This window comes from Amblyomma americanum, chromosome 5, assembly GCF_052857255.1.
Source record: "Amblyomma americanum isolate KBUSLIRL-KWMA chromosome 5, ASM5285725v1, whole genome shotgun sequence".
Taxonomy (NCBI): domain Eukaryota; kingdom Metazoa; phylum Arthropoda; class Arachnida; order Ixodida; family Ixodidae; genus Amblyomma; species Amblyomma americanum.
Window position 1 is genome coordinate 63,641,311 of NC_135501.1, and position 72,089 is coordinate 63,713,399.

At 47.1% G+C, this 72,089-nt stretch overlaps 1 long non-coding RNA gene across 1 annotated transcript; it reads left to right on the top strand.

Annotated features, from left to right (window-relative positions):
- The first annotated feature begins 25,757 nt into the window (after positions 1 to 25,757).
- Positions 25,758 to 50,467, top strand: LOC144134747 (uncharacterized). Its single transcript, XR_013315238.1, has 4 exons — positions 25,758 to 25,902; positions 36,146 to 36,228; positions 44,876 to 44,959; positions 50,185 to 50,467. It is a non-coding gene; the product is annotated as an uncharacterized LOC144134747 (long non-coding RNA).
- Positions 50,468 to 72,089: the final 21,622 nt, after the last annotated feature.

The window sequence follows — 72,089 nt, forward strand, 5'->3', positions numbered from 1 at the left end:
TCGTCGAAGCTACACAGATAGCTACTTTGAATGATCTATGTCCTAGAGAGCCTTCTATATTCTTATCCAAACGATAACTGACATTCCTTGGTTCTTAATAGCCTTTATCTTTTCTTGTGTACACTGTCATGTCGATTTCTGCGGTTTGCTAAGCTTTGGCGCATTGATTCGTCGATAGGCTCAGGTCTCGTTCGCCACGATGTTGTGTGATTCCTTCAGTCGGAAGTTAGCGCTCGTGGTGTGTTATCTGTCTTTGTCCGTCGTCTGGTTTTCGCGCTCCTTTTGTCATGGAGGTTGCGAGTAACCTGCTTTTTACATACCAAATTTGATGGCATTAGAGTTCACGTTAGGAGTATCACGGTGCCGTCTGGTGTCTCGAATTTCTCTGAATGATCTGCGGAGGTTTGAGCTTGCAGTCGAAATCCAAAATTAGGAACAAGGAAAATATGCAAATGTCCACACCACGACAGCATAGTGGACAGCTAGTACTGCCGATAGCAGTTCGAATATGAAGGTTCATGGACCGACACTAATAAAGGAACTGACCAAAACACACGAACAACAAAAGCTGAAACAATCTGCAAATTAATGCTATAGCATTTTACTATTCACAAGTTTTCCTTTATTTTCCAGAGAGATTACTATATGTTTTTGGTGGAAGTTGATTGCAGTCAATTGGTAATATTACATGAAATGGCACCCTGATCTTTTTATATTCAAAAAAGTTCCGGGTTCGACGAAGAACCCTCTGGTCCGAAAAATTCTGCATGTCAAGGATACTAGCCAAGGTTAAATGATGAAAAACGTGAAGCATTGACGTTCTGGCACCGCTACGAGAGCCTTCTTCGCAATTAGACAAAAGCAGTTGGGCCTCTGCTAATAAAAAAACATGGCGAACGGAGCGTATGAATAGTTCGGGCAGGCAAATTGACGACCCCGGATTACTTGCAGGAGGGGAGCTTTAACCGCACTCCCCTGATTCTTTTACCTCAAACAATATTTTTGAACGCCCGTACTTTCAGTCCGAATTGCGCCGCAGTAGGCACTGTCTGAGGGCTGTTTCTTTGCATTTCTGCCGCACTATCGAGCTTTCCTTCGAATACTGCACATAATTCTGCCTATTTAAGTCGCGTGACGGCGCCTCCAGCGCTGTCATTGAAACTTGCTTTACAGCACCGCGTCAAATATATCTGTCCAGAGCATCTAAGTTCTTAGCTTATCAACACTACCTGCGCTGGTACATTTTACACCGATAGCTACCTCTGTCATGCCATGAAAGAATGCGTGGTCATGTCTCCCTGATTAACACAGCTTGCGCAGCGGGCATGTGAAGAAGAGCACAGCCAGAGCTGCGAGCAAAAAGGGGGAGTTATCGTTTTTCTTATGCAGTTAAAGGCGCAGTTACTGTCTCGTTTCTCTGTGGGACCCTGAATCGCTGCTTGAGGGAGCAGGGGACGAAGGTAGGAGTGAAAGAATAAAGAGAGAAAGAGGCGCAGTAGTAATTTCTACCACCTGAGGATCTATACCGTGCACTGACATCGCACAGCACAAGGGCACCGTTTGCGTTTCGCCTCCATCGAAACGGGGTAGCCACGGTCGGGTTTCAACCCGGGTACTCCGACAGTACCCGCCTACTCTCCCTCGTCATATGGCCAGGGTAGGGCAAGAAAAGCGAGGTCAGGGGGTGGCCTTTATGGCGTCATGGGGTTGAACGACCCATTGCGGCTCAGGCTATGAGGATCGCCACAAAGTAGAGCTCTGGATAATTTAGACCACCTGTGGTTATTTAACGTGAGACGAAGCATAAGCAGTTGTGAATCGCAAAAGGGGGCTGTGTGCTAGGTGATGCAAGTGCACGTTAATGAGACCCAGGTTCTCGAAACTGTTTAGGAGCCGTCCACAACGGCAGCTCCTTCTCTCTCCTCTTTGCCTTCCACCTTCCTGCCCTCCCTCACGGCATGGTGGTGGTGTCCACTGAGAAAGGAGACAGCTACGAGGCCTTTCATTTCTGGAAAACCAACTTTCAGTTTTCAGAGCCAATCTTTCGGGGCCAGTGCAGTCGCGCGAACGTAGCCGTGCCTCGCATACCTTCATCATCTGCTGGTGGAACCCAGGCTTACCCGTCCGTTGTGCGCAGCCCATGCTTCGCGCAAGCGTCGTCGTTACCAGCTGTTACGCGGTCCAGAAATGACGCCAAACATTTCAAAACAGCTCTCGCACGCTGCACATAGGCAGCAGGCTAGAGTCAGCAAAAATACACAGTGCTGAACATAGGAAGAACTGACCTAGAACACTGACCTCCACCGCGCTGCCCGATAGCATCCGATTGCACGTGGACGCACATTTGAAACGGAAAAATTGCCAATGTTTTTCCATGCTATATAACAAGGAAACTCAACGATAGCAGTGTCATCTGACGTGAACAAAAATTAAAACTGGTTTTGGAGGAAAGGAAATGACGCAGTAATTGTCCCAATATCTCTGTGCCGGAACCGCGCTGTAAGGGACTGCGTAAAGGAGAGAGTGGAAGAGGAAACGAAGAAAGAGGTGACTTAGTGGAGGTCTGCAGAATAATTTCGACCACTTGGAGATCTTTGACGTGTACTGATGTCGCATAGAACACGGGCGCCTTTTGCGTTTCGCCTCCACTGAAACGCGGCCACCGCGGTGGGGATCGAACCTGGGTACTCCGGCTCAGTAGTTAAGCGCGCTAACCACTAAACCCCCGTGGCGAGTCATCTATCGTGTCACTTCTGCTTTATAGTGCAACAAGAGCACTACCACTTTTGGTCTGCAAAGTTGAAATCAGAATTAGGTTTGAGGAAATGAATGACGCGATACTTGTGTAGCACATTGCTGAACAGCTCAGTCGCACCGAGGGGGAAATAATGAAGAAGGAAGTCGAAGGAGGAAGCGAAAGAATTTAGGCGTATTTCAGGGCTCTGCAGTAATCCTGAATACCGGAGGTTCTTTAACGTAAGTTCACAGTGAGAAGCATAAACGACCATTTTGAGCTTCACCTGCTTCGAGATAGCTTTACCAAATTGTCTTCGTGTATGTTTTGGCGTTGTAGTATTAAAGAGGATAGAAAACTCAGCATTCTTAGAGCTGTTTTATGCTTGCACGATTTCTTCATTAAGAAATCGAGAAATCGGGAGAAAAAAGAAATCGAGAAATCGGGAGAAAAAACTGTTGGCGCCATTTACCCTAGCTGGCTTGTATTATGCGAGTTCTACAAGCGTAGTGAAAATATAGCACCTGCTTCGTGAATGTTCAGGTATGACGGCAGTCGTATGTTAATGCGATACCGTTAAAGGTCGTATTCGACGGAAACCTCGTCGTCGCCGTCGTTCAGGCCAGAAAACTGTGACTGGTCGACAGGGCATGGACATAGGCAAACAGTTTTGCTGGAGAGAAAAATTACACGGTAATCGATGGTTCGTTCAAAAAAAAATTCTTGAGCATGACACATTTGCATGACCCCAGATGTTCCGCTGCCTACACAAGCACACACTCAGCAGGCGCCGCTCTCGCTTCCCTCGGCTAAATAACCTAAATGAAATAAAAAAGTTCGGCAGACAGTTAAGGCAGCTTACGTGTGAGAATGCGTATTACTTTCCGTGAGTGCATTCTCTCTCTCTCCCAGACACACGCACACACTGGTATGACACCACACGGAACGGTGTACAGCCAAAGGCTGCATCACAATTTTGCAACAAAAATTGAAGAAAGCAGACGCAGTAACTGTCACAAGTCGGTGCAAAAATCAACCGCGCCTTAAGGGAAGATGTTTATGGTTTGTGGCGGTTTAACGTCCCAAAGCGACTCATGCTATGAGCGACGGCATAGTGATGGGCTCCGGAAAATTCAACCACCTAGGGTTTTTTAACGTGCACTGAAGTCGCACAGTACACGGGCCTCTAGACTTTCGCCCCCAAAGAAATGTGACCGCCGTGGCTGGCATCCAAAGCACGTCTTTCGGGTCAGCAGCCAAGCGCCATAACCACTCAGCCACCGCTGCGGCTTTTAAGAGAAGACGTAAAGCGTCTGGGAAGGCTCACAACGAAAGGTGCATATGTCGTCCGTTCAATTCACTGTCGCAAGCTCGCCTCCGTAGCGCCCCTTGCGCCGCGCTCGGCTGGGAGGCCATGACACGCGGCGCCGGACAAGAAAGAGGAAGTTGGGCGATGCCGCCGCAGCGCAACTTCTTCCACTGGTTTGATGAATATGGGCTACTCATAAACCCGAACAAGTGCCTGTTTGGCATAACTGTAATAGACTTCCTCGACCACCTTGACACTCCACAGGGCATTCGGCCTCTCGAAGCAAAGTCAAAACCATTCAAGATATTTCCGTCCCCACGTCACTCAAAAAGCTCAGAGAATTCTTGGGCCTCCTGAACTTTCATCGCCGCTTTCTTCCGAAGTGCGCCTCTTTCCTGAGGCCTCTGACTGATCTTTTGGCTAGGAAAAAAGATTCTGCTGCGCCACTTCAGTGGATCGAGGACGCTTCCGCTGCATTTGCTGCTGCCAAGAAACCGCTCGCAGACGCCACTTTGCTCACACATCCAGTTCCTGATGCTCCAAACGCCTCGTCACCGACGCCTCGAGCATTGCCGTCGGCGCAGATCTCGAGCAGCACGTCTCTAGTTGGCAGCCCCTCGGTTTTTTCTTCCAAAAGCTTAAGCTACCTGACACTAAATACAGCACCTTCGGTCGAGAATTGCTCGCTTTGTACCTCGCCATCAAGCACTTTCGTCACTCCCTGTAGGGCCGGGACTATCACGTCATTACGGACCACAAGCCCTTGATATTTGCCGTCGAAAGGAACCATAGCACTTACACTGCACGCGATATCCGCCAACTGTGTTTAACCTTCAAGTTTACAGTGGATCTCCATCACGTCCACGGCCCAGAAAATGCTGCTGCTGATGCGCTTTCCCGTGTTAGTGCCATGGCGTCCGAATCGCCAGTGGACATAGAAGAGCTAGCAGCTGCACAGCGCAAGGATCTAGAGCTGCAACGTCCTCACTCCTCATTAACGTTCCTGTCCCTTGCCGAATGTCCACTGCCGTTTTCCTCCCAGTTCATTACGTGCGAGACATCCACTGGTGTCTCACGCCCCTACGTACCTTTGGCTTTCCGTCGCACCATTTTTAAAAAACTGCACCGCCTGAGTCACCCTGGTATTCGTGCTACGGAGAGGCTCGTCACATCTCGTTTCGTTTGGCCACGCAACAATGCCGACGTCCACCACTGGGCACAAACCTGCCTTCACTGCCAGCGCGCCAATATTCACCGGCATACCGTCAAGCGGTACTTCTCCTTTTCGAACGCCTGACGCACGCTATTCCCACGTTCACATAGACATTGGTGGACCGCTCCCGTTATCACGTGGGGCCACTTGGGTCTCTTGTTTCGGCTGCCCGTCTGTCATCACCACCGACCACGGCCGCCGGTTTGAATCGGCCCTGTTTACTGCTCTTTCCAATATTCTGGGCGTTCGCCACATCCATACGACCGCCTACCATCCTTCAGCCAATGGCATGGTGGAACGTCTGCCTCGAGAACTGAAGGCTGCCCTTACCACTTATAAGCCAAGGGACCAAGGGAACACTGGTCCGACCATCTTCCCCTCGTCCTCTGTGGGATACAGAGGTATCCCCTCCTCGTCGCCCGCGCCAGCGGCGACCGTGACTTACACGGGCGCGCTGGCCACCAGGAATGTGGAGAGAAGGCACCCCCGCGACTCTGCTCATTTCCGCCCCAGCACTGACGTGACGTCACGGCAGCGCGCTGCCTTCTGCGGAGAGGGTAGCACGCCTAAGCTTAACGGCAACGATTTGCTGCCAGGGAGGCAATGCCCGAAGGGTTAAAAGGGGGGAACGCGCGGAGGGAAGCGACTCTCACTGCCGGACCTTACCTAAGTGCCCCACGGACCCCTTTCGCTACCCGCCGGCCCCCGAACAGCAACGCCGGTCGACGTCAACGACTTGGTGAGCTACTGAACATCTATTTTACGGATAGAACATTCTTCCGCAGTGTGCTTTACCTCGCGTTAGGATAATAAACTATTTCCTAGCCTGCCCTGCCATTGCCTATTTCGTCCGGACCTGCCGTGGCTGCGACTCTGCGCCACGGGTTGGGGAAACGTGTTGCGTACTTGAATAACGCCTGCGTGTAGCTTGCACGGAAGCTCGCCTTCCCGGCCGGCTGGACGCTGAGTGACCCCACATCTTGGCGCCCGAACGTGGGGCGAACTAGGCAATCGAGCAGTGACCTTTGTTGGAGCGAACGACTACCGTCGCCCTAACAAAGGATGGCAGCTCACAGGAGTGACTTGCAGTCTTTGTTTGTGCTGTCAGAGTCAGCGGCACATAACCAGGGCTCCCTACTTGACGCGCCGTTGCAAGGGTTTGAATTTGTGAATCTTGACCGTTCCACGCGGAATAGCCGAGTAACATCTCCTGACGCGTTGGTAGGACATAGGCCTGGCATGGGGGGCTCCACATCGGGCGCCTCGCCGCTCCGCGGCGCGAACAATGAGGCACCTAGGCCTCATCATTCGACGCCATCAGCGCCTGCGCCCAACTCCGGGGGCGTTAGTCCGCAATCATCCGAGGTGCTCTTGCAGAACGCAATGCAGGTTATGCAGAGTCTAGCGGGTATTTTGCAAAACAATTTGCAAGCCCCGGCCCAGTCACGACGTGTTAGGATATACTTGCCTACCTACACGGGGTACCACGACACTACGGGAGCAAACGAGTACCTCGACCATCTGCTCCATTATCAGCAAGTGACAGGAATCGCAGACGCCGAAATGCTCGCGCGTGTTGTGCCTGTTTCTTTGACGGAGCAAGCGGCCCGCTGGTACCGACTAGCCGGCAACCGAGCAAGGACAATGGAGGAGTTTTGCGCAAGCTTCCGCGACGAATTCCTTCCCGCAAACTATGAGTGGCGTTTGAGGAGAGAGCTGGAGCTCCGAACCCAGCACCCCGACGAGTCTCTGTTAGAGTAAGTCCGAGCGATGGACGAACTTTATCGCCTCGCTGACCCTCGCGCCACGAACACGGAGAAAGTTGAGCGTGTCACGAGACAAGCGCACCCGACTTTCACGGCTTACCTGAGAGGAGTCAGGTTCAGAGATTTGGATGAGCTGGCAGCTGAGGCGAAGCGCATTCAGGGAGACATCCTCTCTGCGCGAGCGTATCGGCCGCCCCCACCCGCATCGCTGTCACTTGAGCCGCGCTGCGCGTGGAATGGCAGCTCAGCGCGCAGTCCATCTAGAACTGAAGCGTCAGCACAGTTTGCTGACGAGCGTGTCCCAAGGGGTTGGGAGTTGACCGACCGCGCTTTGGACCCATTCAGCTACGCGTTGCGAACAGCACACGCTGCCGCAGAGCGGAATGAACCGAGGCGAGATCGCGAGTTCGACACGCGGCCCCCACCATCCGCGCCGCGAGTTCGAGATGACCGACCGGAACGGGGCGACCAGCGCCTAGCCCGTCGGGGCCCGGGCAACCGTTGCTACCGGTGCGACCAGCCGGGACACTTCGCCCGCGAGTGTGGCCGCCCTCCCGCCCGTGACCAAACACGGTCGGGAAACGGCCAAAGCCGCCGGTGATCGACCTTCGATTCCGCGCGGCGTACACAGAAAACCCCGGTTTGCTAGCGCCTTTGGCATGTCGCGTAGGAAATTCTGTTGACCTGTCAGCGCCGTTCATTGAGCTAACAATAGCTCGAAAGAAATTCACCGCGTTACTAGATACAGGAGCAAGCGCTTCTTTGTTCGGTGACGAGGTGTTAAACCATCTCCGCGAGAACAAAATCCGGCTGAGAGAGTGCGATACCACTTTTCGCCTCGCGAGCGGCACAGCGCAATCAAGCGGTGCAGCTAGGATAGTGGTTCGCTGGGAAAGACGCGTGCGGCAACAACGCCTCGTTCATCTTCCCTGTTTATCCATTCCTGTAATTCTTGGACGAGACTTCCTAGCCAAGGCAGGTATTGCGATAGACATCAGCAGCGGAGGCTACAGGGAGCGCACGTCAGACGCCTTGAAGCCTTTCGCGAAAGCGCCCGTGGCGTCGCAGACCATTCAGACTCCGAACGCGGCGCGAGCGGGGGGAGACCATGACAAATCCACCGCGCCAGACCGAGATCCAGGAGGCGAGCGGACCATCGCCGCTGAGGGAGAGGGGAGGGAGAAGGTTGACTCGGTAGAAAGCTGCTCTGCGGCGCAGGGAAGGTCAGCGCACCCCTTGTTGTCAGAAGTGAACAGCGTGACGGAGAGGGAGAAGGCACGTTTGTCATCGCTCCTCTACGAGTACAACGTGACATTCACTGACCGCCCGGGCCTCACTACCCTAGTCAGGCACCGAATAGACACGGGTGACGCACTGCCTTGGAAGTGCAATCCTAGACCAATTAGCTTGGCCAAGAGAAAAGCACTGGACAGCGCCTTAGACGAACTTATCGATACTGGCGTTGTTGAGAGGTCTAACAGCCGTTGGGGCTTCGCGGTAGTCTTTGTTCCAAAGAAAGACGATACATATCGACTTTGCGTGGACTACCGCCAGCTGAATGAGGTTACGAGGAAAGACGCCTACCCTCTACCAACCATTTCTTCCCTATTGTCCAACCTAGGTGGGGCGAAGTACTTCACAATGCTCGATGCTAGCCGCGGATACTTTCAGGTTGAAATGAATGAGCGGGACAAGGAGAAAACTGCTTTCAATTGTCACAGAGGACTTTTCCAGTTCAAGAGAATGTCTTTTGGTTTGGTAGGAGCACCCGCTACTTATCAGCGCCTAATGGACCGTGTTCTGGGAGATGCGAAGTGGCAACATGCGCTCGCGTAGCTAGACAGCATCGTGGTGTACTCGAAAACGTTCGAGGAACACCTGCGCCACTTGAGGGACGTCCTAGAGAGGCTGAGGTCCGCGGGAATCACTTTGAACCCGAAGAAGGCACAGATCGCCGCGACCCGAATAACACTGTTGGGGTTCACGATTGACAGAGGCCGCATTCTGCCGTGCGACGATAACCTTGAGGCTTTGCTTACGTTTCCGTCGCCCACAGATATAGCCGGTCTCAGGCGCTTCTTGGGACTGGTGAACTTTTATCGCCAGTTCATCCCAGATTGCGCAGCGCTGCAGGCGCCTTTGACAAATCTTTTGAAGAAAAGCGAGCGCTGGAGTTGGGGTTACGAGCAAGAGGATGCACTGCGCAACCTCACCAAAGTGCTCGCTGACACGGCTGAGTTGCAGCTACCCGACCTAAACAGGGAGTTTGTGATTCAAACCGACGCAAGCGACCTGGGCTTAGGAGCAGTGTTGATTCAGGAGCATGAAGGCGTTCTCCGTCCGGTAGCTTTCGAGAGCCGTTCGTTAACGCCGGCAGAAAGAAACTACTCGGTGACAGAGAAGGAATGTCTCGCGATAGTTTTTGCTCTGCGTAAGTTCGACTACTACGTCGATGGGGTGGCATTTGTGATCGAGACGGATCACATGGCGCTCACCTGGCTGAGACGACTCAGCGAGCCGAGCGGCCGCCTAGCGCGTTGGTCCCTGTTGCTGCAGCGTTACGACATCACCGTGCGCTACCGCAAAGGGAAAAACAACGCTGTGGCTGACGCACTCTCGCGAGCACCTGTCCAGTGCGAGGAAGGTCACGCGACCGACCGCCCGAAAGCCGAAGAGAGTGAGGGACAGACCCGAGCCGTAGCCCATGTAAGGAACACGGACCAACCGTTGATCCAGGGCGAGAGCGTGAACCACGTGGACTACGCGAGTTCCGTGGGGATCGCGTTCAGCAGAAAGGAGCTGCTCGACCTCAGCAGAAGGATGCGTTTTGTCGAAAGGCGTTCGACGGGCTCCGGGAGCCGGGCGGCAGGGCCGCCGCGCACACGGAGACAGCTGGTTTTGCTGTCGGTGCGGAGCGCTCGGAAACAGCTGGTAGTGCTGCGAGCGCGATGGATTCGTATCTGCTGGATTCCGACGGCGTCCTGCTGAGGTATATCCCCTCCGAGAACGACACAAACGAGGCGTTCAAGGTGGTGATACCGGGAGTATTGAGAGCAGCACTGTTACGCTACTTTCACGACTCGTGCATCGCTGGGCATGCAAGCGGCCCCAAGACTTACACTAAGTTGTGTCGCTGTGCTAAAACTGGCTTGGCATGAAAAGGGACGTAACACGCTAGGCCCGCTCGTGCCATGTGTGCCAAAGTGTGAAGCCCCGAGGAGGACAACCACCCGGCCTCATGCACCCGATTAAAAGCCAGACTCCCTGGCAAATCGCGGCGTGTGACATCATGGGACCGTATCCCATGATACCGAGTAGGAACAAGTTCTTTGCTGGTGGTCACGGATCACTTCAGCAAGTGGGTTGAACTTTTCCCCCTTAGAAAGCTGACGGCACGAGTGATCATGGAGAAGCTGATGGACGTATTCACCAGGTTCGGTTTCCCAGAGCAGCTGATAACGGACAACGCGTCCTACTTCACTGCGAAGGTGTTCGTTGATTCTTGCGCTGAACTCGGCATTAAGCACAAGAAAACGACCACCTATCATGCTCAGTCGAACCCCAAGGAACGAGTCAATCGCAACATTAAGCATTTGCTTGTCGCGTAATCTGAGAGGCACAAAGATTGGGACTCCTGTATCTGCCGGAGATCGCGTTTGCTTTGCGTTCGACCGTTAACCGCTCGACTTGGTATGCGCCGTCTTCTCTCAATCTGGGCAGAGAGCTGCTAAATCCGATGGACCGGATTCTATCGGACAGCAGGAAGACGCCAGTCGCTTCGTCAGCACGAGCTGAGTACGCGACGCAGCTGCGCGCTAAGGTGATGGAGGCCTTACGCAAGGCTCGCCGCAACCTGAGCACCGCTAGCGCGCAGCAGAAAGCACAGTACGACCGCTCGCACCGGGATGTTCACTACGAAGTGGGCGATCTGGTGCTTCGACGCCAGCACGTTCTCAGCGACGCTAGCAAACAGTTTGCGGCTTCGCTGGCGCCGAAATGGATCGGGCCGTTCCGCGTGCGAGAGAAACTTTCCTCGCTCATTTACAGGCTCGAGGACTTGCGGTCGAAAGCGACAGGCGGTCCGGTGCACGTATGCGACCTGAAAAGCTACGTGCAGCGAGATGAGTGGGTAGAGGACACAGCCCGACCCGTGCCGCAGTCAGGTAACGAGCGCTGCGATCAGCCGGTGAACCCGGCGTCCCGCTATAACTTGCGCCCTAAGCAGAAACAGAATCTGCCTGCGCAGCCTAGAGCGAGGGCGCGAGCCGGCAGGCAGTCTCGTTAGATGCATGAACGTACGGGCCGCTCATGCCGATCAGTGTCACGCAAGACTGACTTGCGTTAACCCGCATGACTATCGTGAGGGTCGAACAGCCACGCAGCACGCGCTGCGGGAGTTGGCTGCATCTGTGTTGACTTTTTTCAGCGCAGATGGAAAAGAAGCAGGGCACATCAGAACGACACCGTTCCACTACCAACTACCAGCCACCATCCAGCTTCGGCAACGCGCCGCGCCCAAGCCTCGACGCTACACCCCGCCCGCGACCTGCAGTCGCCACCCTGGCCACCCCTGCTACCTGACACATCGCATCGTAGCTGCCCACCCGCCGACTGTGCGCCACCGCCTGCGGGGCCCCATTACCACCGCAACCCTGGGTCCTCGCCTGCTGACCAGGTATGCCAGGGCAGCCCAACCGCGGCCTCAGATATAAAGCGCCGCAGCCCTGGCCCCTGAAGCCACCTGACCCAGTACCTCAGAGGCGCAGCCATGGACCTGGCCTCCAAGCCATCGCAGCCGGCGCCAAGGAGGCAGTCGACTGAATTCACCGGAACGGCGCAGCCGCGCGCACTCGGAAGACCGTGACAGGGAGCAAGATGCCAAGGGTCATCGTGCGGAAGGCCAAGCCCTCGGAGCGAAGCAGCTGATCGGCGGGGGCGTGGCGCGGCCGTCAACCGATGCACCTGCGGGAGCTGAAGAACTTCGATCCCAGGATGGCGGAGAAGATCAATTAATGTTGCCCCTGTTTCTGTGTTCGGGAGGCTTCTTAAGGAGGGGAGGATGTGGGGTACACAGGTATCCCCTCCTCGTCCCCCGCGCCAGCGGCGACCTTGACTTACACGGGCGCGCTGGCCACCAGGAATGTGGAGAGAAGGCACCCCCGCGACTGCTCATTTCCGCCCCAGCACTGACGTGACGTCACGGCAGCGCGCTGCCTTCTGCGGAGAGGATAGCACGCCTAAGCTTGACGGCAACGATTTGCTGCCAGGGAGGCAATGCCCGAAGGGATAAAAGGGGGGAACGCGCGGCGGGAAGCGACTCTCACTGCCGGACCTTACCTAAGTGCCCCACGGACCCCTTTCGCTACCCGCCGGCCCCCGAACAGCAACGCCGGTCGACGTCAACGACTTGGTGAGCTACTGAACATCTATTTTACGGATAGAACATTCTTCCGCAGTGTGCTTTACCTCGCGTTAGGATAATAAACTATTTCCTAGCCTGCCCTGACGTTGCCTATTTCGTCCGGACCTGCCGTGGCTGCGACTCTGCGCCACGGGTTGGGGAAACGTGTTGCGTACTTGAATAACGCCTGCGTGTAGCTTGCACGGAAGCTCGCCTTCCCGGCCGGCTGGACGCAGAGTGACCTCACACCTCTTGGGGATTCGCTCGGCACTGAATGCTGACCTCGGCAGCTCTTCTGCTGAGCTAGTTTACAGCGTTCCCCTGCGCCAACTCTTGGGAAATTCTTCTCTCCTTCCTTCCCTTCGTTAAACTATGACGCTTCCACCTACATCGGAGACCTACAGAACACATTTCGCCACATTACTCCTGTCACCCCTGCAGCCCGTCATCCTGAGTTCGTGCCATTTTCTGAAACCAAATTTCATGTTCTTTTCGTGCTGTGTATTATAGAGAGAGGGTTTTCAACCTTGCCGAAACTGGAAGGCGTGTCATGCCGGTTTAAGCCAACCATGTGTTGGTTTGTTGTGATTGAGTGAAGCAAGGGCTGGGCCAGTCTTCTAGGTTTTTAAAACCGGGCCCCGGAGCCTTAAAAATGTTCAGGGCTAGATTTAGATGCCTTGCACCAACGGCGATGCCAAATAGAGATTTTCTCGTAGCCAGTTTAATTTAATCATGCTCGCCGTTTATTCTGTTGTAAATATGTGGATTCCTGTATAAAGCTTCAGTTTGCCTTCCTTCAGTCACATGTTGCCTGATCTCGTCTGCTATACCATCTCGCACGGTGGGGCACCTGTTTTGTAACCCGAAGAACAAACCTAAACTCACACTGTAAAGTTCGACGCTAGTTTACGACATGTATTCAAACCGAGTGTTAGATTGTTTAACAAAGTCCTCTGTGGATTCCGCATTTGTGGAATCAGTGTTCCGAAGCACGTCTTCAATTCATTTTTCAGTGCATTAGCAGCGTCAACCTAGGACGCTCACGATGACACACTAATGCTTTCACCTTCACAGCACGTAAGCAGTCTTTAGCGCCCTCTAAATTTTTTCGAACCGCACCTTTTCCCAAATCTGATTTAAAGAAACACCACGTACCCTTTTCGTCGCCATAGGCCTTAAAGGTTACGGCGCTCGGCTACTGAGCCCGAGTACCCGGGTTCGCTGTGCGATGACAGTGTATGATAAAGTTCCCCAGGTGGTCGAACTTATTTAAGAGCCCTCTAATTCGGGACCTCTTTCTTACTTCCTTCCTTCACTCCCTCCTTTATCCCCTTCCTTACGGCGCAGTTCAGGTGTCCACCGAGATGTGAGAGAGTTACTGCGCCATTTCCTTCCCTGAAAAATCAATTTTTCAATTGTCAGTCTAATCACTCATTACATCGCTGCCGCGGTGGCTCAGTGGCTATGGCGTTCGGCTCCTGACACGAAAGACACGAGTTCGATCCCGGCCGCGGCGACCGAATTTCGATGGAGGCGAAATTCTAAAGGCCCGTCTACTGTGCGATGTCAGTGCACGCTAAAGAACGCCAGGTGGTTGAAAGTTCCGAAGCCCTTCACTACGGCGTCCCTCATTGCCGGAGTCGCTTTGGGCATAAACCATTGATTGATTGAAGAACATATTATAAGTGTTCGAGAGTACATACACCTCGACGACTTTATCAGCCCAATCCACAGCCAGAAATTCCATTCAGTGGTCAGAACTAGCCAGCAAGGCCTCCTACCGCTCCATAGAAGGAGCGGTAACTAGATCACCCGGAGGTGGCTCTATTTTACTATCCCACAAGATGCAATCGTAGTTGGCTCGTTTTCGACAGTGTTAACAGTTCTGGCTGTATATATCCAGATAAATGTGCGCGAGGAGTGAAGGGATGCCTATCGATCTCATCTGTAGACGACACCACGTAACGTCTTGCTCTTTAATCAGGCTTTTGTGCACAGGGGAGGAAGTTCTCCCTAGTTGAAATGATTGGTTGGATCGTGATATGTGGTCATGGAGTGCTTCGTGAAATTCAGGGAGGCAGACTCATCCACTGCCCGGTCGACGAAACCTGGGGCTTTATTGTCGGCTGCCTCGTTGCCCGGGTTCCCCGAGTGGGCTGGTACCCATATCAGTTGGGAATAAATTGGTGAGAATTTGGTGGGGTTGAGCATTCTAAGAGAGGCGTGTGTAATTCACCCTTGTGCGAAATTATTGATAGCCATATTGAAGTCGCTGAGCATGATGCTCTCTTGGGTATGCGCTAGAACGAAGGCTATAGCCGCCCCCTCTGCCGTTTTAGAGGATTTCGTTTTGATTGCGGCTGAGACGACGTGGTCACCATTCACGTTCACAGCCACAATCGCAATGGCGTTCTTATGTTTCTATTCCTCGCATATACATAAATTGTTCGAGGGAAGTGTCCGTATTTATTATGCAAGGCTTTGACTTGTGCTTGTCTTCTACCCTCATAGTGTATGAGGTGCATGTTTTTTGGGAAGTGGTTTGATTAGCAGCGCCGTTCTATAGTGGCGGGGCAAGTCTACTTTAGATTCTTTATTGCTATGTTGTAAGTTAATTCCAAGCCCTGGTAAGAATACTCCTGTTTGTTCTGGAATTGGCTCATCTCGCTGTTTGAACCATTAAATGGGCTTCTTTCAGTACATTGTAGCCTTCCGGTTGAGGCATTTAGTGGTAGTCCTAGGCAGCTTTCTAGGCTTCCCGTATCATGCTATCCAATTGGTCCTTTTGTGCTTTCATTTGTTTGAGATAAGTGGTGGCACAAAATATCCTGCTTAGCGCGTAGGCCTGCACTAGTCGGCATAAATCTCTTTCTCTCACCCCTTGTCTTCGATTAGCGATGCGGCAGATTAATCGCGCCGTCGCTTCTACCGTGCGTTTTAGCTTAATGAGTGTGTCATTATTCTTTCCAGTTGTTCTTAAATAAAACCCCACTATTCTCATCGTTTGTACATCTTTGACGGATCGTTCATTGACAATGACGTTTATTTTAGGGGTGGGGGTGGGGGGGGGGGGGGGTTCTCTTACCTCTTTGCTGATGGCGTATCATGAAGAGTTGAGATTTTCGCTCTGAACAAGTCAGGCCGGATTTCTATGCGCATGCCTCAATGATGTCCACTGCTTCTTGGAGTGTCTCTTCTATGTACCCTTCGCATCCTTTGGTTACCCAAAGCGTGATATCATCTGCTTAGAATGTGTGATGTAGGTATGCTATTTGTGCCAATTTGAGGAAATTGTGATGAGGGAGAGGTTAAAAAGGAAAGGGGACCGGACGGATTTATGTGGTGTTCTTTTGGTTCCTAGTCTGATTTGGGCAGACTCTATTCGTCCGACCGTTATCACTGCTGTTTTGTTAGTGAGGAAGGGTCGGATCTAGTTGTACGTCCTTCCTGCGGGGTTGATTGATGACAAGTTTGTCAAAATGGCTTTGTGGGTCACGTCGTTGAAAGCTTTAACAACGTCCAAACGAAATATTGCTTTGGTCCCTATTCTCTCGTCAGCTTCAATAAATGTCCTTGTTAAGCTGAAAATGTATGTACTGGGTGGATAGTTGGCCCCTGAATCCCAACATTGTTTCAGATAAGAGGTTCATGTCCTCTGCATAGTTTTGGAGCCTGTTAAGGATGACATGTTCCATTAGTTTGCCTAGGCATGATGTTATTGAAATTGTGCGTAGATTCTCAGTGCTAAGTTACCTACCCACTTTAGGAATAAAATTGATTTTCGCGTGTTTCCACTCTTCTAGTATGTTGCCTGCATGCAGGTATTCGTTCGTAAGTTGTGTAACCCCCCTGATCGACGTGGCGTCTAAGTTCCTGATAGTCTTAATTGTTACTTTGTCTGACCTGCCGCAGATGTCCGCAGTTTTGCAATTGCGTACCAAGCTTCTGCGTCTGTGATGTGTGCGAATAAATTTGGATTAGGTGTCCCCCGGTAGTCTGGTACGCATTGCAAGTACTGGACGCGCTACATCCACTTTCTGCTAAAATTCAGTTCATCAGCGAAATACCTGAACATGAATGGACACTACGGTACCAAAATAAACTGCACTGTTCTTTTTTTACCTGAAAGCGACTTGCTTGATGAACATATTTTGACTTTGTTCCTCGTTCCTTCTCTGTTTCACTTTTGAATCTCCCTCCTCCTCAGTGCTGGGTAGCCAACCGGTAGAACTGGTTAACAAACCTGCTTCCCTCTTACTCTTTATCTCTCTTTTCTCTCTCTATGTAAAACATTAAAATGCAGAAAAGAGGCATTCCACTCTGGGCTTCAGCCCCAAGACACGTCAAAATTCAGCTGCATTTAAAAGTGTGCCGCCGTTATTACTTCCCATTGCTAAGAATTGAGTCAAGGAAGGCGTTCTTAAAAACCAAGAAGGTCTATATTTGCATGAAAATATTTTTCACATGCATCTATATTGATGCACTGTTGCTTTTTGAATGCAATTCATTTAAAGTAGCATTCAAGCGCAACTATGAGCAGTGGTCTTGAAGAATCAAAATTCTGCACATAGTAAATTCTTAAGAAATTTAGGGCACTCACCTCTCTCACAATAAAACCCAACAGTTTTCTCCATGACGCTCATAATAACCGTGCCACTGCCACACAGGAAGCGTCATTCGCCAATGGGCCGCTGGTCACATGAGAGAGTGCTGTGGGCAGAGGTGGGCATCCTCACGAGGGCGAACCCTCATGACGGCCTCCCTACCCTCACTTCAAAAGAATTTCATCAGGTGGGCGTAGAGTGAGGGAGGATGGGCGCATGAAAATTTGTCACGCTACCCGTCAGTTTACCCGTTACCCTTAAGCACCAGCGGTTTTCTTTACTTCGAAGAACATGCTCAGCCCAAGCCCATTTCTTCCTCTTGATTTCGACTAGGATGTTATTAACACGCGTTTGTTCACTCACCCACTTTGGCCGCTTCCGGTCTCTTAACGTTACACCTATCATTTTTCTTTACGTGGCTCGCTGCGTTGTCCTTAACTTAAGCTGAATCCTTTTCGTTAGCCTTCATCTTTCTGCCTCGTAGGTGAGCACCGCTAAGATACAGCTGTTGTACATTGAGTAAAGCTGAAATTTGGGCGAGTTGGTAAGCATTCAAGGTGGGTGAACAGCGCCTTTGTTGCGCTGTTCACCCACAATGAAAGCTGTTGTACACTTTTTTCTTGATGGATATTGGTAACCTGCTATTCATGATTTCAGAAAACCTGCCATATGCGCTCCACCCCTTTTTTATGCTTCTGTTATTTCCCTCCTATGATCCAGACCAGCTGTCACTACTCGCCCTAAGTAAACATATTCCTTTACCACTTCCAGCACCTCGCTGCCAATTTTGAACTGCTGTTCCCTTGCTAGTCTGTTAAACATTAATTTAGTTTTCTGTGTGTTATTTTTAAGACCCATCTGTACTGCTCTGTCTGTCTAACTTATCGAGCATGATTTGCAGTTCATCTCCTGAGTGACTCAGCAAGGCAATGTCATCAGCGAATTGCAGATTATTTAGGTATTCTCCATTAACTCTTATCCCCAACTGTTCCCAATTCAGGCATCGGAATACCTCCTGTAAACAGGCGGTGAATAGCATTGGCGAGGTTATATCCTTGCCTGAATTTTATTGCTGTCTTTGCGATTTTATTACTGTCTTTATGGAGGACTATTGTAGGTGTAGAGTTCCTATATAAAATTCTCGAAAATTCCGAAATTCACGAATATAAATTTTCGAATACGAATACTAATCGAATATCTTCCAGTATTTTGACATAAAGCTCATATACACCCTGATTCCGCAATTTCTCTATGACTACTAATGTTTCCACTGAGTCAAATGCTTGCTCGTAATAAATGAAGGCTATATATAGGGGTTGGTTATATTTTTCACATTTCTCTATCACGTGATTGATAGTGTGAATATGATCTATTCCGGATTACCCTTTACGAGAGCCTGCCTGATCATTCGGGCGATTAAAGTCTAAGGTTTCCATGACTCTATAAGTGATTACCTTAGTAAATACCCTGTAGGCAACAGAGAGCAAGCTGATCGGTATCTAATTTTTCCACTCTTGGCGTCCCCTTTCTTATGGGTTAAGATTATACTTACGTTTTTCCGAGCTTCTGTTAGAGTTGAGGTGAAAAGTCATTGCGTATACACGGCGGCTAGTTTTTCAAGCACAATCTCCCCTCCGTCCTTCAGCAGATGTCGGCTACCTTGCGCTTGTTTACTAACTTCGATAGCTCTGCTAGTTCTATTCTATCTATAAGGTTAAACGCACTCATGATTTGAAGTTTCTTAATCAGATCTTCTTGCCGGTATCCTGTCGGAATGTCCTACCCCTACTTCCACTGTGCACTCCGTTAATGATAGCTGTCGGATCATCGTTCATTCTAAGAATATTAAGATCGTCGTCCTCAGTTGAAGTTAGATATCTCTTCTGCAGAGATATCCTGAATACCTCTATTTTCCCTCTTACCGCTAGCTCGTTAATGGACTTCCTCTTCTCTACCTTCGTCCTTTCCCTCTTCAAGTCTAAGCTAATTCAAAACCTTACCATTCTGTGGTTGCTACAGCGCACCTTTCCGAGGACGTCCACATCCTGAACGATGCCAGGGTGGGCGCATTATATGAAGTCGATTCCATTTTTAGTGTGGCCATTGCGGCTCTTCCAGGTCCACTTTTTGTTCTCTCGTTTTCAGAAGAAGGTATTCGTGATCCTTAATTTATTTCTGTCTGCAAACTCTACTAATCACTCACCACTGCTATTCCTAGAACCTATCCAATAGTCTCCTACCGCCTGGTCGCCAGCCTTCTTCTTGCCAGCCTTCGCATTCAAATCGCCCATCAGAACAGTGTACTGTGATTTTACTTCGTTCATTAGCGATTTCACGTCTTCATAGATGCTTTCAACAGTCTGGTCATCGTGACTGGATGTAGGTGCATAGGCCTGCATCACCTTGAGCTTTTGAATCTTATTAAGCCTCATTACGATAGCTGCCACCCTTTGGTTAGTACTATAGAAAATCCTCTACGTTGCCAGCTATTGCCTGGTTAAGGAAGAATTCCACACCTAGTTGTCGCCTATCAGCTAATACGCGATAGCACAGTATGTTTCCCGTCCCTACGATATCCCATTTAATGCCCGCTAGTTCCTCGAACAGCACTCATAGGCTAGCCTCACTAGATAAGGTTCTAGCGTTAAACGTCGCTAGGTGCAGATTCCAATCTCAGCCTGTGCGGAGCCAGAAATTCGTAGCCCCCTCCGCTGCGTCACAGGTCTGACCACCGCCTTGGACAGCCGTTCCGCAGCCGCTGGGGACTGAGGGCCGAGGGTTAATTGGTGTGTTCATAGAAGGTTGTGGCCAAGTACTACACCAGGGTGGCCCAATCCTGTTCTGGTGGGAGAGTTCGCTGCTGGTTCTGGTAACCGAGATCAAGCCGCACCCCAGGTCTGCGTATTCAATTCCATCAACAGGCGGAGTTTTTTTTTTATTTTCGCGGCGTTGGGATTCGAGCCCCGGTACTCTTGCACGCGAAGCGGGCGCTCTATCTTTACGCCATCACGCAATTTAGTATTAAGTAAGGCAAGTATATTAAAGCAGTATAGACGCCTAATTTTTGGATGCGTGTTTTCTTGTTCGTAATGATGGTTAAGGCATAACTATACATGGATTACCACCTGGTATTCTCCTACGACCGCTAAATAATTTATAATCACATTTCTTTCTCGGGATATTTCGGTTTCAGTTTCAAAAGCCAAATGAACACTATAACGTCAACGTGTACTTACAGGTCACGTGAGACATGAAAAGCGTCCATATAATCGCTGCTTCCACATTCGCTTCCATTCTGGCGCTTGAGAAAGGCTGGCTTCAGCACTGCAGCAAATTAAAACTATAAAGCAGCGATTATATCGATGTTCTTCTATGCTTAACGTTATGCAAAAGTACTCTTTGACGTCACAGCCATCGCTGGTTGTTGAAACCGAAACAGCACGATAGGAAGAATTCGTTTATAAATTAGTTAGCGATCGTAGGAAAATATCACGTAGTGATTCAAGCGTAGTAGTGTCTTCCGGATCATCATACAGAAGAAACATGCCACCAAAATTAGGTGTCTATACTCCTTTTTAAGTAAGTGAAGAAGGTATTTTAAACCTAGTGTTGAAATTTTCATTAAGTAGTCTGCGGGACTTCACGGCATCCCGTACATGTTTTTGCTACGCTACTAAATATAGACATGTCGCAACCTTACTGTAGGTTTCGCAAGTACATTTCCTCCAGTACAGTTTCCTTGTCCTGAAATATGGCTCAAGTTCTTCCTTTATTTAAAAGCAGTGACAAGAAAATGACATTTAATTGTAGATGCATTCCTTTAACTTCTGATGCGCGCAAATTTTAGAGAACTTTATTTATACATAAATTATGAAATGCATTTTATTGCATAGATTACAAATTATTCTTGTATTCTTAAGGGTAGGTGATGTGTTATGTAATGTTAAAAGAACAGTGCGCGTGACTTCGAAGCCATACCCAAATAGTAAATAAAGCTGCATAAAGAACTAAGTGACGTTACTGTGTCATGCCCTGAAAGCGGAGCTTAAATGTCCCATGAAATTTTCCTTGTGTAGCCTGGAATGTGAGCTTTCATGGTCCTGAAATGGATGCGCACGCATTGCTTCTGGGCAACTTTAAAAAAAATAACCAGCCAGAAGTCAACCATATTTGGGCTGATCATGGTTAGCGATCCGACGGAATTTCATTAGTACGCTCCTGCCTCCGGCGTTACCCTTCGTATTTTCCTGCCGTTACAAGGGATCCGTCAGTTTTCTGTGCCGCTTCGATTCGGCTTCACCCGACAAACGACGTCGCCGTTAGTATTCAGTTTGCACATCACACTTCAAGCGCCTGGCTTCCACTACTGTGGCTTCCTTTACTAGCCAGAAGTCGCTTCCGGTCTTCTTCCGTCTCAGCTTCACGTCGCCGTCGCATAGACTCGACCTTTTTTCGTCGATGGAATCTGGTTCGCTCATCCATCACATTCGTAGACTGAACCGAAACCATCGTTTTCATTTAACACACTACCATCTAAAGCACTGCCAAAACCACTACGCAGCTCGCAAAACGTGTCCACGCTTGCCTAAGAGTAAAATCATCTGCTTACGCCTGATCGCCGACTGTGCCCTCCTCACTCCTCCCAGCCGAGGCTTAGGCCCCTCTCCCATCTGCGTCTCGAGCCCTCTGCCACTGCGAACCTTCCCAGTCCACGGTTCTTCTTGTATGACGTCGCGGAACCTCTTCTCCCCTACCTCAGTGACATCACGAACGTCTTCCTTTCCTCGTCTCGATTTTGCTTTCCCCTCCTCCTGGCACCTAGAGACGGACAACTGGTTTTCATTCGAATGAGAGTTATAATACCATCTCATTAGTAGGAACAAATGCGCTTGCGAGCACAGTCGCTCGAATACGCAAGTGTTTTAGAGCGAAAGTTCTACTTCATGACCAAAGCTGCAAAAGCAGGGCCTTCGCAAACAGATCATTTTTTGCTGGCTACTGCAGGAGAGCACTAAGCGGCCGCCACTGCTGATCACGTCTGGTATTATGTCGTTTTTGTTGGCCTCATAAAATGGCACATGCCCACAAGGGGGATTAACTGCAACACACACTCTCGCTATGCATTGCACATCGCCATCTTCACCAACTTCCATCTGCGCGCGAACAGATCAGATCAACTTAACCTGAGCCTAATATCATTGCCAAACGTGCCGACGACCCAGCAAAGCAAATCCACAAGCCAACCAGGCTGAACACATGCATTCGCACGTCTGCTCGGTTTAACCACGTTAACACGTTAGCGTTAACCCATAGAGTTTTTTATTTAATGAGGCAGCACTATCAAGGGTGGCCAGATAGGCATAAACGAAGAGCCATAAAAAATAATCTTTTTAGTGAAGAGCAGCATTGCAAAGAGGGGCGTAGAAATTTATTTTTTATTTTGCAACAAAGGTGGTTGTGACAGTGAATCCCACTCGTGAAGCAAGCGCCTTGAAGTTCGGCTCTCTTTAGAGGCTGAGAGTGGGGGAGGTTGAGGGTACATACGGCAGAGAGTTGCGAGACACTTTTTCTCCTCTGATGCTGCAGTCTGGCCACTCCAGCATTATATGGCTCATCGGCAACGAAAGCTGGAAATGTCGGCGTTGTCCAACAGCGGTGGTCACAAAAATTCCAGATGACGTCACCCTGGTCTCACATGACATTAACAGCAAACCATTAGATAGTTAACGATATACCATGGACAATAAAGCATGCACAGCAAATATTTATTTCAGTTGGTTTCATGGGGCTTAACCTCACAAAGTGACTCAGGCTATGAGGGACGTCGTAGTGGAGGACTCCGGATAATTTTGACCACCTGGGGTTCTTAATATGCACTGGCATCGCACAGCGCATGGGCCTCAAACATTTCACCTCCGTCGAAGCGCGACCACCGCGGCCGGAATCAAACGCACGTCTTTCTAGTAAAAAGCCGAGTACCATGACCACTCAGCCAACACGGCGGCTTGCATGATAATATAGGCCTTTAGAATGAAGACCATTGGGTTCAAGGCCTTAAGGGTAATGTTCTTTCGGTTGAAGCGCTTGAGGGTAAAGACCTAATTTACGCAGAAGGCATTTAAAGCGAAGACTTTCAGGAAGAAGGCCTTTAGGGTAAAGGCCGTTATAGTAGAGTATGACTTTCGGGTCAAATTGCCTGTAGGACAACAGACTTCCATTCCCAATTGGTGGTATGGTTCTCAACAAAAATGAAAGACACAAACATACAAGACGATGCAAAACAAATCTTTAATGACCCTCGCAACAGAATTCAAATAAATAAAACCAGCGGAATGACGCACACAGAGAGAGATGGTGGACTGCGCTGGACTATGAACTGAATTTATTTCCGTGGATAGCCCAGCGTCCTTTGTGCCTCCTTGTGCATGCGTCCTTCCGCTGGTTTTATTTATTCGAACTGAGCACTAACTCGCCGAGCTCTCAACTCTACACACCACAGAACTCGCGATCAGAGATTAAAGCTTTCGCATTCACAGCCCGCAAGTATATTTAAGCACCCTCCGTAACTTTTGCGACCAGCAATGAGGCTTAATCCAAATGACTTTTGCAGGAGTGAGCCAGTGAGTAATAATTTTATCGAGTGTCCGGCAGGGTTTAGCACGATCTCCCACGTGGGAAAGTCGAGATCTTGTCTCTTCGCCGCCTCGAGGGCTTGCTGAACGGCCCAGTGTTGGTCGTCGAGGCTGGAGCTGCGCAGAGCGGCGGAACACTCCGACGAGAAGGTTTCGGGATGAACACAGGTTAGGTGTGCCTTACACTCCCAGAGTATGTGTTTGAGCATGGCTACGTCTGTCGTGCAGAACTTGCATGTGTTGGTGCTTTTTATTTACTTATTTCCGATATACTGCAGGCAGAAGCGGTGCCCTCGCAGGAGAGGGTGACATGCGTTCCATTAACATTACGGCAAAGATTTTCACATCTGATGATTCGGTAATAAATGGTGGTAAACAGTTCCACTAGTGCGTTGTTAGGGGAAAATACGATTTCTGATATAGTTTGGTCCTCGCTAATACAGGCGTATTACCTTGGTGTGGTTCAGTCGACTTGGTCTATAGGGTAGATCCCGTTCTATTGCAAAGGGTTCGGGTACGTGTTTGTTTGTAATTTACTCCAGGCGGCTGCCTGAGCTCTGCATTATAGGTTGCCAGGCGGAGGGACAAGACTAATATTTTTCGCGACCGCCATTCTCGTATCCATGGACTGGCACGTTCGAAAAATGTTTATACTCAACTCTAGTTGATCGTAATGATATCGTCTGCCTTCTGCGCTCCTGTACAATAATGACTGCTTTCTTTTGAAACAGTGCACAGCGGGGGTCTGTGAGTTGAATATGTTTTACGGGGCTTTTTTGTTTAAGTTGAGCTGAAACAAATCCAGAAAAATTTAGTAGAGAAGGTCGACATTGGTCCCTGGTGTCAAGAAGCGAATAAATGAAAGATTTTTTTAGATATTCAAGTCAAAGTATTCGATCCCCTGAGAACTCCAGACTGTTGCATGATAAGTTTGTTCAAACGTTTCCGCCATGATGTAACTTTCTAGAATTAAGAAATAACATATGTAGGTGTTGGTGAGGTTGTTACTTTGTATTCACATGCAGAATGCGTACTGTACAAAAGAGGGAAGTAGTCTAATGACGACTGTTCGGTAGCCCAACTATTATTTCGACAAAGGTACTTAGCCAACCGAAAATGTCGCTAAGGTTAGTAATACAGAGGGCGTTCGTGTTGGGCATAAAACCCTTTAAAACTACAGACATTTAAAGACGCAATAAGAACGCGTCAAACTTTGACACAACTAAATGTGCATGACTAATATATCTGAACTACCTTATAACAAAGTTGAAGATGCCTGGCGATTACTTTGTGATAGCCCGTGTTGACGAAGATTCCAAGGGCAATCGTCATTACTTCGTTGTAGCCATTATTTCGTTATAAATAATTTCGTTATAACAACGTTCGTATTCTTTTCTGTCATGCGCAGCTTTGTCTTCATTTTACCATAATCTGCGTGAGGAGACATTTAACTGCGGAAATAGAAAGCTGGAATGCGCGTATATCGTGCTAGCCCGCCTTAGCCGCAATACTGAGCACACTGAGGAGCCCTGTTGCGTAGTGTTAACAAGAGCCTCTTTCCGCTTCTTGCTTCATATGAACCACAGCGCCGCAGGTTCTCGCCCAATGTGAAATGGTCGCTTAGCCCCTCATCCCGGTCTGGGGTCACCATACTGACTCCCCAGCATTGCTTACATTGAGCAGCGTTACCAAGAAAGATACGTTATCTCTGCGGCCCTGCTCTCAAAGTAATGTTCAGATATTTTCATGATTCAACAGTCTTATATCAGGAAGTGCAACGGAAATTAAAGTTGAGGAAAGAGAAGCTTGTGGCAAGCGTGCTGTCTACCAAAAGGGCAAATTGAAAGCAATTTAAATTCAAAGGTGAAGCTCGGAGCAACTTTCTCCTTTAGCGATCAGAATAAGAGCGGTTTTATTTTTTATTTCAAGTTTATGAAAAAATAACCAAAGCGCTATCTTGAGACAGGGGATTTTACGATTTTGCAAAACCAGCCCAAAGTGCACTAATCTTAGTTGCTTCGGTAGACCTCGTTGCGGAAAACTAAAAACATACATGCACCTTTTTGGTATAATCCGCTCCCACGTTTCTTCCAGGCTCTTGACACCACTCAGCCAATATACTTGTTTATGCGAAGTCCCGGAAGCATGCCAAGGAAGTGGATATGTGTGAATGTTACCCAATACAAAGAACATGTGAATCTTACGTATTTTTTCCACGTATCATACAAAGTTCGAGAGACAAAGTGAGTACACGTCTTACTTGCGAAAAATCGATAGTAAGGAGCAATTTAAGCCATAATGAATCACAAAAGCCTTTTTCTCCATGTCTGGATAGCTTAGGCAACTAATAAGTAATGTAATAAGGTTTAATTGATTCACAGCCTAAAATTAGCTCGACTATCCTTAACTTGGGCAGGTAAGTGAACGCCCTCCAAATTTTTCTTTCAAATCAAAAAGGAAAGTTACCTGAGAATGTCTCCAGCACCACAAATTCAAGACATTTCAAAAAATATATTGCGTCAGGAATGGTAAAAAAAATATTGCGGAGAATGTTTTCAGCACTCGATTCAGAGCGAAAGCTCGGCCTTTTTTTGTACAAAAACTATTTCTAATGATTTTACATCCAAGGATGATAGAACTGAGGCATACACATAATTACTGGTTCATTTTACTGTCTATTTTTAGTGGACACGCAAAACACGAGTTTCCTGGGGTTCCATCCTCCGGTTTATTGCTACGTAGAAGACAACGATGAGCAGTCAGTGCCCCAAGCTGGAGCGCTCGCGCTAGGCCAGCTGCGGACGCATAAGGGACAATTTTTATCTGTTAAGAACCACCAGATTAGTGCTACGTAGAAGACGGCGATGAGCGGGCAGACCCGCCGGGCTGAGCACTCGCGTTAGGCACATACACGCAGGAGACGATGTTGCTATACTCTGAACGTCCAGATTAGAGCTTTGCCTCTGAAAAATGCGCTCATGAAGAAACTGATATGCTCAGTAGCTTGCTATATTACTATTCTGCACTTATTCATTCTACGGAACTACAATTAAAACGTAGACGCCGCCTTCGCAGACTTTGTCGTCATCTGGAAACTGTCCACCGTTGTCTTCGGCTAAACACCGCGAGTACCATCATGTTCCGATAGCGCTTGGGCCAAGCGACAAGTCGACATTGTGACAGATACTGTTGAAATGAGAATGTACAGCACGTTGTTTTTTTTAGAATGATTAGCTCCCGCGGACGAGTAAGCATATTACCAACATCAAACGGACGCTCTCCCGTAAGTCGCAGTGTCAGTGAACTATGGTCAAGGTCAATCTGCCTGCCCTACGAAGCAGTGAGGTACATTGAATATTTTGTCTGCCTTCTTAGAGGACCCTAGTCCAACTAGCCGCCGCAGTGACTGAGTGGTTACGGCGCTCGGCTGCTAGCCCGAAAGACGCGGGTTCGATCACGGCCGCGGTGTTCGAATTTCGATGGAGGCGAATTTCTAGAGGCCCGTGTACTGTGCAATGTCAGTGCACGTTAAAGAACCACATGTGGTCAAGATTTCCGTAGCCTTTTACTACGGCGTCCCTCATAGCATGAGTAAGTCGCTTTGGGACGCTAAACCTTCAAAGCCCATAAAATGAAAAAACTAGTACAACAGACGCGCTATGAAGCTTTCTGCTTTCCCTTTGATGCACATTCGCTGAGAACTTGAGCTTTTTTTCCGCCGACCTACAGTACATTGCACCCCCAACGCACACTAGCATGTCAGCGTTGTTTCAAAGCAGGTTCAATTCTCGGGAATTCATTAAATAGCTCCTCTCTCTCTCTCTCTCTTTGTGCTCTATTGGTGTCCACTGCTAATGTGGCATAGAGCACATTGAAGATACACACACTGACAATTACCTTCTAGAAAATTCTCGTGCAAACCGACCAAAAAATTGCGCAGCGAATATTGCATATCCTATATTCAGGTACACAAATCGTAAATAGAATATTCCCTCCAAATAGATACAACTAAAATCTCTGAAAGGTGAACAGTGCGCAGGTTTCAAGAACAACAGAGCCTTGGTGACAAAGATTGAACCGTAAACAACTTAAGGCGATGCTGGCTTCTTTTAAGAATGTGGTTCTTATGTGGGATGGTATTTTTTTCACCAGCAATGTGAATAATGGTACATCTAAAACACCTTTCAGAAACATTAACCTTGAGTGAATGGTGATCGAAGATTCTTGATGTCTTCGAGCAGTAGTTATGCGACAAAATTATAAGATCATTTCATATGCTACCAGTGGTGTTTTCAGAGGCACTATAGCGTGAAATTGGGCCTAGATCTCTGGCGTCAAGTTCATCTCAGTGTCTAAAACAGCTGTGGATCGAAACACAAGCCTTCCATTTCAGTAACCGCTGGCAAGAGTCACTCTGTCAAATTCTCACCCTTGCGTGATCATCAACAGGCGACTCGACTTGTCGGAGTGCGAACTGAAGCCCCCAGAAGCAGGGCGCAGCCACGTCATGTAGCGTTGTCTAAACAAATTGTGGTATTCAAATGCAATGCCTTTGATCGCAACCAGTTTTCGGCACATATTCACATGCAGAAACTCTTTCTAAGGAAGGTGAAAAAAGGGCAACACAGTATTGTCAATAAATAGCCCTTACAGTCGAAAAGTGATCTACATTACAAGTTTTAACACTGACGAACTTTTTTGTATAAAAGGGGCGACTTGCTTGTCTTCATATTGCGGCTGTTGTGTACTGATCAGTTGGAAATATGTGTTTAGCGCGCATTCGAGTAAATAAATGGTTTTAGCTTAACGATGCCGGAGTCAGCAGGTTAAGGTTGTCTTATTTGCACAGAATCAGCGCACCAAACTGCTGGTTTGTTGGGAAATGGTCATCCTGGCCCGCAGTAATTTTCATTTCTACAAGGTTATTTTTTTCTTCTCTGATGCACAACAAAAAGGTGGCTTGTTTTCTTCCCGAATCTGTATCACGTAACGGCATGCAATATATGCAAACGCACCCTCTCTCTAACACAGTTAACAACCACTCACTCTTAATAAGTAACGCATAAATTACGGAGTACTATAATATCGTAAGAAGGAAATATCGTCTTCCTCACAAAACCCATAGCAAATTTGAAGAGCACATAATCTACTACAAATTAGTGCTCTGTCCAATCCCTACTTGATGTGTAAATGGTATCCAGACATCTGTGATTCGAACTGCCTCTTCTGTGGAATAGTTGGCACACTCTTTCACTCACTTTGGGAATGTCAAGAATTCCCAGACTTGGACAGCAATCCCGATCCGACATATGAGCGCTGGGAGGCAACCCTTCATAGCCACAGTTCCTTCGAACAGAAATCGCTAGCTGAGAGTGGCCGCATTATGATTGCGACCAATGGGTTCTCCTACTGAACACACCAGTATTTATGCTCTTAATGAATATTTTTCCTCATCCTCCTCCTATGCAAACGCAAAGCAGTGTCTTCTCATGAGCTCTTACTTCCCGAAATCGTAATGATGAGAATAAGAATTGCAGCTTCAATGTGACAGAAATCGCAATACAGAACTCTGAACGCAGTATACAAAATTCGTGTTTTAATCTAAATACACAAGTATTGACTAGGCCACTAGTTGTCTCCAAATAATGAATACATCTGGCGTGTAGGCGCCCGTAACCATACCTTTCACAATGAGGAAATGTTTTATGCGAATATAACACGCACTCTGTGAAAACTTTCATCAAATCAGTGTTTCTCGCATAGCTAACAAAGCCGGCTGTCGCGTTTCAAACATCATTGAAGCTAGCAAAAGTGATAAGTAAATACACCATTTCCTGATAATAAACTCAGAATCTCTGCAGCATGTAAAAAGAATTGAAACATGCTGCGTTCGACCACCACGGCACGAAGAAATTAGTAAATATCCTTTGCGCGCCAATGCAAAACCGCTTGATTAACTACATGAGAAAAGTATCCCTAAAACCTCGCATTACGCCTAAATGCTAGGTGATATTAAAGTTTGTTTGAGCTACAAATCGTATTTGTATTGCTCGCGAATATGATGAGATGTTTTATTCAGGAGTATAGAATATTATAATTCGGCTGTGGACGCACGTCGACAAAATAACCGTCCCACAATGCAATAATTTGAACTTCAAAAACAATTAGAAAGAGAGATAAAGATTGTTCTTAAGACGAATTGCGCTCTCAAAAAGACAGACGCAGGAAGAACACAGGAAGATGGAAAGAGCGCCAGAGATAAAGAGGCAGAGGGAAGGTAGAGATGTTGACCAAAAAGGCGTTCTCGCTGCAACAGGGCAGAAAACTGAGCTAGGTAGTATACGTTCATTAGGATAAATCCAGGCGCTCACAAACAACGACAGAGGGGACACAGCGCTTACTCGCAACTACAATTTTTATTCAGAGCCTTCTATATATAGCACAAAAACCAAAACAAACCCAGAGTAATCATACGCCACATGCCGCCTGATGTGCAGGAAAAGATTAACATGCGGTTTTCAATCACTCTTTCAAAAAACTTATCTCCCCATCAGACAAGCCAACTGAAGGGTCACTACCACGTGTATGCGCCGTTTCCGCGATATAATAGGCTTCAACTATCTCCCGCGTTGCACGATCTCGGTGACAAAAAAGAACACGTTTTGAAAAAGTGGAGAACACTTCTTGCGCTTGTTGCATTCAAGACAATGAAGAACCATATTATTTGAAGGGTTACTTTTTTTCAAAACTTCGGCATGCTAAATCAGCCGCACATTCAAACAACGACCACTCTGGCCTATGTACACTTTTCCGCACGACATATGAGATTTTGTACACGGTGCCCACTTTGTACGCTACGTACGGTGATATACGTCTGACCGCACATCCTCCTTTTCTTTTCTTCGCGCCCACCTCCACCTTAGCTTGAATCGCTGGGCATAACGTTGACAGTTTTTTGGGGGCCGAAAGCAAGACACGAATGCCACACCTGCCAGCAACTTTCTTAATTCCGTGTGAAAGTCGATGCACATACGGTACTACCACGGGTTTGCTGTGGTCTTCTTTTTTGATGTTTTTCCCTAGCCTTTTACCTGGCGAATAACTGTCTCGCTGGCTCTGGCGATCACGTGATATGGATATCCGCTGTTAATCAGTCTTTCCACCTGATAATCTTTCTACCTGGTTGCACCCAGACGTAGCGGACAACGAAATTTTCCCAGTAATGATATGTATAACATATATCGCTATGATCGCTCAGGTAAAAGAGGTGGCGGTGTCCTTATCGCCATCAAATTACGTTAAATTCATTCTACATTAATACCGACTCTTCGCTTGAAATAGTCTGGGCTGCTTGTAGATTAGCGTCGGTGAAGGTACTGGTTGGTGTCTGGTACCGTCCGCCTGATTCAGACCATTCATTAGTCACTAAACTCCATAGCAGTTTTATTTCAGCTATTCAGAAATGCCCAGCCTAACTCATTTACCTGGTTGGTGACTTCAACTTTCCTCAGATAGATTGGTCACATTTGTCATCATCGTGCCGCGCCTCAACAGAGCACATCAACATTATGTTAGACTTTATTTTCATTCTTTCAGGTAATTAACCAACACACTCGCGATTCAAGCATTTTAGATTTAGCTTTCGGCAATGCGCCTGCAATGCGCCTGCAATGCGCCTACAAGTCTTACTCTTTTACGGTGTTAGTGATCACAAGTTCATCAATCTACAACTTAATGTCCCATTAGCATTGAGATGTCTTACAACCAGGAGAATTCTAGATTACAATAGAGCAAATTATAAAGATATGAATGTTGCTCTTAATGATTTTTTTAACCAAACATTCTTGCCGTCATTTTCGGACAGGTCTGTCGAAGAGAACTTAGTGCTTTATAAGAATATGATGTATAATCTAGTTTACAAATATGTTCCCTTGGTTTCTATCTCAAACGATAAAACTAATTCATGGTTCAATAGATCCCTCCGTCGTCATCGAAACAAAAAAAAGCGTTTGTACAGAAAGGGTAAGATGCTGTCTACATGGGATGCATAGAAAAAATACGGTTGTCTGAAATCTTGCGGTTCGAGCTTTCGCCTTCGGGCCTCAAAGAACCAATATTTTTTCATGACCTACCCGCCTTCCTAAAATTTAATCCCAAAACGTTTTGGTGTGTAATATCTCCCGACAGTACTCACAAATAATTTTCATTGTTCAATGACAGCCACGTAGCGCTCTCGGAGAGTGAATGTTCCCTAGCATTTAACATATATTTTGCATCAGTGTTCACACGGGAAAATCATTTCAACATGCCCATTGTTCCTGATCATGATTACCAGTATATGGCCCCTATTACCATTACTGCTGAAGGAATCGTTCGTCTTATGCAAATCTTAAGGTTTCCTCAACCACTGGAGTTAACAACAATAATTCTAAAATATTGAAAAACACTCTACCGATATCCAGCGAAATTCTTTTCCCCATCTATCAGCAAATCATTATCATATGGTTTGCTACCTACAGATTGGAAAATAAGATCGTTCATGTGTTCAATAGCGGCGACAGAAATTCACCGGAGAACTACCGCCCCATTTCGCTAGCCTGCATTTGCTGTAAATTACTAGAGCACGTCATCGCTTCCTAGATTTACTGCCACCTGGAACTAAATTCTTTGTTTGCATAATCAGCACGGTTTCCTCAAACGTTTTTCTGGGGCACCCAACTGCTAGAATTTACGCCAGACTTGCATTTCAATATGGACGCTAACCTACAAACCGACTGTATCTTTTTAGATTTTGCTAAAGCTTTCGACCGCGTTGCTCATTCCCGCTTGTTCTCAAAATTGTCCGCTCCTTGCCTAGTTTCCTTAAAATTGCATGGCTTCGTAACTTTCTTTCTTTTCGCCAGCAGTTCACTACAGTTAGCAACTTCACCTCCCCACTCTGTTATGTAGCATCTGGCGTACCTCAAAGCAGTGTTATTGGCCCATTACTGTTTGTAACATACATCAACGACTTGCCCACACACATATCTCCTTCCATACGACTCTTTGCTGACGACTGCATTATTTACCGCCCCATTAATTCTATACATGTTCACCTCGCTCTCCAAACTGACCTAGACCTCATTTAAACTTGCTGCAATAATTGGCAAATGATGCTAAACTCAACTAAATGCAAGGTTATCTCTTTCACCCGCAAGCGTTCTAATTCTAATTTCTTGTACTCCATTGATGGTACAGTAGTGTCTCGGACGCCATCTTATAAGTATTTAGGTGTTCACCTCACGGATAATATCTCATGAGCCAAGCACATTCAATTCATATGCGCCAAAGCTTCAAGATCACTTGGATATCTGCGCCGGAACTTGCGAAGCGTCCTTAATAACGTAAGAAAAGTGGCTTATTTAACAATTGTGCGTCCAAACTAAAATTTGCTTCACCTACGTGGTCCCCTTATCAAAACTACCTTATCAACATGCTTCAATTCGTACGAAATCGAGCCGCTCGTTTGATCACACAAAACTGCAATCCACATTTCAGCATCACTAAGTTCAAACTTGATATCTCCCTCGAACCATTACATATTTGTCGCTCCATCGCTCTTTTATGCTTACTTCATAAATATCGACACAGTACCAGGCCACCTCCTCTGCCCCTTGAAGAGCCTTCACGCATGTCACGCCGCCTATATAATCAGTATAGCATTAAACGCATATACGGAAGAACCCAAGCCTTCAATTCATCTGCACTTCCACGCGCCATTGTTCTTTTGAATGATCTTCCCGACAGTATCGCATATCTATCGACTATCACCAACCATTCCAAGACCAGCTGCACAAACATTTACTTTAACGACATGGTGTCTTGTTGTAGGTTGTTGTCTCCCATAAGTTCTTTTTCTCTTTGTTGCTAATGTTTTGTGTTTAGGTTTCTTGTGCTGTTTCGATAAGTCGCATTTTTATTATGGCTACTGCTTTTTTTTATTTGCATTGGACACACGCGATGCATTCTTGCTACCTTTTATGTACTCTTTTGTTGCTCGCGGCTATATATATTTTGTCGTTACGATTTGCCCTGTATAATTAAAATTGTTGTTACTTTTTTCCTTGTACTGCGCGTTGTAATAAACACATTATTCCTATCGTACTTAATCCGTTATTTTGCCTCCCTTACTCAATTCCCTTCTGCGTAAGGTATTTTTAATAAATAAATAAATAAATAAATAAATAAATAAATAAATAAATAAATAATCGACACTATCCTTGATGCGATGCTGACAAGACTTTGATGCTGCTGACTTTGAACATGAGACCGCGATTTCATCCTTGATGAGCTTCGAGTGTGCTGACGCAAAATTTAACAGGCCTTTCGCGGAACGCGGACGGTAACTCCAACAAACATGGTCTGGTTTCGTGATCATTTGAACGTACAGAAACTGCAACTCCCCTTCATTTGGAACCTCGTGCGTGAACTTGAGCCCCATACCGCTATCCTTAAACAGCTTCACTATGTCTATTACCCTGCGTACGAAGCTGTCACAGTTGTCAATGATTATTAAGTAGTCATCAACGTAATAAAAGGCCTTCCGAAACAGGCCAGCTGAATTAAGATCTACCTTCTTGCCAACAAAGCCTGAGAACATAGTACTAAAAGCAGGAGCTGCCCTAGACCCAATGCACATCCCTATGCACTGCACGAGGAAACGGTCATCATAAGCAATTACTGTTGACATCAAATAGAACGACAGAATTTCTAGGAAGGATTCAAGGGACACACCATACCTTTCAATAAACGCCTTTTCATAATTCTTATCAGTGATGTATGAATGGACGCACCTCATTAAGATGCTGTGTGTTTCGAACAGTAAAGGTCCTCCACATCTATGCTGAGGAAATGGAGCTGGCCAGGGTTTTCATCCATCAGGTACCTGACCATGGCTTCTGAGTTCTTGATACTGTATGAGTCATCTATCTTCCGAGGTCCTGAATTGCTCGGTAAATACTTTGAGAAGGTATCCCGCCACGAGTTCTCCGAAACGATGCAGCGGAAGGGCATGCCTTCCTTATGGTTCTTCACGCTGAAGAAGGCTCCCAGGTGAGTTGCCGAGGCTGCCTTCACTGAAGACGCTAGATATACAAAGTTGTGGCTCTGAAGAAGTGTCACTGCCTTCTTCTTCACTGCGTTCGCTCTGAATTGCACTTCTTTAAAATTCTTGTCAACCGCCCCACTTTTTGTGGTATATATAGAAGCCTCTGAATAAAAATTGTTGTAGTTGCGGATAAGCGCTTTGTGCCCTCTGTGCCGTTGTTCGTGAGTGTTCTAGGTGCCTACCCTGCACTGCGGAAGATTGAGAGGACTGAAATGGGGAGAATAAGGAACGAGGGGCACCGTTGCAGCCGGTTACACAGGCCAGTGGCTCTCACGAAGCTGAACAGTGCCTTATAGACCTTGGGGACATCCGTAGCCTTGAGCCCAAAATGTTAATTTCTCGTTATGTTGCGCCGCCAACACCGAGGCAAGCCATGTTGAGGAGTAATTTCGTGGCCCTTCGAAAGTGGTTTCATAAACAGGTAGACACAACGCTCGAGGTTTGGTGACAGATCCTTGTGCTACTACCCGCTAGATGCAGTTATCAATTTTGCACTTATACAGTGTACTCGAAAAATCGATGCTACAAAAAGCCCCAATGCGTAATTAAACTGCCGCAGCCTCGCGCCCCTTTCTTGTGGCGGTCTGGATGGCACCAATGTCGCCGGCATATCGATAAACTGCCATTCACATGCGTTTGCAGCAACACAGCCTCCACTCCTGACCACAAATTTTTCAAACCGGTGTCCCGACGCTGGAAAGGAGGGCAACCCAGCAAAAAAGTATGGCTTGAGAGCGGCAGTAACAGATGTGGCACGGTTATTAAAAGAAAGCGCAACGCCCGTACTGAGCTTGCTTGCTCTGTGCTGTGTATGGCATAACACCCATGTGGTCACGTGCGATTCTTCTGCGGCTAACATGATGCCTCTACCTATCGGACAAGTTATGCGCAGGAAATTTTGTTTGTGCCCAAGGCGTCGATTTGCATTGTGCATCCAACACCGTCCATGAAGAAACTATCTGTTACTGCGTCGTCCGCAAAACTACGCACGGAGTGAAAAAGTACCACGAATTAGGAGAAGAGTGGCGGTTTTATTGGCACTCTTCAGGAGAATTTTCCAAAAATTTTTTTGTTTCTTTTTATTGCATATAAGTATTAGAATTCTCAGTATCAGGTAATGATGTATCGCTTGGCGACTATTTTTATAGGTTCTTCAGATTCTCGCTCGAAACCGCGACATTGATCTGTGCATGTAGATTTTTTTGTTTCTGAGCACTCTGACGCTACTTCTTTCGTATTCCGTGTGTTACAGCGGGTAGTGTTTTAAAGAAATGTGGCCCTCGGCCCACTCAGGTTCAAAATTGAATTCAATGGAATAAAAGAATATGCATATTTTACAGCTCTCACACAAAATACTCTGGAATTCTGGGAAAAGGAACAGATCAAGACCACAACGCAACTATGGACATGAGCCCGCTCTATAGTAAGAAACACTTCATTACAGCCGCCATGTCTTCAGTGTAGCCGAGCAGGTACAAACTTGTTTGCTGCAAAGCCGCAAGCAAGCGCTCTGTCTGAGCTTATTCATGACGTATTTAGAGCCAAAAACGAGGACCAAGGTGGGAGGAAGACGCAACACGAGAGCTCGTGTTGTGTATTTCTCCATCCTTGGTACTCGCTTTTGGCTCTAACTAGGTCATGAATAAGATTCAACTCGCCCAGCATTTCACGTTACTTGTGTCTGACTTTCTTCAATGCGGCAGCCATGTTTGGTGCTCAGCTTCCGTTAGTTTAAAATATTACCAAACTATGGCTGCTGTGCTGCCCAACTTTACCGCTTCTGGGGGATTTCTTACTGCTGGAGTAGGCAACCTGTACTGTGTTTGCCAAAAGAAACCAGGCAAAGGGGTTTGCTTCTTAGCCATGTAGTGGAGCACTTATGCACTAATCTTTAATCTGCGTAAGGTAGGGAGAACGCTTGTCCTCTCCATTAGATTCATTTGACAGCACTGCCTTTCAGCAGTGCTGTCAGGACGCCACTATACTGCTGAGGAGCAAGCTCCGTTGCCGGAGTACCTCTGGCAAAGGCGGGTCTTGAGAAGCAACTGTCTCAAGCCAGAGTGAACTACATGGCTCGCCTTAACTAGCCCTGAACAGGCTTTCAAGCTCTGTTCTTTGTTGTTGGTTTTCTACGGTTTTGGAGCCGCACAAAAACTATGGGTTTCTTTCCAGCAAAATTTTGTTCTCGATGTGTTGGTGGGATTTGTAAAGACCAATCCTTTGGGCAGGCTAGCCCATAAGTGCGAGAACCCGCGTTCACAGAAACTTTCATAAACACAAACAATGTGTTCAAATACCACAAAGGTGAAGCCCTGCCCCCGTCCGGAGGAGACGGTCTACTGTACCATTTCAATTTCATACGTGGTCGTTTCGTTTCTTAAAAATAATGACTTTCTAGACCTATTCAATTAGCACCAACTAAGAGCACTAATTTCATTGTCTTGCAGTCCGTTAGTCTCCACAGAATTGGTAATTTTTCAAGGCCTGGTATTCCATTATGATAGTTAGTTCCTTGTCGCATGCAAACCTTGGGGGTCTTTTTTCATACATTCAACTACCTTACGGCGTCTCTCAAGCCGGTAGTTGCAAACATGATTTGAAGAAAATAGCGCCAGAGCATGCAAACCACGAAAAGACAAGAACGAGACACAAAGCGCTAACTCACAACTAATTTTATTGAGACCAGGCAGCGCCTTTATATGGCGACGTTTCACTGAAAAAAGAAGAAGGAGGAGGGCAGGAAAGGTAAAGAAATCTAAGCGACCATCACAGTGAGCACACATGAGCAAGCGGTAACCAAAAAAAAAAAGTTAACAAAGATTATTTAAGGGCGGCATCTAAAAATTCGAACTCGGACGAATAAAGTGAAACAGATGGGGTGCTGACACACCTATTGCCAAGTTTCCTTATGTAAAAAGCCTCCAGACATTCACGTGCCTTCTTATCTGTGCTTTTGCCAAGAATCTTAGTCTGACTCAATCGTGCCTCGCATCCGTCGCAACCCATAATATGCGCTACCAAATGTGCATATTTATCCTTTAAATCTGATAAATTTTGGGCATGTTCCCCCAAGCGCTTGTTGATGCAGCGCCCAGTCTGGCCAACATACGTCTTTCCATACTTTAAGGGGATAGCATAGACCACTCCTGCGGAACACATGATGAATGCACCAACTCGCCCAAAAATAAGTGTTAATGAGTTGCAAACAGAAAAAATAAACCTCACATCCTGCTGGTGTGACAACTTTGTCTCGACAAGCACAAAAGTCTCTGCATATGCGCTTGTCTTGTCGCCACCGCAGTCTAGTACCAGGGCATCCTGGCACCAGCACCTCTGCAGTCCTGCTTCAAAACAGCCTCCTGTGGGGCTTGACAGACCCAGGTTACCTTTCTAAATGATGCGAGAAGGAATCGCTCTTGCAAGCTTCCTATTAACACACATAGTTCTTCGGGAGGCTGCATAATTTGCATGGTGGCATGATATTGTTGTAGACATTTTCTTAGCTTTTCTTTTTAAGCTAAATCTTCCTTTACATCACATAGCAGTTGGAGCCTTCACACAAACGCCGACGCCGGCAGCGATGCCGTCGGGCAGTTTTTGCCTTCAGTGGCCTTCTAAAGGCGGAACCGCATGGCGCGATTTCAGGCGCGACTGACGCGCGGATGGTGGGACGCGCGCGTCATTTTGACGCGTAACCAGTATGTTCCGTCACGAAATCGCGCCGCCGCGTGCTCCTACTCGGAGGAGAAAAAAACGCCTCGCGCGGCGCGTCCGGGGCGCGTCCGCCAATCAGATTTCAAGTAAGTCACGTGGTATTTGGTCACGTGGCATTTTTGGTTTTTGGTTTTGCCACTAGATGGCCCTACTCTCTGCGCATCTCTACGGAACCTCTTCGGCGCATTTTTTTTTTCGCTCTGCAGAACCGGCGCGCACGTGAAAAACACGTGCTACTGTTTCGTGCGCGCATCGTGTTCATCGAAAATGGAGAAAGCAGTCTTCAACGAGGCCCTTATCACGGAAGTGGAGAGGCGCCGCGTCCTGTGGGATATACGCGACCGCCTCTTCTGCTCTGTAGTACAGTGTACTAGAATAGGGGCAGTGTGTTCAGGAGCGCTTGCCGCTGAGGCGCTTCATGCAGAAAGCACGAGATGGCGCTACAGGAGCATGGGCTGTACGGAACCAACGGCGCAGCGCTGGCGCTGCGCGTTTTTAGAAGTGTTGTAATCATCCTCCGCCTCGAACAGACGTGCAAATTCTCGGAGGATGTGGAGATGCATGCTTGGAACTGACGTTCACATAAGAGATTAATTATATGTGTACTTTAGCGCATCACAACGCTCATTAGACGGATTTATTAACAAACCTGACAGCAAAGGGTTTGGAGACACCGAAATAGTGGGGTAAAGCCGTTAAATCTGTTGAGCCACGCTACAACGTAACCAGAAGTTATTCGAACGTAAAAAAAAACATTGATTAATGGGTTTAATATCCGCAAGCAACACTCGCGCTTCAAATAGCACCGTAGTAAAGGGCTTCGATTGAGTTGAAGCAACTCGGATTCCAGGTGCATTTTCTTGCGCAGTTCGCACTCATAAAAATGCAGCCGCTGTTGTAGAAAACACAAAACTGTACACAGCCCAAAGCCAAAGGCCTTCCCTGCTTGGTATTTACCTTCTTTCGCGGTAAACATGGTAAACATTTGTCCCTCGTTCTATCCTCCGGTTTCGCGAATTACCCGCAATGACTGGATTTGCACAGTTTATTCGTGACTTTTATTTACGTCATGAAGAGCTCCCCAACGTCAGGCTCATGTACGAGTCTGAGACACACCAACATAACACATTTGAATGAAAGGAATAAAACAGGTAGGAAAGAGGCCAAGTAAAAGGGATTAAACACAGAAAAAGAGCGAGTACATTCCAATCCAAACAACGGAGACCTACAGCGGAATTAATGTGCTTAAATGAATTCCTTAATTCATTTTTGAATTATATTTACAAAATTGGCTTTGGAATGCACAAAAAAAAAGCCGTGTATTTAGATAAAAAAACGCAAAGGAGCGTCAGCATATGTGTTGCACAAGCCTGCTAAGAACAACGGCTAACTTTCAAGTGCAATTTCCTTTTTCGTCGTGCTTCTCTTGACTGATTAAGACCTTTAACGTAAAAGTGCAGCCTTGTTAAGACATAAAAGCGCACAACTGCTGATGTGAAATCATCAGCATGCAATTTGCACCCTATGGCATAGCCAAACTTGGCTTTCACTAGAATCATGACATCGACTATGCTGTCGCTGCAGAGCTCCTCTTGGCTGAAGAAGATTGTAAATATCCCCTCAAGTTTCTTTACTGCTTCAAAAAGCAACTTGGAGGGATACAGCAAGCCTCCCCTATCACAAATTTCTGTGAATTTTGAGACTCTGCTGCTGACATTTGAGTTCTGCAAAAGAAGAGAGCGGCAGTGCTCACATTTGTTGCGAGTAAGAAATTTCCGCGCAACATACCCTGCCATGTAATGAACGAGGCGGTCATCGCTCTTTTCCTCCACGTAAGCCCGGTGCTCAGCTGGAGTACTGTTTAGCCTTTGTTCTACCACCGTCAGATTTCCAGCTTCAACTAACTCATCAAGAGATGCAACGTTCCCTTCCATATCAGATTTATCAGGTGAGTGAAGTAGCGAGACCAAATCTTCATTGGCCTCAGTGTTGCCTGTTTGCATTGCTTTTGCCAAGTTATAGAAAGACAGGCAGTTGACGACAATCAAGAATTGAGATGGCGTTGGGTGGTCGTTGGATCCACACGACTGCCTCACAATACCAAAGAAGTTCTCCAACTTATCTTGACTTAGTCGAGATGTTAATAGGTATTTAAAACCCTCTCCCCCCAAATACTCTAACAAGGCCAAAGTGCTGCACAGTGTCACACGGAGCCCATCTGCCGTCGACTGGCTCAAGAAGCCGCCAACTCCTTTTGCATGTGATTCCCAGCGAGACAAAAACTCGAGGAATTCCTTCAGAGTCTTCACATTTTCGGATCCTGGACGAAGGGCTTTGGCTGGGAACCGAGAAGTCATGATCTGCAGGTTATTATAAGCCATCGACATGAAATCGAATAGCAATTAATAAGGCAATAGTCAGGAACAAACCGAATTTAAGTGACACTTCTTATGAAGACAAAATACTTACCATCCCATTCGGAGTGTTCAGTGGGTGGCTGAGCAATGTATTCCTGACACACTTGATTAAGTGGGGAAAGTCAGACAGAAAATGCAGGTGACGAGCAGGATCTACAGGGTGCTCAGACTTGCAAGTCACCTTTCCTGACTCCACACCAATTCCTAAGATCTTCCACATGCGACGGTTCCATGAGGCTCCATCAGATGTAATAAAATCAACAAGAAGTCCACTGGCTTCAGCAAGTACTGTTGCTTCTATTATTATTTTAGCAAGGAGTTCCGCTTTCGCATTTCCTCGAGTGGCAAAGCAACCAATTATTTGCGTCCACTTCCCAGTAAAGGGGATGAACATTACCACCATCCCGTGGTCGCAGGGAACGCTCTCTCCTCCTTCGGTAAAAGAGCCCATGTCGACAAATCCCTCAATATGCCCGGACGACGTCACGTTCAGGTGCTCCGACAGTTTGAGTTCATCGACCAAGAGCCCTCCACGCCTGCTAAATGTGCTCATGTGTCTTGTTTTCTGCTTCAGTTGTCTCAGTATTTTAGTGCTGAAGCCAAAGCCACTCTTGTACAGCTTCAAGTAACGCTTCAGTGTGCTCTTGCTCGGAAGTGAGAGAATATTGTGCTTACGCAAATGCTCGTAGAGTTTGGCACTCTTCATCTTCATAAGGATACATTCTAAGATCCAATCTTTTGAGTACACATTACCCTTCGCACTTTTCTTCTTGGCAGCTGAAAAGCACTGTCGGACACAATCTTGCTGTTTCAAAGGCTGGGATGCAATCTGTTCCTGTAAAACTTCTTCAGGCTTTAGGGAGTTCTCCTCCTGCATTTGCTTCAACCGGTCTTTTAACCGCGCACAGCGAGAAAACAGTCTCCTATTTTTTTGTGCTGCTGCTCGGAGTCTAGCAGCAGTGGTCCGGGTGCGCTTTCTTATCAATCCCTTCAGCCTTGATTTTCGTGACTGAAGTGCCTTTCTGGTGTACCGGCAGGAGATGCATGCCTGTCCTGCAAAGAGCAAGTGAAACAAAACTTTATTCCAGGAATTGAAATTAGTCTGACTTTATAAAAAGTATGGCACACACCATAGTAAATGACTTTGTAAATTATCATGTGCTTGCGTGCATTTATATTCTTTACGCACAGAACACAAAAAATCATACCTTCAGATTGTTCCTTTCCTGCGCATTTTTTGCTGTAGTATGCCCCATTACGGATGGTGACCTGCTGCTCTAGGCCTTCTGTTAAGTTGGACTTGGGCATCTGGCTCGTTGGCAAGGCACCAAGGCAGACACGATGCGAATCAGTTCTAAAAAGAACGTCCGCTGCTTGTTCACGACTCAGAATGGTTCCCTTTTCGACGATGCTGCCGTAGAGATGCGCCGTGTACTTGACTTCAGGCCCGTCGTGCTCTGTAAATATAACCGCCCTTTCACAGACAACTTCTTCGGACTTGCACATTATGAGCTTGCAGTATACAAATCCATTATGGCCCGGCACGTTGTGTGAACTCCAGTACACCGAAGGCACATCGAGAGAGCGAAGGCCTAACACAGAGGTTGCCTCAAACAGCTGCGGTTCAAGTGCGTCGCCTTGCAAATATGGCGTGTCAAGTGAAGCGAGTTTCTTTACAGCGTCATTGTGACTGTTTTGTTCAGTACAAGGCCTCTTGGGATCAGCAGAACACACCGTAGGGCTCTTCCGCTTTCTTGGCGCCCGAGGCGTCGGCGTCTTCTTCGATAAATAGCCCGGCGTGTTTGGTAGGAGCGTAGGTACGGCATCCGGCAGCAACTCTGGCTTTCCTCGCGGAATGCGTACCTCTTTCCCCTCTATAATGTGGACGTAATCCCGTAGGATACAAGAAGGATCGAAATGACGCTCGCAGACCGAGCAACTTTCATCAAGGACCTTATCTTTTCGATGCAGGTTTCGTTCCCAAACCTTTCTTTTTCCTTCATCTTTCGGCACGGCGAAGAGGGAAAGCTGCTCGCCTTGGGCCCACTTGTAGCCGGTGTCGCACCCCGGCGCAAAGCAATGACGTTGCCGTCGGCGATTAGGCATTGGCTCTCACTCGCGAACACCGCAGCAAGACATCACACTGCTAGCACTGCCCGTGCGGCCGAAACACCCCGTTTCTTCACAAGCAAGGTGGAGCTCAAGAAGCACGCTGCAACCCGCCGCAACACACGGAGAACGCGTCCGTACAGCCGGTGCGACTGCAGCGCCACCACATACATCCGGGACCTGTCTACGCTGCCGGCTTCACGACGGTGCGTGGCGCGCTCCGCCGCCTGAACACACTGCCCCTATTCTAGTACACTGTATCTGTAGTAAGCGCCCGACACTCCATTTTCTATGTCGAGTTGTAAACAAGCAGCGGCCTCTTGGCATGCAGAAAGTACATAGTCGCAGTTTCGCACACACTCTTCCTGCTTGAAATTAAGCTTGATAAATATACTTCGGAAAAAAAATGTCGTTGTGTAATTACACTTAGATTATTTCTATTGCAGTGTTGTGTAAGTTTAAGGGCATAATACATATGCGGTAGCAGGGACAATTCATGTCGTTGGGAGTTACGTTGTCTGGCAACCCGGAAAACGCGCCGCGAAGGCGCCGCTCCCCTCGGGTGCTCGCGCGTTGACGGCAACGCGGGCGTCCACCGCGCGTCGCGTTTTTCGCTCGCGGAAAACGCGCCATGCTGTTCCGCCTTAATGTTATCGCATAAAGCCCATACTGACCTCACCACATCGTTCTCAACAATGGTTTATTGTGCCGGCCGCGTGCATGCGCTATAGTTTATTTGCATTGGTAAGTTTGACATTATCAGCCACTTTTCGAACATCAGATTGCAAACTTGGTGCTTATTTGGCTCTTAAAGGCCTTGAGATAATTTTCCGTGTTTTCACTGAAGGTCATTGAGACTAGGAATGGCTGCTGGACCTATAGTTCTGCCTGAGGGATAAAGTACAAATTCTGGGATCACGCAAAAACTCACGCCGTCTGTTACCTTTGGTTTATGGTTTATTGTGATTTAACGTCCCAAAGAGACTCATGCTATGAGGGACGCTGTAGTGAAGGGCTCAGAGAATTTCGACCAGCTGCGGTTTGTTAACGTGCGCTGACATCCCACAGATGACGGACCTCTGGCATTTTTATTCCATCGAAATGCGACCGCCGCAGTCATGGTTGGAACCGCGTCTTTCGGGTCAGCAGCCGAGCGCCATAACCATTAAGTCCCTGCGGTGGCTATTACCTCTAGTCTACCTGTAACCATTCTCTTTGCTTCAGGGTGGACAACGCATTTTTAAATAAATTGTGGGTAGGCCCATGGACGTTCCTAATGTGAAGTTACGTTTATTTTTTATTCTAAAGCCATCGCATGTCCTGTGTCCTCGTTTCTTCTTGTCGGTCATTTTTTGCGACATGTTACCAGTTTTAATAATTACCAACCCGCCCAGCTCCAAATTTTATTATGCGTATTGCATTTCTGGTAAGCAGGTTTTTGGAACGGAAGCTATTTCATCAATTAATCGCCCGGACAGCTAAGGTAACAGCAGCTCCCACTTTAAATCCACTATCAAAGACCACCATGACCATTCGTAATTAACTTTATCAACCGCCAATATTCAAATCGCGCACCTCATGCACTTCGCCCTGACGGGGCCCTTGTGCAACAATAAAAAGAAAATATTGCCTGAATATTATCCTGAAACGAAACGATAAGAGGTAATCATAATTTTCGAGGATACGCGTAATAAACATAAGCAATCTAATTAAACAACTGAGCGTCTTATCTCAAGGCGAAAAAAGGTTTTATTCCTCTTCAGTGAAATACTTCGTCTCCCATTTCATCTTAAAATCTTTTTTCATCACTTCACAATATACATTTTTCAGATGGGGAAGAGGAGAGAAAGTATACGTTACGGTATTGGAACCAGACAGAGAAGTGTTTTCTTCTTACTTTCACGAATAGCAAGGGTAAGACTAAAATTGCCTCCGACTTTCCCCCTATGAATTACCTACCCTTTTCCACAAGTTAAAAACATCCCCTGACGATTAAGCCTCTCTATGATTCGGTTTTTGTGAGCAGCTGCCGCAGTATTTAAAGCACAGGCGACCGCAGACGGAACACACAGTAATGAAGGGAGGCGGATCTGGGCTTACGCTTCGGCAGAGCGCACAGAAATCCGCCGCCACTGAGCTTATAGCTGGGGCTCTCCTCGGCTGAATACTTACTGGAAACATTTTACAATTACATTACGACCTCACTGGCGTGACAACGACGCAAGAAAGGATGTCAAGTCAGACTAGTGTCATTCGTTGAAAATATCAATAAATTCGCCGCAGTTACTTGGAATAATGTCGAACATTCTTGAACACACATTTTGAATATCGGAAGATTGTAAGGCACCCTAATGTAAATACTGAATGTAATGGTCTATTCTTTCGATGTGTTTCAAAATCTTTCTTTTAAAGTATGTTCACCGCTAGCATCGAGAGGTTAAGACTGCCATAGAAACGCAATCGGAAACGCTTTTGACGATAGCAAAAACATTAACAGCGAAAAAATGGAAGCCTGCCGGCGGAAGATATGTATATATTATTTTTTTAGTCAAATCTTATAGTATATAAAAAAATTTGCGTTTATAGACTGGATCCCGTTGAAAAAAGCTTTTCTGCACAATTGTTGAGTATAAGTGGGTTGTGCAGCCCAATTCTTATTCGCCGTCTCCCCTATTCTCCGCCCGATTTCTTAAATTTCGAGCGATTTTTCATCGATCCGGTGCTTAGCTGCTCTGTTGCCACACCGTATAAAACAAAATATTCTGTAACAGCACACCATTTAACACAAAAAGGCACGCATCACTGATCAAGTACAAATGGTTCAAACAGCAGAAGGATGAATCCGCGCAAGCTTATTAAAACGGTGCGGCAAAATGCCACCATCAGCGGCCGGCACAGCTGCCCTTAACCATGTTGATTTCAATAAGGAGTTCATTCAGACGGATTAGGGGAAAAGGACCGAGGCTACCGCAGAAAGCTGCGGGCGGTAACAAATTCATCAAGCCGTCGATGCGTTATTTACAATCCGTATTGCACTGCCGAAATAACCAAGCATGAAATTTCTTATGGCGGGCGGCGGCGCCGAATAAAGGATATGCTTCGCCAAGGTCGCGGGCAAACGAGGACCATGGCAGTGAGCTGAGATGCGCTAGCAGGAGCCCGAGCCTTCAAACGTGCTCTATAACAATCTTCATTTTTTGCCCCCGGTCGCCGCCACGAGACCTGCTTTCACGCTACTGCTTTCCGCTATCCCGCGCTCTCTTCGATATCGTTGCCTTTAATCCTACATTGTGTTCTACGTTTTCTCTGCTTCATCCTTCGATACGCTCATTAGCTCGTTTCCGCTGAGGCCCACAGTGACGCTGGAACAGGCGCCTAAGAGGTGCACTCTAAAAGGTAAAGACAGTACATTTGGTTTATGCAATCACTTACTTCACAGATCATCTGTTGTAGTAAAGCCTTTTAATTGTAGTCGAGACAAATGTCTCCTCTCAAACGCTGCGCCAACAAGAGAACGAGGTCAGGAAGTTGAACGACAATCTCAGTGCGTCCTCATCATCATTATCCGAACTTTAATCTGCACCAAACAAAAAAGACCTTTCCCATTGACTTCCCACTATGCGTGCATTGCGCTGGCTATGATCACATTGCCCTACAAACTTCCTATTATCATAAACCCATCTGACTTCGTGCCGTGCGCTAGTAAGTTTCCTTCTTTGGCATTCAACCCGTTACTTTTAGGAACCGTACTTATATTGGCGATATGTACAATCTAGACAGAATGGCGTGTCACGCGTGGTTATAGGGGATGCCAGAGAAACTCCACCCAGATAACACACCCGGTGGTGTGGCCGAGCTCGTTTCTAGCTTAATACACGGAAGTCATGATTGAATGAAATTAGTTTAATTGCGCATTTATTGAGATATATAATAAAGGAGCTCCGGAAAAGAGATCCTTAGAAAAAAACCACCTCGGACAAAATGTACCCGGTAAAATTCCCTTTAAAACCAGCCCCGTAGAAAACATCCCAATTTTCGAAGTATGAAAGAATGTTTCCCAAAAGGAGCAATACTAAGCGTGTCGTAACCCTCCGTGATTTGAACATCGGCCGAACATGCGGGAGGTGAGTTCGATCCCCGGTGCCGCCGGGTACTCGCAGGTTTTCAAATGGGCGCAAGCTTAACTCTGGCCTGGTGTCCAGCTTAAGTCAGGTGCAGTACCGGTATGCAGTGCGCTCTAAACTGGATACACGTCCCCGTTGGAGCTGTGCTCAGCATAAAGGCTGCAGATGTGATTTAATTGTGAACCTTTTCCCAAGAGACTAATGCCAGAAGCTGCCCGAGAAGTACTGGATTGTTTGATACATTATGTTTTCGGTAGCACCTGAATGCGAGTATCAGAGCTTAAAGCACGGTAAATTTCCGACGAATGCCTGCCATTTGTCCCCTTGCGATGTGGAGTGTCAACTCGGCCACTCTTGATGGAGGACACAGGACCAACAATCATGCAACCTTGTAAGCTAAGTAATAGCAGTCATCGTGTACCCTGAGACCTGCTGAACTGAGTGGAAATTAGTATCGAGATAACTATTGCAAGTGTGTCTCTGGATCGTAGGGCACTTCAACGAAGTCACCGCCCGAAATTCCTTGTAGTGTGACTTTTTTGTCATTACCGGCACTACATCACCGTAGTGCGATCAGGTACTACAAAATATTTCTTGCTTACAGCTATTCTCAAAGTTAAGAAAGGGTCCAATAAAGAAGGCAATGCTTTGTCAAGTCGTGATTTTATTCTTCAGGTAATTAGTCTTATGAGGACTGTTTTCCCCAGTGGCTGCTTCATCGGGGCTATTTTTTTTCCGGGGACGTTAGTTGCCAGGATGGATCTTCTGGAGACATTTTTTTAAGGCGAGACCCTTTCTTGGCTCATGAGTGGCACGGACGGAAGTTGTAGACAAAGGCTGTCCGAAAATATGTCCGCATGAACTGTCACTCAAAAGAAAAGAAAAGAAATTTGGGATTGAGGTGGCAATCGAATCCGGGCCACCGGCGTGCGAAACGGAGACGCTGCTATTGCTCCACGACACTTCGACGTTTGAAGTTTAGAGAAGGCGCGGCTAGTGTATGCACAGTTCTTAAAAACGCATCTTCGAGATACCTTAACGGCATATGTCGCAATCAAGAGGTTATCAAATTTCCTCCCTTTCCGGTATATTCATCCGTGCTTCGCATGGAGTCGTAGCGCCATCATGTTACATCAACTGAAAAACCCCTCTCACAATGTGCCGTACTGGCTCAGCAGATGACGTATGTGGTGGACAGCGCGGTGCTTTCACAGTTCCGCACGTAAGGATACTTATAGGGGCTGTGATGACGCATGTGGTGGAAAGCGCAGTGCTTTCACAATTCCGCACGTAAGGAGACTTATAGGGGCTGTGAAAGAGGGTTTCAACAAAGATGTGATGTGCCTAGGGTTCTAAAGGACGCAACTTCACAAATACCCTCCAGCAATAATTTTTTTAATTGCGCTCCGTAGAATCTCGATTATAAGTAGTCTACTCAATTATAAGTAGTCTAAATTTCAATTTCCGCGTCTTCGCGCCATTTCCTCTCCTCTCGTCACTTTTTCTAAGCTCTAATGTTGGCGCTCCTCCTCCGGCCCCTCGTACTAACCCCTACGCCGGCTGCCGACGTGAGCGAACCAATGCTAGCAGTCCGCTGCTGACGTAAGGAGCGCACATGACGTATTGAGCGCGGATGCTTACGTAACGAGCGCGGACTCGAGCGCCAGCGCAGCACCGCAGGTCGCCGCTAGGCACGGAAGCGGGCAGTTTTATAAATAGTAAATTATCGGCTCGCTTATGAGGTCTTGTAAGCGGCATGAATGCTCGTTGGCCTGTACTCTACCTAGTGCGAGCATTTTATAGCCAAGCTCAAACACCCTTTTCAGGAACCCTTTCAGTACACCTCATATTTTTTCCTATATGAGGCCTCAGCCTGGCGGTGCGCCAGAGTATTTAACGTGAGACCAGCTGAAGTAGGTTTGCTAACGCCAGAACTAGAGAGCAAGAAATTACCAGAGGCTACGTGTTCACAAACAGCTAGCTCCGAAGGCAGCTTCTATATGTAATGTTTTTTTTCCCTTATTCACTTACTCTAACGTGTGTGATGAATGGTGTAGTATATAAAAATGTCAACATTTTCTGCACCATGATGACCCGCTTGCCACCTTGGTGACTTTTCGAACGTGTAACCTTGGTAACTTTGCGAACTTTGCGAAAAACACTTCTCTATAGAACGCCCGAACTGCTAGCTCTGAGATGCTCTGGGCTGCGTGCACATCTAGCCGTAACGCCTGTTTGCAGAAAACTGTTCAGCTGTGAGCATGGGCGACCCAACTAATAGCAGTGCCCGTCTTTTCGCGGCTTGCTGGCTACCGCGGCTTGCCACCTGCTTCTGTAGTAGGAAGCGGTCTCTCGACGATTGACCGATGGGCCATGACGCAATATATTTCGCGCTAGAGCTGCGCAAAAAAAAGTAATAAAGCCAGGCAGCATGTGTCTGCAGCCGCTTAGTTCTTGTTAAGCTGCCGTCTCCGCAGATAACGCTACTGACAGCGAAAGGAGGTGGCGAAGTCACAGCGCCAAGCAAGACGCGAAAGACGGGCACTACATTCGGTCTGGACGCCCTTGATCAACCACAACCTGTCTCCAACCGGACGTTATCGCTAATGTCGCTCGCGTAGCCGTGAGTCGCTCAAAGCACGCAGTTCGTTCGTTTTAGATCAGCGTTTTATCGCTTGTAGGGGCTCGCCTACATCTCTTCTAAATTAAAACTCGAAACTCGCCCCAGAGGCAAACGGCAAAATGGTGGGTTTGTTTCAAATAGTGCGCTGCAACAAAAGTGCTTACAAAAATGAACATCAGATAAACTCGTGGAATTAAGATAAGATTAGCGCCAACGAAATCAAGCCAAAAGGGCGCCTACAGCCAATGCATCGGCGTGTTGTGCTCCTCTTTCCCTCTACCTTCACGAATTGTCGCTGAAACTCCATTCAGAATACTGCAAATAAAGTCGTATCATTCTGTGCCAGTCAAGTATTGTTCAGGTTAATAATGTACTGACTCTTTTCTTTCCAGGAAAACTGAAATGTGAGGTGTACCAATGGAATGAAAAGATTGACGAACGCTGCGGGCCCTACTTTGCACGCAAAATTACTGACCTGCGCTGTATCTATCGTGTCTGTGAATTTGAGTTCTATAAGTACTGCGACCATGCAGATCCTGAAATTGTATATTCTGCGCCAATATGCAAGGGTGAAAATCCACCCCTTCAGCCGTAGAAACAATGCACGGAGAGCATCCTAATATTTTCCTTGCTCGTAAAGGCGAATAAACGTAATAAACTCTTATCACTTCACAAGTCTGAGCATAATCATTCACTTATTTATACAATACTGCTTCGGTGCAATCATAGGGAAATTAAAAACATACATAACGTTAATTTGTTTATTTTACAACTGCCACGTAAGCTGTTGGTAATGATGAGCAATTTATCATGAGCATACATTCTCAGAAGAAATTAAACAATATAAGGTAGATAAACACAACAACTGTAAATGGAAAAACGAAATCCATTGTAAATGTCTCCTAATGCTTTTTACAGGTTATCATTTAGTAGCACATTTCCTAACATTTGCTTCCAGTCTGAATTGGTCCAGGGAAAATAAAAAAAATTAATTTATTTGCGCCAACGAACTATGGAGAAATGTAGTAGCTATCATAGCGGCGAGTGTTAATAGTGTTCTAGGTTTTGATAGTCTGTAGGCGAAAACCACAATTTGCGCGAATAAGTGAGCGCAGAAATGACAAGCGAAACAGTTTAATTCTTACGTGGAGAGCAATTAACACTTTGCGGCCTTTACAGTAGTTGGTGAATCAGTGCAGTGGTGTTTATTACAAATGAAAAGGACAGTGCGGTGCAGCAATTTTTCAATTTTTGAAATTCACTGTGTCTTTCTTTGTACGGTACCTCACAGATTAAAGATCCCTTCTATAACTTGGGCATTATTACATAGTTACACGGTAATAATCTTGCTTTCCGGTTGGTCCCTTTAAGATTATGACGTATAAGCTGAAGTTTTTAGATATGCGCATTATTTTTTGTGTTTTATATTGTATGTATCTCTAACCAACATGCGAGTTTATGATAGAACCAAGGTATCTGTATCTTGTTACTTCTGTTACAGGACTACAATTTTCTTGACAAGTAATGGAAAGGCTTTTCTTTCCTGCTATACGTATCAGAACTGCTCTATCCATAATCATTTTCATTTTTCATTATGTCGCGACAAATATTAAAATCTAAGTCAATAGCTACCAACGGCAATTTCTGCCAGAGCTCTTGAATACGTTCTACCCTCTAGCATGTTATGTGTTTATTTATTGCTCATATTCTAACAAGCCATATTCAAAAGAAAGCTTAAAATGTCTTCCTACAAAAGAACAGTTTATTTAAGACGACATTATCCCACCCACGATCGAGCCACCTGCGTCATCGAAGCACTAGTGTTTCCAAGCCCTCAGAGAAAACTAAGGACGCCTACTTACTACACCAAATACGCACTGCATTAGCAAACTTATTTTCGGACACAAATTCCGACAAAGCAACAAACCACATGTGCGGATTATAGCATAGGGGACGCATAACATCTTGAACTGCAGCTCCTTCAATGCGGCAGTTGTCTGCCAACATGTACGAGGCCAAGCGTTGGCATCATATCCAGAAACAAATACACGCCAAAGTCATACAAGAAAAAACGTAAAATCGTTGACGTTACGGCAGCACCGCGGGTGCCTTGTTCACAACACGATGAAAACAAGACGGGCGGCTGCTTATGTACGAAAAAAGTTACGTATCCTGCGGATGAATATTTCGGGTAGATTGCCTTGTGCGCTCTTAATCGGTTGGCTTGTCATTTGTATTTGAAGGAATTCTTTTAGCAGACGAGTAGATAACGCAAGATTTTTCTTTTTCATCGGACTTCATGAGTTCTTTCGCATGAGCTTAACAAAGCTTGAAGTCCTGATTTTAAGCTTTGTTCAAGACCCGCAAAAAAAAAAAACATGTGAGGTGGGCCCAAAGGAGCTGACAAAGAACGGATACACGCGTCAAGTACTACAGCTACAAGAACGACACGCTGCGCCCTTCCAGCCGAAGCCAGAACAGCCAAAAAGAAAACATGTGCAACCATCCCGTATGCCCGTGGAGACGCTATGCCGGACATTGGCTGACTACGATATCCAAGTTCTCCATGTCCCATCCAGAAAGCAGAGAAACCGTCTGGCACGAGTAAAGGAACCGCTTGAAAAAACAAGATACCCTAGTGTAGTTTACAAAATTCCTTGCAAAGGTTGCGGTGCAGCATATATAGGCGAAACAGGGAACCTCGAAAGATATTTAAACGAACACCAACGTGACGTCAGAAACAAAAAAAGTGACTACTAACGCTTTTCCTACATAAGCAGCAGCCCATCTCGTTTTCATCCTCTTGTGAACAAGGCACCCGTAGTGGTGCCGAAATGTGAATACTTTGACATTTTTCTTATATGGCTATAGCGAGTGTTTGTTTCTGGATATGCAGACTATGAGGGAGTGCAAAACAAGTGGCTATTGAGACTGGAAGAAAACATTCCCCGTACAGCAAGCGTCTGCAAAAATTTATTTTAAATTTTTTTTAAATTGGTTTTTGGAGAAAGGAAATGGCGCAGTATCTGTCTCATATATCGTTGGACACCTGAACCGCGCCGTAAGGGAATGGATAAAGGAGGGATTAAAAGAAGAAAGGAAGAAGAGGTGCCGTAGTGGAGGGCTCCGGAATAATTTCGACCACCTGGGGATCTTTAACGTGCACTGACATAGCACAGCACACGGGCGCTTGAGCGTTTTTCCTCCATAAAAACGCAGCCGCCGCGGTCTGGTTCGAACCCAGGAATGAAAAGAAAATTAACAGCCGCGCCATTATTACAGGAATATCTTTTTGAATACCAGCAGCCACGATGTAAAAACAGACGCCTCAAGGAGCGCTGTTTGGTGTTGGGAGGTGTAGCCTCCGTGCGAGCGGAATGAAGATTTTCTGTAACTTCAAGGACATTAGTTTCGTTGCTACGTGCAGAACCGCTTCAGTCGGAGGCAGGAAGTGAACCGTAGATAGACATGAGCTAAGGGCGTCTGAGGCAGACTTAGTGGATGAGTGCGAACCACTGCATAAATTGCAACGCACAGGTGACAAGCAAGTATTGGCGCTGTGCACGAAACGATACAAGTTTCGGCATGAAGAATGCGAAGCCAACCACACCGTTATGAAAAGCCAGGCTAGGCAGAGCTGTCTAGACCGCACTGGTGGAGCCAGCAGGCCACCGAGGTGGTTCCGCAGGGAGGACGGCACTCCACCCAGCGTCAGCCGACACAGGTCTGAGTGTAGACTCAGATCACCGTCCAGGTCACTGTCCAGGTCGACGCAGCAGAACAACGCGGGTCCTACTGCCCACAAGGCAAGAAGGAGCAGCAAGCCACAAAGAACCTGCAGCCGCGCAGCAAGGGAGTTGGGCAGTGCTAGCTGCCTCCCCTGCTCCGGGAAAACACAAGGACAAGATGATGCAGTTCCTACGTATCGAAAACGCTGGGATTAAGAACCGCAACGACGAGCTAAATATTCGGAGGAGACAATCCCGCTCCGCCTTAAACGTATGACATGACAGTATGAAGCGGTATTCTCTTATACGTAGAAAGTCATCCCCTAATTAGTCAAATAAACCTGGGAGTCTCCATACCCCTCCTGGCGCAATGGTGCAGCGTTTAAGCGATTCTCCACTCCCCTGCGATGGCAGGTGCTTCCAGCGGCGGGCCTCGTGCGTCCAAGGTTTCTCTTTCCGAGTGACAAATCATAAATTGCCGCCTGCCACGGTGCGCAGTTTTCGCACTATACCAGGTGCTGATGAACAAGCAAGGTCACGTGACCTGGGTTGCCCACCTGCTCCTAATTTGGTGTCTAGAAGCCACTTGCCAGAGCCACTCCCGTGATCTTTCGCTCCCAGCACTGACAACGCCAACGCAAGATATCTGCGCAACGGAGCCTTTAATGGAAGCGCTTTAAAGCGCGCCCTAAGAGCTGAGGACACTCGCGCTGCAATCCAATAAATGAAGGTAGTTAGCGGAGAACACCAAAAACGAACCAAATCTATCCAAGCTGCACCAGGTTCCACACCTGAATCGAAACAAGCAAGCGAAGAAGACACTACAATTATTCAGAGATAGAGCAAGCTATATAGTTAGAAATGCAGCCACTGCAGCAAGATATGCCGCAAATGCAATAACAGCACTCAAAACTAGCAAATACAAGCTATGCATCCGACAGGCGACTTAAGTGTCCCCACATCTGCTCACAGCGCCTGCAAAGCTCTCACAAACGGCTCACAAAGGCGAGTAATGTGAGAACACCTCGGTGCACGGATCTGACGTCATTTAATGGCCAGAGAGGATTGGATGAGCACACAAAAAATACAAACCTGCCAGTGGAACTGAAAAGCCTCATAAAGAAACAACCCAACGTTCAACAGTGCATAAACAAACATCTCACCGAGCCAGACATAACAGCGCTTCAGAAAACAATTTTCAACCGATTGGGGGATATGCAACGTATATCAGCCGTGCCGAAGGTAGCAGGGTTGTGGTTCTGGTGAGAAAAACCATCACAGCAAAACATCACCAACTCGATGATAAAGATATCGAAAATGTGCTCGTGGAAATAATTCCTAACAAGACGACGAAAGCGAGCACATTCATTCTTAATGTCTATAGTGCGCCATAGCAGAGAAGGGTTGATGTCGGCACCCTACTCAGACAAGCAATGAGAACAGGCAAAAACAACAGCCTACTTGTCATAGGGGACTTCAATGCCTGGCATAAAAACAGGGTGTGGGTAAAAAGGACACACCATGAAGGGGGGATACCTCGGGCAAATAAGAGCCGCTGCAGGGCTGAAACTAATTACGGACTTTACGCCGCTGACTCGCATCAGCAACACATTCAGCGCCAGGATTCCTGTGCAGACCTAATATTCGCCGAGAATACAAGACAAACGAAATGGAAAAACAATAGGGAAGAGCTCTGCAGCGAGAATTACATTCTCTCTCTAATGCCGGCAGTGCCGGCAGTTCAAAGGAAGACAGGCAAGCGCAGGGTAACTGATTGGAAGGCGATCAGGAAGAGTATTAAGACGTCTTTTTTAGCTTGTTGCTGCGTACTTTAATTAGAGAAAAACTTGCGCCAAACCATGCAAACCACAAGACGTACTTGTCTTGTGGTTTACATGGTTTAGCGCTAGTTTTTCTCTAATTCAGGAAGAGGTGAAGTCAGTATTTGATAGCCACTATCGAGGAATGGAGCAGCATGCAGCGGGAAGCGAGAGACACCGACCCCAAAACTTTAGAAAGAAATGAGACGTGCCAGAAATAGCCGCCTACTGCAGGTCTGGGAGGCCCATAGCAGCCGAACATAGAAGCTGAAAACAAAGAAGTGTTGTAGCGTGCGGCAGCCGAGCGGCCGCACCAAAGAACCAGCGAAGACCGGTGCAGGACAAGGAATCAGCGTTTATTTGTCTGACGCTTCTTTTATACACAGCGGTTCTTATCCGCTGCTGCTATCAGTGCACGTCATGGCAAAGTGACGCGTCATGCACTTGACGCTATCACATTCCTTCCCTCCAAGATCTTCGCCTCCACTTATTAGCTGCAGTGGCGGAAATCGTGGGAGGTATATCGGTCTGGTGGTTTCCGGGCGCGCTGGCTTCTGCGCAGTGTTGTTGGTGGAGAGTCGGAAGGCGCTTCAGCTTGCGCCTCAGGATGTGCGTTGTGAGCAGCTGGCAGCTGCAATTCTTGCCCATCGTGTGGTGGCGGGGTCGGGGTTGGTGCATCATCGCGAAGAGGGGGTACTGCCGCGTCCGCGTCATGCTGCGCCTCTTGTGGTGGGGAGGGGAGCGTCTCCTGATGACGCTCAAGGTCGTCGGTGTCGGGTCGTCTCGGGGCTTCCGCTCCGGTGTACCGTCCTGCATACTGGAAAGAGCTGCGCGATCGCAAATGATCAACATGAACGTACCGAACTGTGTTCTGAGTCTCTACGAGATAGGTCACAGGGCTGACTAGCCGCACTATACGCCCTTCCGTCCATGACACCTTCTCTTGCCGGACAGTCTTCACGTACACCCAGTCTCCTTCCTTAAACGAACGGAAAGTTGATCTCCGTTGGTCATGCTGCTGCTTTAGCCCTTCTTGCCTACTCTGCATGTCATCCCGAAATGATGGTCTTAGTAATGACAGTTTAGTGCGTGGAGTTCGTTTCAGAAACAGTTCAGCCGGACACTTGCCAGTTGCCGTGTTAGGGGTTGTCCTATACGCCAGCAGGAAGTCGTCCAGTCTCTCCCGCATCGATCTGTTGTTACCTCCCTTGTTGTCGTGCAGAAGCTGCTTACGAAGACTCCTTTTTACAGTTTGCACCGACCTTTCGGCAGCCCCGTTGGACTGCGGATGGTATGGCGGGCGGTACGTGCGTCGGATGCCACAGGCATCGAGGAAGTCCTGAAACTCCTGCGCTGAAAACTGGGGGCCGTTATCAGAAACCAGTTGTTCAGGGTATCCGTAAGCAGCAAACAGACTTCGCAAGCGCTCGATAGTTTTCGCGGCTGTAGTAGAGCGCATAGGAAACACTTCGATCCACTTTGAAAACGAGTCCACGCACAAAAGAAATGTCGTTTTTTCAAAGTCAAAAAAGTCCACATGCACTCGCTGCCAGCAGCGGGCGGGAACCGGCCATGGCTCGAGTGGAGAACGGGGAGCGCTATTTTGCATTTGTTGGCAAATGCTACACGTTTTTACCGTGTTTTCTATCTCTGCGTATAGCCCTGGCCACCAGAGCAAGCTACGTGCGAGCATCTTCATGCGTGAAGCACCGGGGTGTTCCGTGTGCAACAGACTCAACACTGCATTTCTCATCTTTGTTGGCACAACAACACGACTGCCCCATGTGACGCATCCCGCTTCCAGCGACAGCTCCGCACGTCTGTTATAGTACGGTACAAGTTGAGCATCTTTGATTTGTGCTGGCCATCCTTCAAGCGTATATCTGTAGACTTTGCTGAGAATGCCGTCATACTTGCTAGCTTTGGCAACGTCTTTAGCCGTCATTGGCGTAGTTTCAAAAACAGCGAGCGTATGTGTCTCATCAACGCTGTTTTCGGTTGCAACAGGCAGTCTGGACAGCGCGTCCGCCACTTCCATTTGAGATCCTTTCCGATATCTCAAGTGGTAGCGATAAGAAGCCAGGATTAACGCCCACCGTTGCATTCGAGCAGCCGCCAAAGATGGGACCTGCTTCCGTGGCCCTAAGATGCCTAGTAATGGTTGATGATCCGTGAACAACGTGAATGCCCTTCCATATAGGTAAAGATGAAACTTCTTGAGAGCAAAGATTATTGCCAGCGCTTCTCGCTCGATCTGGGCATAGCCGCGCTCAGCTTGCGATAACGTCCTGGAAGCAAAAGCGACAGGCTTTTCTTGCCCACTGGGAAGTATGTGAAAAAGAACCGCGCCGAGCCCATACTGCGACGCATCACAGCTTAGAGCCAAGGGTTGCTTCGGATTGTAGTAAGCAAGTACCGGACTGGTCGTGAGCAAGTTCTTTGTTTTTCGAAACGCGCGAGAACACTCGCTTGTCCATTTCCAACGCGTGCCCTTCTTCAGGAGCTCGTAGAGCGGCGCAGCCACAGTCGCCAAGTTCGACAGGAACTTGGAGTAGAATGTTACCATTCCCAGGAAAGACTTCAGTTCAGTACCATTTGTAGGCTCCGGTGCACGCTCTATTGCCCTTGTTTTCGATTCCAGTGGCTTTATTCCATCCGCTGAAATTATGTGGCCCAAATAGCGGACTTCACTGGAAAAGAGCTTGCATTTTTCCATGCGCAGCGTCACATTGTGCTCCTGCAATCGTGTCAAAACTTCTTCCAGCCTTTTCCGACATTCATTCTCACTTGAACCTCCAATGATGACATCATCAATATAACACCCTACTTGAGGGATACCCTTGAGAAGCCCGTCCATGAGCGACTGGAATATGGCAGGAGCACTGGCAATGCCGTAAGGGAGCCGCTGGTACTGGTAAAGGCCTTGGTGGGTGTTTATAGTTAAAATCGCCTTTGCATCGTCGGCAAGTTCTACTTGCTGGTAAGCGGCAGCAAGGTCTAGGACGCAGAATACTTTTGAGCCTGCCAATGTTGTGAACAAATCTTCTGGCAAGGGAAGAGGGTAGTGCTCAGTCAGCAGCACAGGGTTCACCGTTTCACAGGGTTCACAGGTTCTTCAATACTTCATACACTCGAGGTCCTACTACAGTCAGGAATACGGCTAGCTTCTTGCCTTCAGCCACATCATTTGCCAAGACGTAAAGCTCAAATCTTTCCAAGTAGGACTCGAAGCTGTCGCTCCTTTCGTCAAAAGTATCAATTTTTCCCACCTTCGCCATTGCAGCATCCGCCAGGCAGTAGTCTTCAGCAGCAACCGAAGAAAGCAGCCAGCCGCCTCGATCCCATCCTCGTCGCCAGTGTAATGTTGTAGCGTGCGGCAGCCGAGCGGCCGCACCAAAGAACCAGCGAAGACCGGTGCAGGACAAGGAATCAGCGTTTATTTGTCTGACGCTTCTTTTATACGCAGCGGTTCTTATCCGCTGCTGCTATCAGTGCGCGTCATGGCAAAGTGACGCGTCATGCACTTGACGCTATCACAAGAAGAAAACCAGGTGACATAGGATACGCATAGCCAAACTGGCAACAAAGGCCCTCCACTACGGCACCTCTTTCTTTCTTTTTCCTTTCACTCCCTCCTTTATCCTTTCTCTTAGGGCGCGGTTCAGGTGTCCGCCAATATATGAGACAGATACTGCGCCAATTCCTTTCCCCAAAAAACAATTATTATTATTAACTCAGCTTGAACAACACAAGCTACCCCTTGCCAGGCAGAACTGGGGTCAGCTGTACAACTCACTGCGGCGACCTCTCAGCACGGCCAAAAATTACAGCCTGTTTAGGAACATTATTGTTCACACTGAATCCTGGTCCAAAAACAGCAAGACCTTGCAACGCACCACCTACACCTTCCAATATGACGAAGCAGTCCTGCGTAAGATTTCCGACCCGCTCATTAGAGGGACCAGCTCGCCTATTCGGCTGCCTATTGGACTGCCTATTCGGCTTAGAGCGGTGGGGCTCAGTCGAATAGGCAGCTGCAAGAAGATCCACAATTACTCTACAGAGTTCCTTACTGAACTATCAGCAAGCATCAGAGTAGGAGAACATTGTGAGTAAACTGCCCACCGTGGTAGGTGGCAGTTAAATTAATCGCTGGTCGCTCGGGAAGAGCAAGTTCGTCCTCAGAAGGTGCGCCCCTGGGAGCACCTGCCATCGCAGGGCAGTCGTGCATTTCTTAACTGCTGCACCACTGCAGCAACAGCGGTATGAGAAGGCTGAAGGATCTGTAAATGTAGAATAGAGAGTGACCTTCTAGATATATAGCAATTAGCCTATTAGGCTATCGCGTCATACACTTAAACGGACGTTGAGTACAACTGTGTATAATGTCTTTTCTCTGTAAAATCGGATTGTTCGGAATATTGTGGCTTTGGTGCCGCCGCGAAACGTGCATTTGTTGGTGACAAATTTTGATTCTCAGTTGGAAAACTTTTTGCCGCAACTTTGATTCAAACTCGGGGCGCTTTTGATGAAGAAATAGGACAACAGTGATGTAAAGTGGCGGAAACGGAAGCGTGACTCTGTTATTGCTGGCGTCGAGCTCGGCGCTCCCGCCTAGCACCAGCCAAAATGAAAACTACTGCCTGCCGGACGGAAGAAGGTCTCTGTCAGCCTTCGGCGCTTCATTTACGTTCGCAACAACGTTACGATGGTTCCCGTTCCCACAAAGAGCTGCGGCATGCATTCAGCGACCTCAACCCACACAGCATGCGATGCTTCTGAGGGCTTAAAGTGTCCTAGCGCCAAAGAGTCTGCAGCGTCCCTGTCACCGCCGAGCCGCCGTCAAGACTGGTTTGTAGTGACTGGTACGTGTGGGCATATTTCAATTTTATAATAATAGGCCTCCTAGGGTAGGTTATGCAGCCCACCCGCTGGTAGGTTGACAAAACGAGCTCGCCGAGCGGTGCGTTTGCTAACGCGGAAGCGCATTGAACATTGGCTATACAAAGCTCTTTTTCATTGTCGCAGTTGCGTGATGTTGCACAAACTTCTTCAGAGGAGCACTTAGATAGGCACTTGGAGGTATTGCGCTGCTTCGTCCTTGTACACCGATACGCGTATCGAAACCACACGGGCACGCAGAACGCATAGGCACGAAGCACCCAAAAACATACCGAAATTTAGCTTCCCCGCCTGTTGTGACCATAATTTCAGGTTTTCATTGACTTGCAACATTCAAGTTGTCTTTTTTTTCCGTCGTCCTGACGCGATGAAAGTTCATTGCTCGTTTTATAAAATATCTTATATGCTTCAATATCGATCAACACGTAACCTTCAGGCACGTTTGTGAGCCTCAGAGATACGTGGTCTCTTTTCTCCTTTTTCGTCATTACAATTGAAGTCGCGAGCATTGCATGTGGCGGCCATACCTGTGTTTTAGTTCTTGCTCGTTTCAAACTTACAACAACTATGCTTTCAGAAAAAATGTTGTTTTCGTGCTTAAGTCCTGGTATTATAACGATACGAGTCAACTTCTATATTGCTTCAGTGTCCCTTTAAAGCGCAGCTTAATTGGGTCTCCAATTTTTGTCTGTCCTCCGCAGAGATCAGGACAGTGAATGAAGTGCTAATGTTACAGCCACCACGAAAACAAAACATATTGGATATAAATCGGGAGAACATCTCTACTCTCATGCTCAACACCGCATCAAAAAGCACATTATGAAGGCCCGAAAAAGTGGAAGCAGAATTCTATATGAAATTTTCTCAAGAAAAATAAAGAACAGTACACAGTGCAAGGAATGAAAACCACCAAGATAGAAAAACGAGAAATAACTACTAAAGACGTTCTCAATACTATTCATAAAGGCTCTATATTTCGGCACTCTATCACAACCTAGCTCAGGCTACTCCATAGCTGCGTATTTTTGGGAAGAAATAATTGAAATTACCTCTTGTACAAGCAAACTCTGATTTTCTTGAATTGATGTTATTGTTCTGATGAAATCCATATGTTTTAGTTTCTCGCGAAGCCTTCTAATCTCCCCTGTTCGTAAGTTTCTTTTCATCATTAAACCCACATGAATGTGCGTTTGGAGGTGATAGACAACTGCAGGAATTGAAACTCAAGTAACTGTCCTTATGTTTTTTCAAGTGTTGTTATGTTGATTTTCTCATATCTTGTTGTGAATGGATATGCCTTGACCAAACATTCTATTTCAAATAGCATGTGACGAAGACATCAAGATATTTGCAGATTTTCGCACGTAATTCTCATGGCCATAACACTTTTTTTACAGAGATTCATGTGCCATACTGAGCACCGAGATTTAATTTTGGATGAAACAACCTGTATGGGGACTTATCAGTTGTGCTTATGACCTATGGCTGAGAGTAGGTAATAATGAACAAAGTGCCCAAGGTTATGACCTATGATTGAGAGTAGGTAATAATGAACAAAGTTCCCAAGGTTATGACCTATGACTGAGAGTAGGTAATAATGAACAAAGTGCCCAAGGTTGACTGGTATGTGCTCAATAATGCCATTAACAACATTAAAATACAGTTGTAATTCTATAATAGATCCGTGCGATATTCCGGACGGAATAATGCAACGCCTGGCTATTTACCTTGCATAAACACAATGTATTGTCGGTGTGATCGGTTGGCGTCTACACAAGCAAGCTTGAGATCAAATTTGTTTCTGTACAATAGTTGCTGCCCCGAAATCAATTTGTCAGAGAACCTGACTCCGCCACACCAGTCACTGCCTCCTAATGAGTTCGTATGCTCTGCTGGTTTGCAGCTCTTCTATCGAATTGTAGACAACTCATCCCCTGCTTTTAGTGTTGTATAGACGAAAGTACATGGGAAGGCTGTTGCAATTCCTATGCGTGCAATGTGACATGTCTGGGGTGCAGGATAAGAAGAATAAGTGGCGTTACCGAAGGTCCCTTGTTACAGGAGCGCATCTTTTTCGAACCCCTGGTCGTCATCGTGCTTCTGGGTAGCGGCTAAGTAGCTGGTGGTGTTGCGCTAGATTGCTCAATTTCTCCCTCTTTTTGTCTGTGCTTGCTTGCTCCTTTTCTAGAGTGATTGGGCGCGGGACGAAGACTTAATATCTACTTCTTCTCCTGGTCAGGAGTTTTCCCCTTGGTCGGCATCTCTTCCTCAATGCCAGCTCCCAATTGAACTCTTTTTCCGCAGTGGAGCTTCTAGCATTCCAGTCCCTTTAGTGCCTTCTGATGGAGAGGCAGTAGAGGCGGCTATTCAATCCACATCGAAACACTTCATGCGCATTACTGATGTACGGCAGTTTGGCAGGGGTGGTATTTTGGGCAGGTCACAGGATAAAGACTACTGAAAACCTGCTAAAGTGAACTGCCTTCGTCAAGCACCCGGTGAGCACATTCAGTCCGCCTCATCTAGCGTGTTTCAAGGGCTTAGTCCGAGGGGTGGACTCTCGATTGAGCCCTATGGAAATGCTTGAGAACCTCTCGCCTGCAAAAGTGATAGCGGTCCATCGATGCAGCAGAATGGCCGACGGAATAAAATTTCCTACGGAATCCGTCATTGTCACAATTGCAGGAATATTCTGCCCGTCAGAAATGAAGGTGTGGCCATTGGTATTTTGAGTAGATCCTTTCAAATCTCGGCCCCTTCCGAGTCAAAATTTCTGGCGATTTGGCCACAGCGGCAAAGCCTGCAAATCGGCCTTACGCTGCTGTGTTTGTGGGGAAGGTCATGCCAGATAGGAATATCCCGAACAGCAAGAGAAATGTCTGTAGTGCTGCTCACCCTGCTGATTCGCCTGACTGTCGTGTTCGAGCACAAGAACTTCAGGTGCTCGAGCTGATAGAAAAGCGCAGATGCACGCGGAGAGAAGCTTTTACCGCAGTCAAAGAGAGAGCCTCAGGCTGTTCTATTGTGGCCGCAAGATGCTCACCCATAATGGATGCCAGTTGGTCCCAGGCTATCACAGTGGCAGTTGAGAAAGCTGTGGCAAGTGCGGTGGATCGCATTATGGAAAGTGTATCCACGTGCATTTCACAGGTCAAAGCTACCCAGATGACCAATCTGCTGCAGGTGCCCACCGCCCCGCTCTTGCCTTCTTTGGCTTCGGAAGCTGCTCCTACTTCTGTGGTAATCAATTGCGCTCTACAGGGCCAAAAACAATATGAGCGACAAAAGACCTCTCAGGCCTCTCCTCCGAACAGCGTTATGGGCGCATTCTCTAGGGATTGTGTTTTTTTTTATTTTCATTTATTTCGGACAACAATACATGGTGTCCGTGGGGAGAGGCTAAAGGAGACCGGGATGTCTCCTGACGACGCCTAACACCCGCATTACACGTCGGTGCAGATGGTGCAGAGTAACATATGAGAACAGTGGTACACCAAACACGGCGAGACAGGAATTCAAAATAAACAATTACACAAGCACTGGTCAGGTAGAAAATAATACTGAAGAGGTTGTCAACAATGAGCAATAGTAAGTGGCGTACAAAAGAAAAACACATACACACAGTACAGTAGGAATAACAATGAAATGCAGCAGGTATGCATAATAAAATTTCACACGGGGGTGTTCAAAAGATGTCTCATTTTCTTCTTGAATTGATGAATGTTGACAGTCTCTTGGGCACAAGCAATTAATGTTGGATATGTGTTGCATAAAACTGTTATTTGGTGATCTGTAGTCTGGGTGCCGTAATTAGTACGAGGCATAGAACCAATCAAAGAAATTGTGCGCAAGTTATGTGTGATTGCTCTATTCAAATAAGAACGGGAAAAAGATTCAAAGTGATGTTTTATTTTTTGGTAGATTAGGAGTGCTAAGGAGTGTTTGTAGCATAGAAAAACCGGTAACACCTTACAAGAGGTAAACATGTCATTAGTACTAACAGTATATCTACCCATGGTGCGCAAGGCTATTTTTTGTAGAGAGAACAACCTGTCCGAGTCAGTTTTATTACATGTTCCCCACACTAAGAGACTATACACAATATGAGAATGAATAAGAGAAAAATATAACTGTTTTTTTACATGGAATGGAAGAAGATAACGAAGTCGTTTAATTAACCCAATTGATCTTGATATTCGTATCCGCAGACTATTGACGTGATCGGTCCAGCCCAAGTCACTGCGAAAATGGACTCCTAGAAACTTATGAGAATTCACTTGCTCAATTTGCGTGTTATTAAAATATAGTCGGATAATATGATCAAGGGGCTTATTTTTGGCGCGAAAAAGCGCATATTTAATTTTTATGTTTAGTTCAAGAATATTGGCATCAAGCCATGTTCGCAGTTTATTGAGCCAGGTATTGGATCGATATTCAAGCAGACATTGGTGTCATCAGCGTAGAGGACTATATTTGAAGTGGAGTGTATATTTACTATATCATTAATATATAAAATGAAAACTAGACGGCCGAGGATAGAGCCTTGTGGTACACCGAATTTTATTAAACCTGTGTCGTATTTAAGCTCCTGTAGACATGTAGACTGCCTCCGTCCTGTAAGATAGTTTTCCAACAATTTGTGTGCAAAAACGCGAATTCCATATTTTTCTAGCGTTAGTAATAAGATATCGTGTTTAATTGAATCAAAAGCTTTGCGAAAGTCTAAAAATATTCCGATGGTGAAAAGCTTTTGTTCGAAGTTAGAAAGAAGGCGATCTTTTATGTCCAGTAGAGCAGTCTGCGTGGATTTACCAGCTTGAAATCTGTACTGTTCTTTGCATATTATGTTTTTTTATCTAGAAAGTTTCGTAACCTTTTATATACCACACGTTCTGCGATTTTAGAAAACAGTGGCAATATTGAGATAGGACGATAATTGTTCATATCATTTTGTCACCTCCCTTGTAGATTACTGTAACTCGAGCTGATTTCATCTTATCAGGGAAGATACCAGTCAGGAGCATTCTGTTGCATATATGTGTTAAAGGTGGACTAATGCTTCTAATAGCGGCTTTTACTGGTACCGTACTTATATCGTCATCACCTGGTGAACAGTTATTTTTAAGGGAATTAACGATAGCCACGACTTCTTCAGACGCGGGGGTCAGATATAGAGACTCACAACAACTAGTTATCATATAAAGGTCTATGGGTGATGGGCAACAACTGCCCGCTGTGATATTACAAGCGTCTGCATTAAGAAAATGTTCATTAAATGCATTAGCAAGTGTTACACAAGAGCAGGAAGTTCCATTAATCAGTAGCTCGGAAGGCAGACGAGGTTTCCCATTGGATATCATGCCATTTACAACTTTCCAGACCTGTTTGGGTTTGTCCACTATTGAAGCAAATTTGTTTTCATAATAGGCCGTTTTAGCCTTCTTTAGATCCAGATTTAATTTGTTTATAAATTTCTTAAATTCTTCGAAGTCGGTTGGGTCTCTTGTTTCTAAGAAATGAGCAAATAATGAGTTTTTATATCGAATGCGCTTCAGAAGAACCGGGGTAATACAGTCTTTCTTAGCTTTTTTGTGCTTATGGACGGCAGCCATAGGAAATGCAATGTTGTAATTGTGTTGCACCTTTTCTAAAATATATCGTACGCTACGGACGGATCATTTTCTAGATATACTTCTGCCCAAAAAGTTTCAGCCATAAGTGAACAAAAATAGGCAACTGTATCTTCATTCACTGTTCGTCGCTTGTACTTAGGTTTAGCAGAGTGTTGCTTATTTGAAAACAAGCCAAAAAATGGCATATGATCGCTTATGGCTGATGGAAAGACACCTGCGGTAACTGTATGTGGGGAAAAATGTGTAAAAGAGTGATCAATGGGTGTTTCTGTTTGCTGGCTTATTCTGGTAGGTAGGTCGATAACATTTTGGCAACCATGTAAGAACATCAATTCAAGTAGTTTAGTCTGCATCATGTTTTTCTTAAGCAAATAAACGTTCATATCACCAAATATAATGACACGCCATCTGTTTTACTTCGCTAAATAAGGAAACTATCAGAGAAGTCAAGGAATGCATCAAGATTACCATGAGGGGGGCGGTATACTAAAAGTAAAGCAATGTCTCGATGCAGTAAGCTAAAAACTTCAAAGTTTTCATTTACAACACATGATTCTGTAAGAACGTCATAGGGGAAACGTTCGTGTACATATAGAGATATGCCACCTCCGCGCTTGCCGTGTCGGTACATAGAAATGTGATTGTAGCATGGAATCTGCACAACTTCCGCATCAGAGCTATACCAAGTTTCCGTGAAACCAATGACATCAAAACCACACTTTAGTTCCTCTAATTCAGTTTCAATTTCTTCGACCTTTTTCTTCAAACTGCGTACGTTCGATACAAGAAGAGAACCTCTTGAGGAGCATAAGTGTTGGCATTGAACAATTGATTAAAAAGGTCAGCGTTATAGTAAGCCATCATTCCAAACAGAGATTTAGCAAGGTTTCAAGTTTACGATGCCTATACAATCTTGCTTAGGTCCTCCTCAGAAGCTATCCTTATTGCTGGAGTGCCGCTCTCCTTCCTCACAAAAATCTTTCCCTCTGTTGACCACACAGAAGAGTAGTTCTGGTCGCGAGCTTTTGTTTTAGCTAGCCATCGAAGTTTCTTGTTAGTGGCAGTCAAATTGTCAAAAAATTGTATCTTGTCATCCTGTTCATTGAGGGCTCTGCGTTTTGCAAGCCATGCATCTTTCAGAGCCGGCCTAGTAAACCTTATCAGTGCCACAGGCACCTTCTTTTGGCGTGATGGGAGACGATGCAGGCCTTCAATATCGGAGTCTGATAGGCAGGGTAGTTCGAGCGTCACAGCAAGATCATTTACCTTAGATAGCAAGTCTTTTTCTTCAAAGGGCAAGCCATGGATTTCCATGTTCTGTCTTCGGCTGATTGTTGCAGATCGTTTAGCTCTTTCTTTAGCTCGTTTTGATCTTTTTCAGTGCTTTCAAGTTTAGTGCGTAGCCTTTCAATCTCTCCATCATGCCTCTCAGAAGTCGTTAGTAGTGTGTCGTATGTCTCAGAAATATACGTAATAGATTTTTCAATGCTTGTTACGGTATCTCTTAATGGTGTCAGGTCATCCAGCTTGATAGTGAGTACAGTCAAATTCTTCTTGATTTCAGAAAGTTCTTTACCCAAAGCAGGTGGGAGCACGAACGTTTGCCCACTACGAGACGAAGATAAGCGGCATGCTGAGCATTTTAATGTTTTAATGCCTGCCTGCCTGCCCGTCTGCCCGCCTGCCTGCGCGGCCTGCGCTGCCTGCCTGCGCTGCCTGCGCTGCCTTCCTGCGCTGCCTGCGCTGCCTGCCTGCGCTGCCTGCGCTGCCTGCCTGCGCTGCCTGCGCTGCCTGCCTGTGCTGCCTGCCTGTGCTGCCTGTGCTGCCTGTGCTGCCTGCCTGTGCTGCCTGTGCTGCCTGCCTGCCTGCCTGCCTGCCTGAACACCATTAACAGACAGGGGCTAACCCAGTTTTTCGACCGGGTGGTTCCGGGAAAAGTCTGTGAAGTTAGAATTAATACATGGAAGAATGCCCTGACAGTAGATGTTAACTCTCAGGCATCAGTAGACAATTTGAAAGAAACTAGTGTCTTCGGTGGCATGGCGGTCCGCTCCTACGTACGTTGCTCACGGGAAGCGGACTACCACTGGGGTTATCATTGATGTTGACCCGGAGGTAGATGACAAGGTCCTCCGGACGCTGATTAAATCTACGGTCCAGATAGTTCACATTCATCGTTTTGGCCGCTTCAAGTGTGAGGCATCCTATCCGCCGGTATGTTCCAAGGCCTGTTCAGTGCCACAAGTGCAACAAGATAGGTCATGTAAGTGCTGTTTGCAAAAATCAGGTATCCTGCCGTCGATGCGGCGGGACGCACCAGCATGACACCTGCACCACGGCGACTATAAAGTGCGCCAACTGCTTGGTGCCCATGAAGCCACAGCTAAGGGCTTCCCTAAGAAGAAAAACAAAAGACTCATCCTGAAAAAGATGGTGAAGGACAATTCGAACCACCAAGAAGCGGCTGGGCGTATTCGTCGCCGCAAACATCGTTCCCTGCGGCGTCGTGCGAATCCACACAATACTAGTACAGCTTCACCAAAGTGGCAGGAAGTATCAACTCAGCCGGCACTGCAGCATGAGCCTAAAAACGAAAACAAGATGCCTGCGGCAGTGTCCCATGTTAACCGCAGTCGCTCAGTCTGACGCGCTTGTGTTATCAACTTCCCCTGATGCTGAATGGTTCTGCTCTGCCATCCAAGGACATCGCCTCGGCAAGACCAAGACAGGTTGCCACTCCAGCTTCCACTGTATGCAAGCCCGAAGGCCAGGATCTGATCATTTTGTTAAAAAAAGCTTGTGTGTTCAATGCGGGTGCTGCTTTCAGGCATTAACAAGCCAACAGCAAAGATCGTTGTGCAGTTTTTAGATGCACTTGAGCCGATCTTGGTGGCATTGCAGTAATTCATTATGGCACAACCAAAACCCACCTCCTCTGTGACAATGAACCTGCGCCGCAGTGTACTTGTGCAATGGAATGCCCGAGGCCTACGCGGTCGTCTGATTGACTTCCGGTAACGCGTCCAAAAGTACCGCGTCCCTGTGCTTGTAATATGTGAGCCCAATATGCCGTCTATTTTCCGCCTTTCTGGGTACGAGCTGCTGTGGTCTCACGAAGAAGACGATGCAAGCAAAGTGTTAGACATTGCGTACGTCCACCAAGTACTACAGTCACGCAACACAAAGCTTTACATCTGTGTGACAGTCACGCCAAAAGGACGGTTCTTTTGGATAATCGGTGCCTACATTCCACCTAGAGATGCCATTGATACTTCGTACCTATATTCAGTTATCCAGAGTTCGACAACTCCTCATATATTAGTGGGCGATTTTAATGCTCATCACCCTCAGTGGGGCGGTGTTATGAATAACCGAGGCAAGAACCTGTTTGACTTTATGTATTCCCAGAATTTCGTCAATGAAAACGATGGTTCACCTACGTTTCTGCGTGGCACGTTGTACAACAGCTGCTTGGATCTGGCGTTCGTTTCAGCAAGTCTCCAGTCTCACGTCAGCTGGTGCAGTGACGTGAAAACACATGGGAGTGACCACATACCAATGTATGTATGCGTCAAGTGGTACGCACCGACTACTTCTCGCGTGCGGCATACAGACTGGCCTGTCTTTAGGACGTCCGTGGAGACTTCCTGTGTGGACCTCACAACACCGTTTAAAATAGAAAACCTGATTACGTCCTCTCTCGGTTGGACCACGCGGTATATATGTGTGCCTATGCCAGGATCTGCTATTGACGTGGAATTCGAAAGACTTCGCGCAGTCCGTCGGTGCGCCGAAAGGAAATACAGAACTAAATCCACGTATGATCTCGCCCTTTGTCGCCGAGCTCAACCACAACCTCTCGAGATTAGTAAGATAACGCTGGAGGCAGTTCTGCTCATCGCTGGACTCTCGCAAACCGCTGTCGCGTATTTCGCATGTAGCCAGGAGCTTGCGTTCACCCCCACAACAAAGGTATCTTTTCCACGCCCTGTCCATTTACCAACGCCGTAATAATGTAGAGGTAGCAGACGAATTCTGCAAAATAGTTGTGGGCACAACTCCGGTAGCATCAAACAATTTGGAGGCTTTTGTGCCACCTTCACCAGGCGACCACTACGACATGCTATTCACGATGCCTCAGCTAGAAGCTGGCCTTTCCTTGTGTAGGTGTGCATCTACACCTGATCCTGGCGGGATTTCGTAAGCATCTCTCTCTCACCTTGGCATGGAAGGCCGAACTGTGCTTCTCAATTACTACAACGATACATGGGCGTCCTGGATCGTTCCAGAACATTGGAAGATCAGCCGCCTAGTGGCTCTTTTGAAGCCTGGAAAGCCTCCGTATGAGCTTACCTCATGCCGGCCAGTTGCACTAGCAAACTGCACCGGTAAGGTTATGGAGCGACTAGAGCTGGCGCGGCTCGGATGGTTTTTTCGAGCAGAATGCTCTCTATCCGGAAATGATGACCGGGTTCCGGCGGGGACGTTCTTCGCTTGACAGCGTAATCGACCTCATATGGACAGTGGAACATGAATAACGTAGTCGCCGACTCGTAGCTGCTCTCTTCTTGGACATCAAAGGGGCACACGATAATGTACTTCATGATGCCATCCTTGATGCCCTTCACGACATAGGCGTTGGCGGTCGGATGTACTCGTGGATTGTGAGCCACCTCAACGGCTTGTCAGTTTAAATATCTACGCCTGATGGAGAGACAATCCGTCATCAGGTTTGCCGTGGAGTTCCTCAGGGAGGAGTTCTCAGCCCAACCCTATTTAACGTTGCATTGATTGGACTGGTGAGTGAACTTCCCACTCATTTTCACATCGGTGCCTATGCTGATGATATCTGCATCTGGGCTGGGGGTTCGACACGTCCGCAAACGCGCGCAAGATTACAACATGCCGTGTCATCTTCTTCAAGGTACCTACGACGTCAGGGTTTGCACTTAGCAGCTTAAAAATGTGCTGTGGTCGAATTCACGCGCAAGTAAATCTGCCGCTACCCGGAAACACTTCAAGGAGTTGCAATACCAAACGTTTCCCACCACAGATTTCTGGGCATTGTCATTGACCGCGATCTGTCATGGTAGAGGCATATACACATGCAAAAGAAAAGAATCACTCTTTTTTGCTAAGTTCTTCGCTTCGTAGCAGGCGCTAAATGGGGCCCAACGGAGGGCTCCATGCTAAGACGTTACTATACTCTCTTTATAGGCTGCATTCGTTACAGCCTTCCTGTACTCTCTACCATGACCATTTACTGCCTGCGGACATTAGAGAGTGTCCAAGCATAGGCGCTCAAGATATGCCTCGGATTACCACGTTGTGCCGCGAACAAAGGCACGATTGAGGATTCTCATGCGTGCTCAATATCGATCTACATGTCACACGAACCATTTCGTGTATATCTACGCGAAGTTACATGACACCGCTGTCACCCACTGATGACGATTTTTGATGGGCGACCAGACAGAAGTCTTGCACGTGCGCTTGCATCAATCGTTATTGCCATCAGACTATGCCTTGCCGCATCATCCCTTGCAGCCATCATGGGTTATGGCCCAGTCTTCAGTATGCCAGCATGTCCCTGGCATAATCCAGAAATCTGATGCCGGTTAACGGACTGAAGCAACTTGCTCTTGCCAACATCTGGTCAGAACACCAAAACTGTGTGAACGTCTACACGGATTGATGTGCGTCCGCAAAGGCATCAACAGCAGCTCTCATAACCCTCGCTCAGCAGGCGACCTGCAGATTCATTTTAGGACACAAGTCTACTTCAACCGCTACAGAGATTGCGGGCCTTCGGGAAGGGATTCGCCACATCTGCGGAGAACCGCCTCAGGAGTGGTGCATTTTCACTGATTATAAACCTGCGCTACAAATTTTGGGACGCTTCTTACGCCACACCGCCTACCAAGCGCTGGCTCTTGATATCATTGTCTCCTCTCATTTGCTCAGGAAAAAAGCCACCGTATAGCGTTGCAGTGGATCCCTGGACACTGCGGACTCGATGGAAATGAGACCGCCGACGCTAAAGCAAACAGCGCCTTCAGCAGTGGCCTGCTTACAGCTGTGCCATTCTCTAGGTCGAACACCACTTGTCTCCTCTCGGAATCAATGAGGAGGGCGACGGCTAGGTACTGGGCCCTGCCAGACCCTCGACACATCCGTCTTAAACGGCTAGATCTAGCGATGACCTTTTCTGTTC